This window comes from Prionailurus bengalensis, chromosome B4 (genome assembly GCF_016509475.1).
Source record: "Prionailurus bengalensis isolate Pbe53 chromosome B4, Fcat_Pben_1.1_paternal_pri, whole genome shotgun sequence".
Lineage (NCBI taxonomy): Eukaryota > Metazoa > Chordata > Mammalia > Carnivora > Felidae > Prionailurus > Prionailurus bengalensis.
In genome coordinates, this window is record NC_057358.1 from 75,523,980 (window position 1) to 75,590,530 (window position 66,551).

At 47.1% G+C, this 66,551-nt stretch overlaps 2 protein-coding genes across 8 annotated transcripts; one reads left to right on the top strand and one right to left on the bottom strand.

Moving 5' to 3' along the window:
* Positions 1 to 219: 219 nt before the first annotated feature.
* On the top strand, positions 220 to 27,624 carry TEX49 (testis expressed 49). The gene is made up of 4 exons (XM_043561765.1): positions 220 to 338; positions 24,855 to 24,977; positions 26,859 to 27,003; positions 27,445 to 27,624. The coding sequence occupies exons 1-4, from the start codon at positions 260 to 262 to the stop codon at positions 27,491 to 27,493; spliced, it is 396 nt and encodes a 131-aa protein (XP_043417700.1). The 5' UTR covers positions 220 to 259; the 3' UTR covers positions 27,494 to 27,624.
* Positions 27,625 to 27,991: 367 nt separating this feature from the next.
* ADCY6 (adenylate cyclase 6) lies at positions 27,992 to 48,157 on the bottom strand. Of its 7 annotated transcripts, none has more exons than XM_043561758.1 (22): positions 48,058 to 48,156; positions 42,957 to 43,812; positions 39,201 to 39,350; positions 38,696 to 38,817; positions 38,488 to 38,599; positions 38,206 to 38,333; positions 37,559 to 37,717; positions 37,340 to 37,481; positions 37,099 to 37,227; positions 36,802 to 36,827; positions 36,421 to 36,568; positions 36,083 to 36,180; positions 35,822 to 35,909; positions 35,529 to 35,645; positions 35,101 to 35,259; positions 34,618 to 34,796; positions 33,460 to 33,495; positions 33,247 to 33,376; positions 32,666 to 32,929; positions 31,646 to 31,850; positions 30,694 to 30,818; positions 27,992 to 30,493 (listed from the first exon to the last, which is right to left on the bottom strand). In XM_043561758.1, exons 2-22 carry the CDS (start codon positions 43,806 to 43,808, stop codon positions 30,368 to 30,370), a joined length of 3,495 nt encoding a protein of 1,164 aa, XP_043417693.1. In that variant the 5' UTR covers positions 43,809 to 43,812; positions 48,058 to 48,156; the 3' UTR covers positions 27,992 to 30,367. The 7 variants fall into 7 exon arrangements, with proteins under 7 accessions (XP_043417693.1, XP_043417695.1, XP_043417697.1 ...); XM_043561760.1 differs by having other exon boundaries at positions 42,957 to 43,809; positions 48,058 to 48,145; XM_043561762.1 differs by lacking the exon at positions 48,058 to 48,156 and adding an exon at positions 46,734 to 47,736.
* Positions 48,158 to 66,551: the final 18,394 nt, after the last annotated feature.

Genomic DNA, 66,551 nt, shown 5'->3' on the forward strand with positions numbered 1-66,551 from the left:
TTCAACTTGCTGCCTTCTGAAACTTACAGTACACATAAGACTGGGACAAGAAAAAGAGTAACTGGCACTTGATTCCTCCATTTTTCTGAAGTTATTTAGCCCACTCCCACTCCAGCTCTACATTGAACCCATAAATCCTGTCTCCTTAGATAAAGGTAGTGTCAGTCATAGTAATTCTTCAGGGCATTACCATGGTTACCAAACACAGAGACCAGCGCTCCAGCCTGGACATTCCAGAAGAGGACAGGGAGGAGCTAAGATGGCCTTCTTCAACTTATATCTATTGGGATATCAACATTCCTTTTGGAACAAGAAAAGGGACACAACTAAAGAAACAAGTAAGGGGAATACAGGGTGGAGGAGAAGAGCTGGTGGTAGATATAGAAGAGCTTCTTCTTAGCTGTTTCTTTTTCTACCTTGAGTTAGAGCTTTATCCCCCACAATTAACAATTGCTCTATAGTTAAAATTAGAGTAGGGAGATTATCCATTCAGCTTCCCTCTTCTGTCATTTAATATCCATGTTGAGACATTCAGTTTGTTCAATGGAATAAACGTATTCTTATTCATTTGTTCATTTAGTTAACATTTACTAAGTACAGTTTTGTGCCAGGCTTTATATTGGTGCCTGGGGTAACAAAGATGGATAGGAGGTCTCTGCCATAAAGTGGCTGCTGGATAAAGATAAATATGCAAACAAAAAATTTGCAATATAGTGTATGAATAAATTAAATATAGAATGCTGTGGAACTACAAAAGAGGAAGCACCTGATACTATTGGATTTGAATGAGCACAAGAGAATCCTTTAGAGAATACTTCACACAGGAAATGCTCCCAGAACTGAGAGTTAAGAGATGATTGGAGGTCACCAAGTAGACAAGAAGGGAATATTGCACAAAGGAACAGAGACTTGAGAGAGAGCCATACTAAGTGAACTCCTTGGGTACAGATAAAGTGTAAAGAAGACACGTGCTGAGAAGTAAGCCTTCAAAACTTGTCAGGGGCCAGAAAATGGAGGATGCTGTTAGCCAGGCTAAGAATTTTAACTTTACAGGGAACCATTGAAGGATTTTTAATAGGTAGTGAGTAAATACCCAATTGTATTATCTTCACAATGCCTAGTAATGCCTAATACATAATACACTATGTATTATGCAAGAATACATAATACAATTAATAAATACTGGTAGGTAAATTAATAAATGATATTTGATCATCTCTAAAACAAGAAGTTAGAGGAGGCTTTGGAGGAAATGTGATAATTGGTTAAGGTCTTAAAAGATGAATTGTTTAAAAGCACAGAAATGGATGGGACAGGGCATTTCAGGAAAAATGGAGAACATATGTGAAGGAAATTAAGTGTAGGCAGGTAGTAAAGCAAAGTTTTATGGGGGTGAAGGGAGGGGGTAACTGGTAAGTATAAAGCACAAAGTTAAGGTTGAGAGAGACTAATCCTGTATAGGCCTCTATTGGCACTCTCTTTCCTCTTTCTAATGATATCAGAAAAGCTCTGTTTTTACATACCCACCTTTCAGGTATGGTTTGTACAAAGGGTCCCACTGGTGAACTCTAGAAATTCTTTAATACCCCTACACCACCCCTCCCCCCCTGGCCTCCACCCAGCTGTGTCCCAGCATTATGCCATGGGGCCGCCATTGTCTCCAAATAAGGAGCTCCTCACCCTCTCTCAGAGAAACACATTTGGCTTAAGCCATAAATTTTCTTTGTTCCAGGCCAAAAATAGGCCTCTCCTGGCTGCTTCAACCCTGCCTGCCCCTACTAGATGGGACTTCTCACCATTGAGGGAACTAAGCCCCAAGCCTAGGGTTTTCCTACCCAGTTCGCTACCTAAACTCCAGTAAATAAGACCTGGTATCAATCCAAAGAGGCCTGAGTCTCATTTCTGATTAATTTCATCGTAGGCTAGGCAGAAAAAAAGACTTCACTTTATAAAACTGAAGTCCCCTATGGGGTAATAGAGATGTATTCTGATATCATCTGCTTACACAATATTTTTCATTCCAGTGGCAGACTATCAGAGGCTGTAGGCTTAGCCAAATGCCAAATTGTTGGCTTAAAATGTAAGGTTAGAAGGAAGACTGGACAGGAGTGCCTGGGTGGCTCAGTTAGTTGAGTATCCAGCTTCATCTCAGGTCATGATCTCATAGTTATGAGTTCGAGCCCCACATCAGGCTTGCTGCTGTCAGCTTAGAGCCTTCTTCGGATCCTCTGTCCCCATCTCTCTGCCCCTCCCCCAATCTCTCTCTCTCTCTCTCTCTCTCAAAAATAAATATTAAAAAAATAAAAAAAAAAAGTAAGACTGGACATCAGCTTTGTCACCCCTACAAGTTGTTTCCCCTCCCCCCTCAATTTTACACCCTCATGCATGATTCCATTTAATTCTCTCAACATGCCTGTGAGGTAGGTATTACTATTCTCTTCTTATCAATAAGGAAACAGGCCCAAAGAGGTTATTAACTTATTTACCCAAGATCAGTGATAGAGCCGAAATTTGATTCCAAATTGTCAAACACATATTACTCATGTGGATTTTTTTTTACAAATATGCTACAACAAAAGAAAATTACAGAAAGTTATACAGGTCTTTTGCTGTGAGCAGGCAACTGTACAAATGATTGATGATCAGCCTTTCTAGGAAAATCTGTTAACTCCTAAACCCTGAGTTTGAATGGCAGGTGGGCTATAGAGTTGTTCACTGTTCTCTAACAGGTGGTTCTCAAGATTGCCAGAAGCCTACCATTCACTGGAGCTGAATGGTAACTTTTTGCTCAGCTAATGTCCAGAATTGTTGATTTGGGAACTCGTCTATGGAGTCAATGCCTTATAACCTTCTCTCATAGCCCCTGGGCAACTTCCCAAAAAGTTACAGTTCTCCACCCTCAAAGTGGTGTTCTGCAAGCATGGGAAAAAGTAACTGGGTGGGTTCCTTCTCTCTTTTTGTCTCTCTGTCATACGCACAGAGTCATTATTATGTGGTCTCTTATATGCAGATATCAAAACAATAGTTCGATGTTTCCTGTGCTTAAAACTCAAACTTTGCTGGAGTTATTGATGAAACCCAGTGATATAAGTCTATCCACATCCTATTACTCCAGAGAAAACTAGGATGTTTTAGTTCTGTGACAAGAATTTAGTGAAATCACCATTTGGCAAGGTAACTAGTTACCACTGATTCCATCCTTCCAGGAGGCACGTTAAACTAATTGTGGTCCATATAACCCTGGAGTGTGGCTAACCTAATCCATAAACTCCTGACCACCAACTATAGATCCCTGGTATAAACCTGCCAATATATGTCAAGCTAGCAAGCTTAGATCAATTAATAAATACTATATAATACAAGTTGAATATAATTACAGTTGATCTTTGAACAATGTAGGGGTTAGGGGCACTGATCCCCCACATAGTAAAAAATCTGCATGTAACTTTGGACTCCCCCAAACTTAACTACTAACAGCCTACTGTTGACCAGAAGCTCTACCAAGAACATAAACTGTCCAGTTAACACATATTTTGTAAATTTATTATATACTGTGTTCTTATAGTAAATATGGGAAAGAGGAAATGTTAAGAAAATCATAAGAGAAAATATATTTGTAGTACTGTAATTTTCTTTTGTTGTAGTATATTTATGACAAAAAAAATCCACATATAAGTGGACCTATGCAGTTTAAGCCTGTGTTGTTCAAGGGTCAGTTGTACAGTAGACTCTTTTAGACAAATAGTTGGTCAAAGATTACATTGTAAATTGGGAAATCAAGAAAAGATACATACCTTATACATTTTAGTTTCACTTAATATGTGTAACTGTAGATTCACCAATTTTTTTGACATGGTGCCAATTCCATTTCTTTGAAATTGTGTCCATTGATGACTGTCATGCCTTTCTTTGCCCCTGCAATGCATCATCTATAATTTTCTTTTTTTTTTAACCTTTATTTCTATTTGAGAAAAGAGAGAGATAGAGCATGAGCAGGGGAGGAACAGAGAAAGGGGGAGCCACAGAATCTGAAGCAGGCTCTAGGCTCCGAGCTGTCAGCAGAGAGTGTGATGCAGGGCTCGAACCCACGAACGGTGAGATCATGCATGACCTGAGCCGAAGTTGGACGCTTAACCAACTGAGCCACTCAGGTGCCCCTCATTTGGGTCTTTTTAAAGTGGAGTCAGGCATTTGCAAAGCAAACTTATTTTTCTTATGATTTTTATGATATTCTTCAAACCTTTTAGTTATCTTCCTCATGTGTAATCAGAAATACTTAAAAGTTATCTTTGTAATTCTTTTTCAGAGTAATATTATGGGGCACCTGGGTGGCTCAGTCAGTTGAGCGTCCAACACTTGATTTCAGCTCAGGTCATGATCCCAGGGTCGTGGATCAAGCCCTGCATCGGATTCCGCACTGAGCGTAAACCTGCTTAAGATTCTTTCTCTCTCCCTCTGCCCCTCTCCCCTGCCCGTGCACGCTCTCTCTCTAAAAATTAAAAACTAAAACAAAAACAAAAGTAATGGTGCTAAAAGTTTATAATGAAAAATAAGAATCCCCTACTCTACCCTCTCACCTCCAGTCTCCAGAGACAAATTTTGAACTCTTCCAGTTGTTTCTTTGGTACTTAACCTTCCTACTTTTAAAGAATATGCTTTTATGGTATGTATTGATCTTTCCATTTTTGGCTATGATATATTGCTTTCCTGTTATGATAGTTGGGAATTTAGCTTTCTTATACCATATACCCCGTGCTTCTCTTCTCCCACCCTGGTTTTTCCAGTATAGTTATGTCACAGTTTTAGGTTTGCCGTAGGCAAAATTCTCAGAATGACCCTCAATGAATCTTACCTTTGTATAATCCCCTCCCCTTTGAGTGTGGGTGGAACCTCTGAATATGATGGATAACACTCCATGATTGTTACTTTATATGGAGAAAGGGAGATTATCTGAGTGGGCCTGACCTAATCATACAAGCCCTTTAAAAGCAGAGTGTTTTCTCCAGTTACCAGCAAAAGAGGAATTCAGAGATTAGAAGCACGAGCGGAATTTGACACATCATTGCTGGTTTTGAAAATGGAGGGGGCCACATGCCAAAGAATGTGGGTGGCATTTAGGAGCTGAGAGTGGTCTGGCTGACAGTCAGCAAGGCTGAGCCCTATAACCACAAGAAACTGAATTCTGCCAACAACCTGAATGAGCCTGAAAGTGTATTCTTTTTTGGAGCCTCACATAAGACCCCAGCCCAGCCAACACCTTAATTTTGGCCTGGTGAAACTAAGCAGAGGACCCAGTCAAGCCTGCCCAGACTTCTGACTTCTAGGACTGCAAAGTAATAAATTTCATACTGATGGAATTTGCTGTAGGTCTTTTGTCATTCATTGCAATAGATACTTCATGAACCTTTTCAATCCGGAAATTTGTGCCCTTCATTTCTTTTAATTTTTTTATTAAAAATGTTTTCTAATGTTTATTTATAATTGAGAAACAGAGAGAGACAGAGCACAAGTAGGGGAGGGGCAGAGATAAGGGGAGACACAGAATCTGAAGCAGGCTCCAGGCTCTGAGCTGTCAGCACAGAGCCCAACGTGGGGCTCGAACCCACAAACCGCGAGATCATGACCTGAGCCCAAGTCGGATGCTTAACCGACTGAGCCACCCAGGTGCTCCTGTGCCCTTCATTTCTGGGAAACTGTCTTTTATTAATTTATTCTCTATTTTCTCTCTTCTCTCTTTTTGGAACTTCCATTTGTCAACTATAAATTCTTCTGAGCTGAGGGGCACCTGGGTGCCCCAGTTGGTTGAGTAATCTAACTCATGATTTTGGCTCAGGTCATGATCCCAGGGTCATGGGATTGAGCCCCACTTCGGGCTCTGTGCTGAGCCTGGAGCCTGCTTAAGATTCTGCCCCCCCAAAAAAAGTAAATTTAAAAAATTAAAACAAAAAACCTTCTGAGCTGATTCTCTAACTCACTAATCATTCTCTTTATTTTCTTTGGGTTTTTAAAAATGCATTCCTTGGGAGATTCCCCAACTTTATCTTCCAACTTTCTGTGTTAATTATCTATTCTGTGTAACAAAGTATCCTAAAACAGAGGCTTAACAAACATTTATTACCTCACTGTTTCTGTGACTCAGGGATCCAAGGAGCAACTTAGCTAGGTAGTTCTAGCTCAAGGTTTCTCATGTGGTTCAAAACAGGATGTCAGCAGGGGCTGCAGTCATCTGATGGCTACAGGCCTCAGTTCCTTTCTGGCTGTTGACAAGACACCTCAGTTTCTCACCACATGGGCCTCTCCATAAGCTGCTGCAGTGTTCTCACGTGGGAGGCAACTGCAGAGCAGGTGATCCAAGAGAGTAAGGAAGCCACAATGCCTTTTTATGACCTAGTCTCAGAAGTGACTATCACTTCCACCTTATTCTTTTTGTTAGAAGAAAGTCACTAAATGCAGCCCATGCTTAAGGGGAGGGGAAATAAGCTCTACTTTTTGAAGAAATAGTGAAGTTGTGGACATATGTGGAAAACACCACACCTTTGTATCAGAACATTTTATCTTGGTTACTATATTTAAGTTCCAAGGGCCATTTTTGGTTATCTGGCTTTCCTTGTGCATATCTTTTCTCTTTTCTTCATGGATATTATACTTTATTTGAAATTGTTCCCCCCATTAGCTCCATCTCCTCTGAGTTATTTTTCCTATGACCTTTTTTTTCTCATTGATGACTCTTGTCAAACAATTCATGATCCTTGGCTCTCCATTATAATTTAAGAGTGAGGAACTAAAAGCTGACTAAAAGCCTATGGCGGGAATTGTCTATTGTGGCCTTCACTGTGAGCTTTCTTCTGGATAGCTACAATTTTTCCAGGAAGAATCGTATAATTGTTTCTCTGGGGTTTGGTTATAATGCTAGGACCAGGACAGGAGAAGGGAGTATTGAGAATCACACTTATGAGGATCTGAATTTTCACTTAATCATCAGATTTTTGGTCTTCCACCATATGCCATCCCTCACAGTGAATCCTGGCTAGGAGTGCAGTGCCTCTTAGATTCACTTTCCCCAAAGAAGTCTTTTTTTCCCCAATTTATTGAGATGTAATTGACATATAACATTGTGTAAATTTAAGGTGTACAACATGTTGATTTGATTATATATACTGCAAAGTGATTACTACAATAATATTAGCTAACACCTCCATCTCATTACATAATTACCTTTTTTGTGGTAAGAATGTTTAAGATCTGCTCTCTTAGCACCTTTCAAGCATATAAAACAGTATTATTAACTATAATCACTATGCTGTACATTAGATCCCCAGAACTTATTCATCTTAAAACTGGCAGTTTGTATCTTTCAACCAACATTTCTTTCCCCCACCCCACAGCCCTTGGTAACCACTATTTTACTCTGTTTCTATGAGTTCAGCTTTTTTAGATTCCATGTATGAGATCATAATAGTATTTGTCTTTCTCTGTCCAACTTACCTTAGCATCATGCCCTCAGGATCCATCCGTGTTGTTGTTGCAAATGGCAGGATTTCCTTCTTTCTCATGGCTAAATAATATTCTACTGTACACATATATACACACACACCACATCTTCCTTATTCATTCATCCATTGACAGACACTTAGGTATCCACATCTTGGCTACTGTGAATAATGCTGTAATGAAAATGAGAGTGAAGATAACTCTTCGAGATCCTTTTTTCATTTCCTTTGGATATATACCCAGAAGTGAGATTGCTGGGAAGAGAAATCTTCTATCTCCTTCTTGGGCTAGGTGGTTTTTCTGCTTGTGGTGCATGCTCTGTAGACAAAGTTTCAGTTACCACCTTCCTGTTCTCAGACCTATTCTTTACTCCTGCCTTCTGTGGTAGCTGTTACATTATAAAGTTTGAACCTCTCAGATGAAATGACCCAGTTCTAGTTCTTTTTTTTTTTTTTTTAATTTTTTAAATGTTTGAGAGAGAGAACAAGCATGAGCAGGGAAGGGGCAGAGAGAGAGGGGGAGAGAGAATCTCAAACAGGCTCCGCACTGCCAGCTCAGAGCTCTATGCAGGGCTCAAACTCACAAACTGAGATCATGACCTGAGCCAAAACCAAGTCAGATGTCCAACCAACTAAGCAGCCCAGGCACCCCGGCCCAATTCTAGTTCTATCCTCCACTGCAGAAACTTAAGTTAGAACTGTTCCCATTCTGAAAGGTTAGTTACTACCCCTCTGTCCACTTGCCATTTTCCAAAAGATATTTCCACTGAAATGTATCATCTGCTGTTTTATCCTTACTCTCTCTTTGCCCTTGAAGGTTAATGCCGTTGTTGTTATTTTGATGTCATTTTAGCAAATTTGAGAGAAAGGAAATAAAATTATATGGTCAATTAATTATTTTTTAAAAACTTTCTTTGGTGATATAATTTCAAAATTATATAAAAGTTGTAAGTTTAGTACAAACTCCCTATACTGTTTATCAAAGTTAGCCAATTTTATTTGGCCACATTTTCTTTCCCTCTCCCTCTCTTTCTCTGTCTTAGGTAGTTGAGAATAAGTTGCTCATACTATATTCCTTTATCCCCAGACATCTCAGTTTGTATTTTTTTAAATCTTTTTTAATGTTTATTTATTTTTGAGAGAGACAGAGCACAAATGGGGAAGGGGCAGAGAGAGAGGGAGACACAGAATATGAAGCAGGCTCCAGGCTCTGAGCTGTCAGCACAGAGCCTGATGTGGGCCTTGAACTCACATACAGTGAGATCATGACCTGAACTGAAGTCAGATGCTTAACCGACTGAGCCACCCAGGCGCCCCTCAGTTTGTATTTTATTGTCTTAGATAATAACCCACAATATAGGTTTTAAACTCAGCAAATTTTAACATTGATACAATACTATTATCTAATCTATAGTCTATATTTCAGTTTTGCCAGTTGTCCCATTAATGTCCTTTAGAGAAAAATTTTTCCTTCAGAGATCTGATTAAGGATCAGCATTGCATTTAGTTGGCATACCTCTTTAGTCCCCTTTAATCTGGAACAATTGCTCAGTTCCTTTGTGTGTCATGACATTGATATTTATTTTTTTTAATAGTACAGATAAGATATTTTGTAGAATTGTCCTTAATGTGGGTTTGCTGATGTTTCTCATGATTAGATTGGGTATAAATATTTTTGGCAGGAATAAGCAACAGTATGTTTTCAGTAGGTCACATCAGGAGGTCCCTAATGTCATTTTGCCCTTTATAGGTGATGTTAACTGACCTTTTGATTAAGGTGGTGTTTGCCAGTTTTCTCCACTGTCAAGGTATTATTTTTGTGTTGTAATTTGTCATTATTATTTTTGTTTTATAATTTGTAGTACTTTCCAGGAAGATACTCGAAAAAATGTAAATACCTTATACTTTTTTTCTTAAGTTTTTTTTTAAACTTTATTTATCTATTTTGAGAGACAGAGAGTGTGAACAGGGGAGGGGTAGAGAGAGAGGGAGAGAAGGAAAATCCCAAGCAGGCTGCATCCACACTGTCAGCACAGAGCCTGACACGAGCCTTGAACCCACAAACCATGAAATCATGACCTGAGCCAAAATAAAGAGCGAGACACTTAATGGACTGAGCCACCCAAACTCCGCATAATACCGTATTCTTCATCAAACTTCCATCCACTAGTTTTAGTATCTATTGACAGTTCTGAGTGATACTATTTCATGATAGCTACAAAATGTTAATTTCCTAACTCAAATCTATTTTAACTCAAGGCTTACAGTAATTTGTTAAGTTTTGAGTTTTTCTAAAACATTCAACTTACTTTTTATATAAATCACTACTCTTTTTTTAACACATAATCTATTAGTTTAATATTTTTTAAAACTGTAAAATTGCAGTTACAAAATAACCCAGCATAAATTGTTTGGCGGGGGGGGGGGGTGCGGACCACACTACTGCCTCATGGTAACCAGTAACCATACAGTTTAATTTGTGGGAGCAGAAGTATGCAGATATGCTGAAGAGTAGCTCTCAGCTGCAACTGAAATGTTGCAGGCATCTTTTAATGTTTTTCAGAGGAAATGAAGAACATTAATTTACCTAGCAGGCCTATTCAGTGGATCTTCTACTATTTATAATATTGAGTTATTCACATTTTATGTTCTAAAATACCTCAAGGGAAAAAAAATCAAGACATTCAAGGATCTTATGGGATACCTGGATGGCTCAGTCCATTAAGCGTCCAATTCTTGATTTTGGTTCAGGTCAATGATCTCATGGTTCGTGACATTAAGCCCCACATCAGTCTCTGAGCTAACAGTATGGAGCCTGCTTGGGACTCTCTTTCCTTCTCTTTCTGCCCCTTCCCCTCTCACCCTCCCTCACTCGTGCACTCTCTCTCAAAATAAATAAACATTAAAAAAAAAAAAGATGAAAATGTTTATTTATTTTTAAGAGAGAGAGAGAGCCTGAGTGGGGGAGAGGCAGAGAGGGAGGGAGACAGAGGATCCAAAGTGGGCTCTGTGCTGAGAGCAGAGAGCCTGTTGAGGGGCTCGAACTCACAAACCATGAGCTCATGACCTGGGCTGAAGTTGGACACTTAACCAGCTGAGTCACTCAGGTGCCCCAGAAATTAAGGAATCTTAAAGAATTAATTACTAATAGACACTTAGATAACTTTGTCTTGGACCAAGTTGGAGATTCCTGAATGTTTGCCAAATTCACTATGTGAGCTGAGCTAGCATGTAGGAGAGGGATAGATTAGAGCTCCCTTTCCAGGTGTAGCTTAGCTTCTTAGAATTCCTTGTGCCAAAGATGATGGTTCCTAGCAAAAACTGACAAAATACCCTGAAATTCACATAGAAATTCAGAGGACTCGGAATAATCAAAGCAACATTGAAAAATAACATTGTTGGAGAACATACTTCCCAATTTCAAATCTTCTACAAAGCCACACTAATCAAGACAATGTGATACTGCCATAAGGATTGACATATAGATAGATCAATAGAATAGAATTGAGATCTAGAAATAAACCCTTACACTTGTGATCAATAGACTTTCAACAAGAATGCCAAGACAATTTAATAGGAAAAGAATTATTTTTTCAACAAATGATGCAGCAAAAACTGGAAATTCACTTGCAAGAGAATGAAATTGGACTCCACATCACACCATATACAAAAGTTAACTCAAAATGGATCATAGACATAAATACAAGAGGTAAAACTTTAAACTGTTGAAAGAAAAATCTTCATGACCTTAGATCAGGCAGTGGTTTCTAAGATATGATACCAAAAGCGTAAGTGACAGAAAGATAGATAAATTGGATTTCATCAAAATGAAAAAAAAATGTTGTACTTCAAAGGATGCCATCAAGAAAGTGGAAAGTTTGTGAGTTTTTTTGGTAAATGTTTGGATTACAAGACAAATATAAAATAAATAAGTATAAACCTATATTAAGTCAATGATCACAAGAGAAAAACTTGCTAAACAGTTGCATGAGAAAAAGTCTGTGAGTGCAATTTTGATAGGAAGTTTTTTCAAAAGTTTAAGTTATAATTCCATTTTTTAAAACACGAAAAGCAATGAAAACTATTCTATCACACTAACACAAAACTGATAATATAAAGCATACTATAGAATATAGTACAAAAGAGGAACCCATGGACCAATGTAAGTATAAATGGACAAATCCCACTGACAGATCAAATTCAAGAATGTATTAAAGACAGTCATCTACCACCAAGTAGGGCTTATTCCAGTAATACAATGATGACTTAATATTGGGAAAGATTGATATATCATACCTATGTCAAATTAAAAAGATATGTACAACTATCTCACTAGGAACTAAAAAGGCATTTGATATTTTTTTAAGTTTATTTATTTTGAGAGAGAGAGAATACTGTGTGTGCATAAGCAGGGGAAAGGCAGAGAGAGGGAGAGAGAGAATCCCAAGGAGGCTCCACACAGTCAATGCAGAGCCAGACACAGACCTGATCTCACACAGCATGAGATCATGACCTGAGCCAAAATCAAGAGTGGGCCGCTTAGCCAACTGAGCCACCCAGACACGCCAAAGCATTTGATATATTTTTTTAAGATTTTTTTAAATGTCTATTTATTTTTGAGAGAGAGGGAAAGAAAGCACAAGCAGGGGAGGGACAGAGGGAGACACAGAATCTGAAGGAAGCTTCAGGCTCTGCACTGTCAGTGCAGAGACTGACACAGGGTCAAACCCGCAAACTGTAAGATCATGACCTGAGCCACCCAGGTGCCCCAGGCATTTGACATTTTTAAATTTTTGCTTAATGTTTATTTTTGAGAGAGAGAGAGAGGGCATGAGCAGGGATGGGCAAAGAGAGAGGGAGACAGAGAATCCAAAGCAGGCTCCAGACTCTGAGCTGTCAACACAGGGCCCAATGCAGGGCTTGAATTCACGAGCTATGAGATGGTGACCTGAGCTGAAGTCAGACACTCAACGGACTGAACCACCCAAGTGCCCCTTGATATTTTTTAAAAAACTTTTTGTAGGGATGCCTGGGTGGCTCAGTTGGTTAAGTGTCCGACTTTGGCTCAGGTCATATGTCACGGTTCCTGAGTTTGAGCCCCACATTGGGCTCTCAACACAGAGCCTGCTTTGGATCCTCTGTCCCCCTTTTCTCTGCACCTTCTCTCTTTCTCAAAAATAAACATTTAAAAAACACACTTTGTAAATTAAGAATGAAAGCATAATAAAGACCTCCCACATCACATCATACATAAAAATAAATTCCAGATGGATTAAAGAGCTAAATCTATAAAACAAAAGTATAGAAACATTAGAGGAAATAATATTTTTACAGTCTTAGGATGGTCTTGGAAAACTTTTTTCATAGGACATAAAGCCTAGAAGCCTAAGAAGATTGACAAAAATTTGTACTAAACAAAAAATTGTAAATTGTGTAACAAAAGACATTAAAGTTAAAAAGAGATTGAGAGAAAATATTGGCCATACAAAGATGTGTGTATATATGAATATATACATATATACATACATATCCTCATGTGTATAACTCATATACATAATAATATTCAGAATATATAAAAAGCTCCCAAGTAAAGCACCAATCCAGACTCCCCTTCTCATCTAACATCAGATATTTATTTATTGGGAACTGATTGTGCCAAGTACTGTGTTAAACACTGGAAATACAACAGTGACTAATAGACAATAAGTAAATAAACAAGATGTTCACAGATTATAACAAGTGCTAGGGAGGAAATAAGGGGAGGGTAATGCAATAGATCAGAAGTTATAAACTGCTGACTAGAGGCCAGACTCAGCTTGCATTGTTCTTTTCTTCAAAAATTTTGGACCAACATTTAAAAGTTAGGAGATTAAGGGGTGCCTGGGTGGCTCCCACTTCAGTTCAGGTTATGATTTCACAGTTGTGAGTTCAAACTCCATATTGGTTCTCTGTATTTAGTGCAGAGCCCACTATGGATCCTCTGTCTCCCTCTCTCTCTGCCCCTCCCCGAATCGAGTGTGCATTCTCTCTCTCTCTCAAAAATAAATAAACATTTAAAAAAATAAATGAAAATAAAAGATTTTATGTAAAATCCACATTCTTGCCTCTTAAAAAATTAGAACTGGCCACACTGGCCTTAAATTCCCATGTAACCACAAACAGCCAGAGCAAATAGCAGCTGCCTTGTTAGATGGGACAGGTTTCTTATTCAATTTGCTTTACTCATAAACATCTGTCTGGCTCTTATAGGCAACTGAGTTTGCAGATCTCAAAATGGAGAATAAGTTTATTTATTTTGAGAGAGAGAACAAGCATGAGAAGAGGGCAGAGAAGAGGGGGAGAGAGAGAAAATCCCAAGCAGGTTCTGCACTGTCAACGTGGAGCCCAATGTGGGGCTCGACCTCACATACTGTGAGATCATGACCTGAGCTGAAGTAGGATGCTCAGCCGACTGAGCCACCCAGGTGCCCCTTTTATTTTTAAAGGTTATTTATTGGAGAGGCCCACTTTATTAAACAAAGTAATCCAGGAGGTAATGTCTGAGCAACACCCTGAAGAATCAGAACAACCCAGCCTTGTGTAGAGCTGAGGCTAGAGCTTTATCTTCATAGAAAATTGTAAAATCTAGAAGCAATTCAAGGCCAAAACTATAACAAAGCACCTGCACCCACTTTGATCACAGACTGCTCTCACTGCATCCCAGCCAGAAGCCTGTAACCCATCTCCCACTTCTGACAAGCTGTTTTAATAAATCATGCACATCCTGAAATATCTATGCACTCTGCCCATCATTCATGACCTCATAATTAAAGGAAACTTAGAACAATATTTCTGGCACTACTACCCTTTCCACAATGACATTCAGGCAACGTGGTTGAAGCCATGGCTTCAACCATGTCATTCAGATTTCTACCTAAAATTCCATTTAGTAGAAAATATGTTCTATTTCTATCATTTCCTTGAAGCCTTTTGAGCTGTCTCAGAGCTGAAGTGTGGGCCCACGTGGCCAAGGTCTGGGGCACACTAGGCTGACTAGGAGCTTAGTATAAGGCTGTGAAACTCCAGGAAGTCGGAGTGTTGAGCTCCAGGGAAACCTATCAGGACAAAGGTTCATGTATTTGGCTCTCCTCCGAGGACATTTAGTCTTTCTAGAATGATTAGTACTGTAACCGCAAACCTCAGGTGGGCACTCAGGACTGCCTGACAATCCTATTATATTTCTCTAGTCACTCCCCTACTCCTCAAGGCAATTATTTCACATCTCTTCCTCCTCAAGTCTCTAAAACCCCTCTCCCATCCCCATTCTGAGCTGATAACGTCTTTGCTCCTTGTTTCACTAAGAAAATAGAAGCAATCAGAAGAGACTTTCCATCATCACATCTAACATTCCACTGCATCTGTAACTTCCCTCTAGCACAGTGAGTGAGATGACTCCATTTGTGCACTGGATCTCATCCCCTCTCACCTACTCAAGGATTTTGCTCCTGAAATTATCTCCCTCTCCTTCAGTTTTCCTCCTCCTAAATAAATCATTTCCATAAGTATCCAAATATTGTGCAACCTTTTGCAGGGGGGTGGGGGGGAAGGAAGGAAAGACCCTCCCTTGACCCTGAAAATATTATTCCCATTTCTTTCTCCACCATTCTCTCCTCCTTCCCACCCCTGATTATACCACAACTCCTAGAAAGAGTAGTTTGTACTCATCAGCTAGAGAAAAACAACCATGCTGAGAGGCCTCACTTTAAATTCATAATCACTAAACTCAAGTGGGCCTTTATGGCTGCCCAGAAGTCAGACTACATTTCCTTGTTCCATGTACTGTCTCCTGGAGGCCTCTTCATACCTTCTCTTTCCTCAGACCTCCAACACTTCCTCCTCTAGCTTCACTTTCAGATAATGACTTGTTTTCTATTTCACAGTTTTCATTGCGAAAACAGAAGCAAGTAGATTATTTCTTACAACCTCACACAAACCACATCTATCCATCTACGTGCTTCTGTGTCCATATTTGTCTTGTAATGAATGAACGGTCCACACACCTATTAAGACCAACCCCTCCACTTGTGCATCAGAGCCCATCTTTTTGCCTGTTCAAGGACACTACTCCAATACTATTTGCACTCGATCGCATCAATTTTTCTGTCCCTGGTCATTCCTATCTGCATACATGCATGCTACAATTTCTTCCATCTTAAAGCCCTATATTTCCTATTTCCCTGCTCCCTATACGGAAAAATTCCTCAAGAGAGTTGTCTGGTCTTGCTGACTCTATTTCTTCTCCTTCCATTCTCTTTTTTATTTTTTCTAATTTTTTTAATGTTTGTTTATTTTTGAGACAGAGAAAGAGAGCGCAAGCAGAGGAGGGGCAGAGAGAGAGGGAGACACAGAATCTGAAGCATGCGCAGTTTCCAAGCTATCAGCACAGAGCCCGATGCGGGGCTCAACCCCCGAACCATGAGATCACGACCTGAGCTGAAGTCCAATGCTTAACCTACTGAGCCACTCAGACGCCCCTCCATTCTCTTGAACTCATGCCAGTCAGGCTCTTGCCCCAATCATTCCACTGAAACTGCTTGTATCTAGTCACCAGTGTTCATTATCCACTTACCATGTTGCTGTTCTCTTAGCTCTCATCTTGTTTAACACATCAACAGAAGAGTGCAAGAGGGCTCAGATCATTCTGACACCTGGTACTGCTGAGGCTGCTAGCAGTATATGGTCCGCTGGGAGAGGTTTGAGCCTGTGGACCACCATAATGGGGAACTTGCCCCATTTGTTTCTATTATTCAAAAACTGGTTTGGGAAATTAACAAGGAAGGGGCAGGAAGAGTATGGATAAGACACAACATTGTATTTGGCTGTTAGCAAGCCTACATCTACCTTGCTTGCCCCAGTCTTCCTAATCCCGACTGATATGTCCATTAATTCAAGAACCCACAGTTCCTGACTCTGCTCCCCCTTAGTTCCACAATCCAAACAATCTTGCAGGACTGATTTGTAATCCTCACTTGTCTTTAGAATGATTATCTAGCTGATTTCACCATGTCAATACATTCACTCAAGTGGCTTGACCCTTTTCTGTTCACCTGCACTAGCACTTGAGCCTGTTCTCCATGCTCAAATTAACCACACTCTTAACCTTGCCTATCACCTAGGGCTTTAACAGCAACCATAAAAATGAACCTATTAATATTAAAACTTCTAATACTCTTATTATAAGGATATTTTTAAGTCATTCACAATTTTTCTTTAAAGAAAGATAGGGGGTTTTTTTCCTCCTGTAGGTGTGACTGTATTAACATTCTACTCAAAAGGGCCCACTCAAGCTTTCCTTATTATAGTCATAATGGAAACTCATAGAGGTGAATCAACACATGTAACCAAATATTCTGCGAGTCTCTGCCTCCTTCCTTTTCCTCTTGATAAAGAACTAAAATAGAAAAACCAAAGGGATGTGGGGAGCATACTTAGGTCTATCCTTGACTTCATAACTCAGTTTTATCAGGTATCCAGGGTTGTTCATGTTCAGGGGGCTAACACACTAAGCAAATTCAGAGTGCTTCAGTTTCCTTGCCTGTAAATGGAGATAATAATGCCTTATAGATCTGTTGTGCAGATTAAATGAAATGAAATAATGTATGTAATACACATAAGACCTAGCACACAAAACTGTATAATAGATGACTGGAGGAAAAGTTATAAACTGTAATATATGTTAGTATATGCATGTGGAATACATACTTTTCCTATGACCGAAATATCTTTGTTTACTTCTTGAGGCATACTTGCCAGATAGGGTATCTGGAAAGCAATATTTTTAACTATTAAGTTTCCTTGAGAAGCAAAAACTACTGGCTGGCTTCAACGGATTTTTCATCCAGTTACAGCTATCCGCACAAGAGCACCCCTCACCAGTGACCAGAACTCAGATGTCCACCAATCAGTAGATTCCTGCCCTCCCAGATTCATTCTTCCTAATCCTAATACTGGTGGCCCCTGCAGTTTTGGTCCAGCTTCCAGAATTTGTTCACCTTGTGTGCTGGTCTCTTGGAATGCCTAAGTTTTCCCTTCTCTGTTCTCCTCTGGGGAGCATGACCCTGCATCTGCCCTTTGCTTTGCAGACTCTATCTCACCACCTGCTTTGAACTCTGCTCTCCTGTCTAAGCTTCATACCTGAGTCCTCCTCTTAGTTCAGAGTTTCATTGTCTTGAATTCAGACGAATTAACTTTTATTTGGCCCTTTGATGAGGCAACTCCGTTGTCCTGTTGCATGAAAACCCAATGTCAGTCTAAACCTCATCATAACACAAATCTACACTCAGGACATTTCCCACTGATAGGAGTCTCAGAGGCAAGTTGATCGGAGTGGTGGTAGGAAGAGATTATTGTAGTTTTTGTCTTGAGACAAATGACAGTTCCCTGCCAGACTTTAGCAACTGCCCTCTAGCCAGACACAGTGACGTACAAGCTCCACACATCTTCCTCCACTGCTGCTTTTATCATTCCTCTTCCCAGAGGAATTCACTGAGTACTCAGAGCTGCTCTCCCAATTCTTTTTTTTTTTTTATGTTTGTTTATTTTTGGGAGACAGAGAAAGAACTTGAGTGGGGGAGGGGCAGAGAGAGAGGGAGACAATTCGAAGCAGGCTCCGTGCTGTCAGTACAAAGCCCAATGTGGGGCTTGAACCCATGAACTGAGAGATCATGACCTGAGCCAAAATCAAGAGTCAGACACTTAACCAACTGAGCCACCTGGGCTCCCATCTAAATAATCTCTTCAAAGAAAGAGTAAGCCTCAAATGCATGGTAAAAGCTGAGCACTTCTCACTTGCATTCTCATTTTCTGGATCCTGTCAGAGGATATTAGATGATTTTCCCCACCCTGGCTGGAATGTTCTTGCTTAGTCTTCTAGGTCTTCTGATCTTTCCCAACTGCCTGTTTGGTGACCCACCTGTTAGGAGACAGCTGGGGATGCCATTCTTAGATTCCAGCAGAGGGCACTGTAGTTCTGGCTTTTCAAATGGGAGTTTGAATGGCACAATTCAGCCAAGAATGAATCGCCCAAAGCCTCTAAAAGCCCTCTGCCTTTCGAAATGTATAAATTTACTGAAGTTAGAGAAATGTTGCTTGGAGGCACATGGGTGGCTCAGTCAGTTAAGTGTCTGACTCTTGATTTCACCTCAGGTCATCATCTCACAGTTGTGAGAGCGAGCCCCGTGTCAGGCTCCGCACTGGGCCTGGGTGTGGAGCCTGCTTAAGATTTTCTCTCCCTCTCCCTCTGCTCCTCCCCTGCCCCACCCTCCCCACCATGTGCGCACTCTTCTCTGAAAAAGATTTTTAAAAATAATAAAGGAAATGTATCTTGGAAACAACCCATACATCTTGTAGCTGCTATAGACCATCATCCCCTACCTGAAACTAGAGAAGATACTCAGGCTACTCATAACTACAATCTGCCAAAGCCTAAGAAGGAGGCACCTCCAAGGTGGGTGACTATGTCTGTATAGCAGCAGATAGGCCATTTTTTCTATGGGACCACAGCCTTTCCCCACTGGTTTTCTGCACTGGCACTGGTCCAGTCTACTGCAGAGTGGCCAACCAGGTTCAATCCTCTGCTTCCCCAATGCCGGTCATAGGAAATGATACTCCACATTTCAGTGGAGCTCAAGGAGGCAGGGATCTGCCTTTAGAATGAGATAATGAGATCATGTGCCAACCCAACTCAACACTGGTCCCAGGGTGAGCAGATACCTTTGACAGGACCCCCACTGAGCTGTACACAAGGGACCCCAACAAGAGGCCAGTTTTATCAGTTTGTGTTTTCCCTTAGTCCTTTGTTTTGCCTGGAAGCCCTGAATAGATGATTTCAAGAACAGGTTGGTGTGGTGGTTAACAGCCTGGGCTCTGGATCCAAAATACCGAGTTATAGTCATGTCTCTGCCATATGCTAATTTAGTGAACTTGGGCAAATTAGTAAACTTCTCCGGGACTCTTTCCCCCCATTTGTAAAATAAGATAATAATAGTACCTACCTCTTATAGTTGTGCCGAGCACATTCGTTATTCATTTGGTTTATTGTTATCATCTCTAGAAGATCCATGTAGTCCCTTTTACATCAGCAGTCTGCAGCCGGCAGTAGATCTGTTATCCCATACCCCATCCACTTCCCCTGTGTTCAGAATCCTGAACAAATGCACGACTTTGAGGAAGATACTTTTGGACATGGAGGCAAAGGAATTGCCCCCATATGTAAAATGTGCCCAGTTCCCTGGTCTTATGCTCCTGTCCACTTCCTCCCAATGCACTGACAATGTTCTTGTGTCAATGAAGACAATAAATCAAGATGGTCTTCCAAACACTTCAAATTGCCTTCAGCCGATTTCAGTCTATGTTACTGCTCCATCCAACTTCAAGGTATTAATGCCCAGAATCTGATAGGAAATCCTAGATAGGAGTCATTTTTTATGCAAAATACCACAACATTTTCTCTCAAACTGATCTTCTGTGAATTTCTAGTCAGGGTGATGTTACTGTGCTTACAGCAATACCAACTTGCAAGTAATGTGTGTTAGATATTATCACCACTATGTTCTAAGCATCTGGAATGGTCAAGCAAGTATCCTAACCTACAAGTCAGAATTCTAGCAGCCATTGAGGTAGACCCATTCTAAAAATTCTTCAACCTGAAAACATTGTGGCCAGTCACTCCCAGTTCCAACTAACTAGAGGCAATAGGCAAAGTAGTGGATAACAGTGGCCCTATGCAGCCTGTAGTATTGAGAAACCTGCAACAATAATTTGGGTAAGTGGAGGATCCATCCAAGTACTTCTGCACCACCCCAATGTCCTTCATGATACATTCAAAGTATAAGATGTGGTCTTATGGAAACTCCCAATTTATGGCCCAGTTCTAGAAGAAACCATCAGGGCCTTTTGTATCTATTTACCACCAAAAACTATATGGAGCGTAGTATTAACTGGGGGGATGAAGAACCTCTGTTACACTGCCAACAAAATGATGGGTTCATCTACTCTGCCACAGTGTAGTTTGCTTATAAAGAACTCATTGCCTCCCTCCACCTCAACATGCCCATTCACAGTAGCTGTGGCATGATTTTTACCTACAGCTCACCACCCTTCACCCCATGTGGCTTCCAAAAGTTGGCAGCTGGGGGAAATTATGGGTTACCAAAAATATCTTCCAGTTTGCCAAAAACCCCATCCAAAGAGTATGCCAGCTGGTGCTTGATTCAGGAGGAAGGCATCCAAATGAGAGATACTGTCCAGCACACCTCCAAACACACAGTAACCACTTATATGGAAAGCTGGGAGCCTGCTACTTGGAAACTGAGATTAAATAGAGAACATGACCTGGCTGTACCCTTAAGGACAATCAGTCTGAGACCTCAGGACCAGATAAGGAGCTCCTACCATTACCTGCACCCAGACCAATAATTACTCTCAGTCAAGATCCCTTTGCCCACTAGGAATATGGTCTTGCTCTTTCTCCTCAGTCCACATGTACTTGGCCACAGACATTCTGGCACCCCCACCTTGCCCAAAGTCAAATGACGCTATTTCCAGGAACTGGCCCCTCATTGTGGTAATCTGTGATGAAGTACAAATCAGCCCCCAGGTTCAATTCAGGCTTGGAATTCAGAACTCAATATTCTGTCACCTGTCCAAATCCTCAATTGGCAAAGGAGGGGATTCAAACAGTGTGTCACTCTGGTGGTATCATTCTCAGAGAACGTGAAAGAAGATTTCCACCAGAGAGCAAAAGTTGGGGAGGAAGGACAGAAACGAATGAATGGGGTCAAGCCAGAATGAAGGGGAAAGCAGGAGCCAGGGAAAAACTCCAGAAGACAGGTAGCATCCCCACTCTGTACCAGAGGTGAGTCAGCGATCACAACAATTTCTGGAGAGAATGGCTTCCAGTTCCTGACAAGCTCAGGAGTCTGAGATGCAAGCCAAATCTAGCCTATTTAAGCAGAACATGAATTTATTAAAAAAAATATTGGTGGGATAATATCAAAAAGCTTCTGCACAGCAAAGGAAACAATCAACAAAACGAAAAGGCAGCCCACAGAATAAGAGACCATTGTAAACTGTATATTTGATAAAGGATTAATATTCAAAGTAAATTCCTGTAACTCAATAGAAAAAAAATCTGATTAAAAAACTGACATAAGATTGGAGTAGACATTTATCCAAAGAAGACACACGTATAGCACGTATAGCCAACAGGTATATGAAAAGATGCTCAACATCACTAATCTTTAGAGAATTGCAAATTAAAATTACAATGAGGGGTGCATAGTGGCTCAGTCGGCTTAAGTGTCTGACTTTGGCTCAGGTCATGATCTCGTGGTTTGTGGGTTTAAACCCCGCATCAGGCTCTGTGCTGACAGCTCAGAGCCTGGAGCCTGCTTTGGATTTTGTGTCTCCTCTCTCTGCCCCTCCCTGTTCTCTCTCCTCTCTCTCTCAAAAATAAACATTTAAAAAAATTACAATGATATATCACCTCACACCTGTAAAAGTGGCTGTTATTTCAAAAGGGGGGCGGGTGGTGCCTGGGTGCCTCAGTTGGTTAAGCATCTGACTCTTGATTTTGATTTGTGAGTTCTAGCCCCACACCAGGCTCCATGCTGACAATATGGATCCTGCTTGGGATTCTCTCTCCCCCTCTCTCTGCCCCTTCCCTGCTCTCTCTCTCTAAATAAGTAAACTTTTAAAAAGAAATAACATGTTGGTGAGGATGTGGAGAAAAGGGGAGGGAACCTTCGTATACTGTTCATGGGAATGTAAATTGGTGCAGTGCGTGGAAAACAGTACAGAGGTTCCTTAAAAAAGTAAAAGTAAATCCTATTTCTGGGTATATACCCAAAGGAATTGAAATTATGGTCTCAAAGAGATATCTGCACTTTGATGTTCATTACAGCATCATTCACAATAGCCAAGACATGGAAGCAACATAAATGTCCATCAATACACAAATGGATAAAGAAAATATGATTACACACACACACACACACACACACACACACACATGGGCGCACAAATGTTATTCAGCCTTTAAAAAGAAAGAAGTCCTGCCATTTGCAACAACATGGGTGAACCTGGAAGACATGCTAGGTGAAATAAGCCAACAAGGGACAAATACTATATGATATCACTTACGTGAAAAATCTAAAATAATCAAACTTACAGAGGCAGAGACTAGAATGGTGGTTGCCAGAGGCTGGGGGTAGGGATAAGTGGAGGGGTAGTAGTCAAAGGGTGCAAAGTCTCAGTTATATAAGTCCTAAGGGCACCTGGGTGGCTCAGTCAGTTGAGTATCCAACTCATGATTTCAGCTCAGGTCATGATCTCGATGGTGAGATCGGGCTCAGCACTGAGTGTAGAACCTGCTTGGGATGTTTTCTCTCTCACACATACACAAAATAAATAAACATTAAAAAAAAGATGTTATTTAAAAAAGGTAAGTCCTAGAGATCTGTACAGATAGAACCTACGGTTAATACTGTATTATATACTAAAATTTTCCTAAAAGCATAGATCTCCTGTTAAATGTTCTTATCACAAAATAAATTACAATAAAGAGGGCAGGAGGGAATTTTTGGAGGGGATGGATAAGGTTTACGGCATAGATTGCAGCGATGGTTTCACAGGTGTCTACTTACCTCCAAACTCATTCAGTTATACATATTAAATATATACAACTACTTTTACATCAATTTTACAATAAAGTAATTTCTTTAAAAAGAATATCGGTAAGTGCATAGAGCTGTAAAAGGCACAGAGAACCAAGGTTGGTGGCTAATAACCAGAAAGAATGTTCAGAATCATGCTGCAGACCTGGCTGGCATAGACACTGCTGCATTCAGTACTGTAGCAGACACCGCAGACACCAAGGACACTGGGCTCTGAATGCTGCTGCTAGAAAGAAGAGGTAGCTTCACTGCTGCAACTTCCCATTAGTAGAAAAAGACTTTACACAGCCCCTGCTTCTTTGCAGCCTCATCTTTGATTCCAAATCTGAGGCAGATGTGTTTGGCCTAGCTAAAACTCTTTGCCTATGCCCTAGCTGCAAGAGAGGCTGGCACCTTAGTCCATCTGGGCAGCTATCACAGAACGCCATAGACTGGGTAGCTTATCAACGACAGAAATGTATTTCTCACAGTTTTGGAGGCTGGAAGTGCAAGAGCACTGTGCCAGCCTGGTCAGGAAGAGGGCCTTCTTTCAGGTTGCAGACTTCTCATTGTGCCCTCATGTGGTGGAAGGGGAGACCTCTCTGAGGCCTTTTTTAGAAGGGCACCAATTGCATTCTTAAGGGCTCTACCCTTATGACCTAATCACCTCCTAAAGACCCCACTTACAAATACTATCACCTTGGGAATTAGGTTTTCGACATAGGAGTTTAGGGGAGACACAAACATTTAGACCTGGGTAAGGAAGTTCTGGTCTTTTCAGCCTCCATAGTGCGATTCCAGTTTTGCCTCAGAGAGGATTCCTAACCCCCCATAAGAATGCTAGGTCTATACTGCCCTACTCTAGGGGCGTCTGGGTGGCTCAGTCACTTGGGTGTCTAACTTTGGCTCAGGTCATGATCTTGCAGTCCGTCTGTTCAAGCCCTGCGTCTGTCTCTGTGCTGACAGCTCAGAGCCTGGAGCCTGCTTCAGATTCTGTCTCCCGCTCTCTGTCCCTCCCCGCTCGCACTGTCTCTCTCAAAAATAAAATAAAAACATAAAATATATACTGCCCTACTCTACCATACCTTACCTTACCCTGCCCTACTCTCTACCACTTTTCTAGCCCCTTCCCTGCCCCTCTCCATTTTGCCAAGCACAAATCAGGCTCTAAATCAATAGCAAGCTAAAACCTCTCTCATCTATCTTCTACACACTTGCTATCCTGCTGCCTGGAATGCTCTTCTTGATACCACTATGTCCCATGGACTCCTTCTTGTCCTCCAAGACTTAGCTCAAACATAACCTTCCCTATTAGACCAGTTAAAGCTCTTCAAATATGCCAATCCCAGGAAATAGGTGTCCATCCAGATAAGGGGCCTTTTTCACCTGCACTAACCCTAAGGGTCTGTCAATATCCTGATTCCAGCAGGAAGCCATTCAAAACCCAGGAGTTGAAGAGAAGCAAGAGAAGGGTGAGGGATGTCTTGCGATCGGTTCCCTCTCCCTCCCTTCTGACACAGGCATTGTGAATTGACTTCTGGGATCTGAGATCAGATCTGAGTGGCTAGGAGAGACCCCTGCCATGTGCCTGGTTGGTATGGAGACCAGAGACTCAGAAAACCAAAGAGCCCCACTTTGTAAGTATTTATAACAAGTCTGCTTCTTGTTTCAGACCAGAAGGAACCGGTGCCCACTAGGCTTCCCCGTATTATCTCAGAAGATGGGAATTATTCCGTACACCAGAATAGCCACACAAGGTATCATGAAGCTATAAAGAAGGTGTCGTTAAAGACATGTAAGTATCTTGGAGTGGGCACTATGCTAGGGGCAGAACAGATATGCCCGAGTTCATAAAGAATGGCTGGGCTGTGGTGGGGCATGATTTTAGGGCAAGGGGAAAAAAAATAGCCAAGAAGGGGGGCTGAGAAAAGGAGGGAGAAAGTAGACTTGAATGGGGTGAACATGATAAAACAAAAATTGAATCAGACTGGAAGCTGAAGCCCCATATTTGAGTCCTAGTTTTAAGTGTCTCACCTTGGGTAGTCACTTACGCTTGCTCATTTGTTAAGGAAAAAAAGGGGGAAAAAATGCCTGCTCTACCGAACTTATGGAACTGTGAGGATCACAACAAAATGAGATAAGACAGTACTTTTTATATTATATGCTATGCCTGTGAGCAGTGGTAGACCAAGCACTAGCTTTGGAATTTGAATGGAGTTTAAACTCCAAACAGGTTGTGTGACCTTGGGCAAGTTCCTTTAACCACTTAACCTCACTGAACCATGTGAAAATGGGAATCATACTCTAGCATTGTTATAAAAGTTAGAGAAAATGTACATTTAAAAAAGCATCTAGGGGGCGCCTGGGTGGCGCAGTCGGTTAAGCGTCCGACTTCAGCCAGGTCACGATCTCACAGTTTGTGAGTTCGAGCCCCGCGTCAGGCTCTGGGCTGATGGCTCAGAGCCTGGAGCCTGTTTCCGATTCTGTGTCTCCCTCTCTCTCTGCCCCTCCCCCGTTCATGCTCTGTCTCTCTCTGTCCCAAAAATAAATAAACGTTAAAAAAAAATAAATAAATAAATAAAAAAGCATCTAGGACAAACTACTGATACATGTGAGAACTAGGAATCTTCAAAGAGTTATGCCACATAAAGAAAGCCAGTCCCCAATGCCATTTATATAACATTCTTCACATGACAAAATTATAGAAATGAAGAACACATTATTGATTGCCAATGAAGGGGTGGGAGAACATGACTATAAAAGGCCAATGACCTTTCCCATTGGGAGAAACTGAGTAAAGGGTACACAGGATCTTATGTTATCATTTCTTACAACTATAGTTATCTCAAAATTAAAGTTTAATTTAGAAAACTAAGATACTTTCAGAAATTTAAAGAGACATATGTGTGAAGAGGAGTATCTAAGAGTTATTCCTAATAGCAAATTCTTTTTAAGAGCTTACTATTAATCAAGAGGAAAACAACTAAGTAAAACATGTAACATCTACTCAATGGTATATTAGGGATTTTTTTTTTTTAAATAATGATTATAAAGACTATATAGCCAGGATATTAGGCTATAATTAAGCTTAAAGAATATACAAATTTTATACAGTGGTATAATTAGATTTATCCAAGTAAAGAATAAAAATACAAAAAAACCTAGGAAAGTCTGATACACTATTCAAAATCTTAAGAACACCTAATACATTTAGAACATAATAGACACTTGATAAGTGACTCTATTAGCAGTACCTAAGTATGAGGTACTCATTGCTGAGTTTCAGAGAATTACCTGGAATGAGAAAAGGAAGCAATTTTTTTCAGAGAGGAGGGAAGGGAATGAGAATGATTAAGCCTGAGAGCAAGGGGGAAGAGCCAGTAGACCCATCTTGCACATTTCCCTAAGGGGTTGCCCACTTGTTTTTCCACCATCTTAGCACTTGGGAAAGCTCTCTTGGAGATGGGCTTAGTAACAGCAGGCAGAACCAAGACTGATTCAACTGACCATGAAGGGTATTAGATGCTGGAATCCGGAAGTGAAGATGGGTGTGGTGACCAGATTCCCAGAACTTCTCAGCACCTGGTCAGGCCCAGTTGCTAGGCTGGGCTTATACTGCCATGGGGGAGCAAAGAAGTTGAAAAAATTGGATAACTTGCCCTTCCCCAACATTCAGTCCCCAATCAGGTCTTCAGAGTCCCCTTGACTGATGCTCAGAACTTCAGCTTCTGGCGGTCCCATGATCCAGGAGTGCGCCCAGAAGAAACCATGCCATGGATCCGGAGCCCCCGCCACTGCCTCATTAAAAGCCCAATGACCAGGTTAGGCTGGGATGGGTAAGGGTGGGGAGGCAAAGGGAAGTACTCCATCCTTAGAGACTGCTTCACTCTACTATGAGTTAGGGAATAGAAGACAAAGTTTGGATCTTACCAGGAAAAGCTGGCCCCAGAATCTGGGCAGTGGTGGCATTCAAAGAAGTTAAAGATTTGTTTATGTCTGTGTATTTCATCTTGTGGATAGGACTTCTGGAGCAAGCACAAGACAAGTATCTATAGCTCTCCTGTGAGGTCCAGGGATGTTTCCACTCCCTTCATTGCTGTCTCCCACCCTCCAACCACCATTCATAGGCAGCAGCCCTACTTCCTCATTACTGCCCCTGCCCTTTCTGCCCTGAGGCAGTCTTGGGAGCTATGTGTAAGGACACCACCACACACACACCAGCCTGACCTGGCTGAATCTGAGACCCTCTCTTTCTTTTCCAGGTTTATGGATCACTCTGTTCTGAGTGACAGAAACTTCAGTCTGTATTGAACAGGATATATTTGCACGATGGACTGTGGAAGCAGGGCAAAGAAGGAGAAAACGGAGGTGTCCTGGTTCCACTGAGGGACTAATGGGAGGAGGGGACCTCAAGAGCAGAGTAAACATTGGATTAGAAGTCACTTGTGTGCACTGGCAGTGAGGGGGAGGGAAATTATTCCAATGCCCAAATTCCTATGAGATCAGATGTGTGGGAGCCAGAACTTGGTGTTTGGTTTGGGAGGGGCCAAGGTACAGGAAAGACTACTGAGGGTGTCCTTGACCTCAGGAATGGCAGGTGTCCGAGTAACAAGTCTGGGAAGACACACAATGGTCTTCATGATGCTGAAGGGCCTAGAGTAGTCATGCTCTCTGAAGACACTGTAGCTTCAGCTTGGCAGGGAGAAAACCAGAGGAAACCCTCTAGCCACAGAGGAAAGGCTGCCTCCTATACCTGGCTCTGCCACTTCTGACCCAACCCAGGGCCCAGAACATCTTCAGAGAGCTGGGAATTTTACAAAGAGTTTGATTTTATTGATATTTAAATATATTAAATATTTCACTGAAATACATGGTATACCACCCTCCCCCACCCCCACAGTGGTTACATTATAAAACCAAAGTCCATGGGCTTCCCATCCACTGACTCCCCCACCAACTGGTGAGAAAGGGGGCAATGGTAGCCCAGAAAAGGGCATGGCTGGCACTGTGGTATGGGGAGTCAGGGTGTTGGACAGGTCCCTCCCACTTGACAAGAAGCAAAGACAAATCACCCAAGACTGAGGTCTTCCCACTCTGGTCTCCTTACACCCCTATCCCCACCCCAGGGCTCCAAGCAGTCCCTTTCCCATCCAGGGATATGTCTGGGGAGAGGGAGTTGATCTTCTCTCTGGACCAACTAGTCTTTTCCCCTCCTCCTGCCATAGCTAATGAAGTGCCTGATGACCCACTTGACTGATGCATCAAGATCCCCCAAGGCAGGCAGTGCAAGCCAGAAACCAGGCCTCTGCAAGGAGCTCGAGTCAGAAAAGGCATGAGGAAGGGCAAGGGTGCCACCCACCCCTTTCATTCCCCAAACTTAGAAACTCTGGAACCCTCTTCTCTGTCTCTCTGATCATCTTTAACACAAAATGATCTTCAAGCAAAATTCAGGCTAATGCCTCTGGCTTAAATAGGTACAGACAGACAGAGAAACCAAGGCACCAACTAAGTTAGGTGGCAAGGAGGTTGCAGGGAAAGGAGTAAAAGGAAGGCAGAGATAGGAAGGGAATCTAGAGTCCAACCTCCTGACCCTCCTTCCAGCCCTTGAAGGCTTCATGGAGACTGGGGAGCCAGGAACATGCTAGACTGAGACTGAAGGCTGGGGAAAGCCAAGTTTCAGGTTCCCTTGCCCCATCCCCTAGTACCAGTATCTGGGTCCTCAGAGGGATCCCATGCTACCCCAGTCCCAAAGTATACCACCATCTGGGGAACCCAGGAAAGTCCTGAGGCTCTGCCCGCCAAACCCAGACAGTTCAAGTGCATGGAGCACTGAGGCTCAAGCAGGCGCTTGGGTCCCTGCCCCAGGCAGGGAGACAGTCATGCTGCACACACAGCCCCCAAATGGCACTTAGGGATTTGGCACAAAAAGGACTCCTCTCCCCAGGGCCACCTTCCTCTTGCTGCCACACCCCATGCTACTCCTGTACAACCTAGGCGTCTCTCTCCATCCCTTGAAATCAGAAACCCTGCCTTATTCCCCGAAGACAGAGGCCCACAGGAGAGAGGCAACCCAGGGTGGAGAGCTGAGGAGAACCATAAGGACACACACAGACCTGGAAACAGATACACACACAAAAAGGCTGACAGGCACACACATTACACAGACATACAGGCCCTCCACAGTGCCAAGACTTGGGAGGACAGGTTTGAGATCAGGGTCACCCTCCTCCATGCCCTGACCCTTTTCTATTTGGCAACAGAAGGGGTAGAGATGCTCTGTGCCCCCTTGCCAGCAGACAGCAAGAGTGCATGGGGGCAGAGTGACCTGATCCTGACCCCAATGGGGCCCTCAGATCAAGAGTCTGGTACCACCCCACTCCCTGGCCAGCCTGCTCTCTTGGGCATCTACAGGTGAACTTCCAGCTCCTGACCTTTTGACATCCCCACATACATGCTTGCTTTCTGGCTGGGTGTTTTCACAGTACCAAAGGAGGCTAGATGCCCCTTTTCCTGGAGCTGTGCAGGAACTAGGGCTATATCTGAGCTGTCAGAAGTCCCTTTGTTCCCCTTTGGGGACAGATCATGGGACTAGGATTTGGCAAATGGAAACATTCCCCTGAAATATGGACAGAGCAGGGTCCCCAGAGCATCTCCCTCGTCTGCCCTGTGCCTAGGAGGAAGACCCGACTGGGGTGGGGTATCCAAGGCCAGTGCTGGGGATGCAGGCATAGCAGAGGCAAGCATGGAATAGGCACTCCTCATGCCTGCCCCAGTCTTTGTACAAAATATTCCCAGGAAAAAGAGGGAAAGGAAGGGCCCAGCCCTGAGTCTGTTACCCAGACAGACAGGGAAAGGGTAGGCATGGCAAGCTGCCATTTTAATCCCTGCTGCCTCTGCTGCTGCCCTGCCCCCTCCCCTGCTCCCAAAAGCTGGAAGAGAGGAGAGGGAACAGCCCTATCCCAATTAGAAAAGTAAAAGTCACTTGCATAATCCTCTTGGTATCCCCCTGTTCACCAGCCTGAGGGCAGACGAGCATGGTCCAAGCACAGCCTGCTGGGAGGTTCCCTTTTGTGGTCAGCAGGGTCTGGAGGCTCGGTGCCCCCTGCCACAGCTCCACCCAGCGAGCACAGAGTCCACTCAAATGCCCACCTTGGTCCTGTCAGCTGAATGTGTAGTTGGGTCCTGCTAACTGGGGGGGCCCCCATTGAGGAAGTAGGTGGTCATCTCCCCCTTGCCCTTCACCTTGACCACCCCTCGACACTCCAGCTGGTAGCCCTTGGCAGCTAGAACCTGGTACAAGTCCGTGGTCACCTGGGGGATGGGAGGGGAACCCACTTAGCCTGGGATCCTTCCTGCTGCATTTGCAGGGGTCCAGGGGTTTCTAGTCATGCTAGCCCCCCATCCCACACACCCCCAACCACTGAACACTGCCACCCTACCCCTGTCCTAGCTGACCTGCAGAAGCCCTCCGGACCCATACCCTTCCCAGCCTCTGCTCACATCCCCCTCACCTGGATTCGGTCAGGGACCCCCGTGCTGTCCATACGGCTAGAGACATTCACTGTGTTCCCCCAGATGTCATACTGTGGTTTCCGAGCCCCAATGACGCCTGCCACGACTGGGCCCATGTTCAGCCCTGCGATGGGGACAGCAGCAAGAAACAGACTAGTGGATGTTCCAGAGTCAGCCCAGGGAGTCATCCCCCTTCCTGGAACCTTGAGAAGGACCCAGAGAAGAAAAGTGGCAAAGGGACAAGTGTCCTGGTTGTAAAGAATGGAAGATCTGGGTATGTCAGCTGAGCAGCTCCCCTGAGTTAAAACAGCTATTGCTCTAACAGTAGCTAATCAACTGAGTGCTCGCTCTGAGTGCCAACCACTCTGGTAAGCTTTATGCATTCCATTATTTCATCCCTTCAACAACCCTAAAAGGTAGGTATCATCCCATTTTATAGATAACCTTGTGAAACGTAGAGGAGTTGGGCGACTTGCTAAACAAGCCAGTAGGTGGAACAACCGGAATTTAAACCAGTTATGAGTCCAGAACCCAGTCTGTTAACCATTACTCCCGCCCATCAGCTCCTAGGACATCTGAGAGGAAGTACCTCTTATTGGACTGGCCATAGGTGAGGGTACAGGTACTAGAGCTTAAATAAACCTGGTTCTGAATCCTAGTTCAGCCACCTACTAGTTGTTTGGCCTTGGCCAAATTATTTAATCTGAGAGTCAGTCTCTATCTGTAAAAGGGGATAACAATGTGAGGATTACGATGTCTCAGTGCCTAGCACACAGTAGGCCCTCAATCAATGATCTCTGTTCTTAATATGAGACGAGCTAGGAGGTGAGAGAAAAGGACATCCCAAAGGATTCCTGATGGGAAATCTGTGATGCCATCCCCAGCCTGATTCCTTGGCCTCACCCAGAAACAGCCCCGGGAAAAAGCTGCCAGGCAAGCGGGCCATCTCACCAATCTTCATCTGGAAATTGTTGAAGGAGTGCTCGTTGATGTGCTTCATCTGTTCCATGAGCCGCATGGCATAGTCAGCCAGGGCAGTGATATGGGAGCGGCCCGCTTGATCATACGTGCTGGCATTCAGCCCTGAGGCAGCCATGTAGGTGCTACCAATCGTCTTGATCTTCTCCAGCTGCCGGAACCGCTCCTCACTGATGATCTGGACAGCACAGGGAGACCTGGCTGTCAAGGCAGAGAGGCCAAACCCACCCTGCCCAATGCTCACTCATGCCATGCCTCGGCCTCATCCCCCCCTTCCCTGTTTCAACAGCTCCCATCCTTTTAGTGAGTGAGTCCCGTCTTCCAGTTAGTGCAGGACTGAGGGAGGAACTTGGAAAATAGGCCTCCTTTACAAGGCAGCCATCAGAACCCCAGGCCAGGACTCAAGCATACAGCTTTAGGCCAACTTCCAAAGCTCGCTCACAAAGCTTCCATAGCTCACAGAACTATAGAAGGGATATTAGCCGTCAATTATTCTAACCCTCACTTTTTGGGAAACTGAGTACCAGAGGGAAGTGACTTTCCTCCAGAACAGTAAATGACCCATTCCTGACCTGGATATTCAGGATACTTCCTCACATTTGCTTCCATTTTCTCTATTGAGGGGCCCATCTTGCTTACTTGGGCTCATGAGGTTCTGTCCAGTTTACTGCCTTCTTATTCAGTAACATCCACCCGGTACCTATCCTGTCCTCTCCGCAGGTCCTCATGTCCTTTGATCCCCAGCAGTGATGACCCTGCCCCACTGGGGCTGACCTCACTGCCTTGGACACCAAGGGTCCTTGTCCTTGTTTCTGCCGTACCTACCCTTACCCCTACCCTAACATCTCTGGGTCCCATCAAACCTCCCTTCCTCCTCCCAATCCAGCCACGCCTCCTCCAATGCTGGCCCTCCTATCCAAAGTTCTCTCCACTGCCCTGGTCCGGCTAGTCTCCCTTAGGCGCTCTGCCAGCACCAACCAACCAGGTAAGTACCTCATCAAAGTCAGCGATGATTTCGTTGAGCAGCCGCAGGCACTCGACGCCCTCATTGTTTGCCTCCAGCTCCACATAGAACTCAGAAAAGTTGGCAATGGAGGCAAACATGACGGCCACACACTCACACGACTGATAGTAGAGCTCATCGTTCCGGCGCTCCCGGGCCAGGAAGTGGGCAGCCACGTCCTTGGGCAGAATGTTATGGAGCAGCCTTCGGTTGTATGCCTGCAGCTCCTCCATCTCCTCCTTCTCCCCTGTTGCCTGTGGACACCACACCCATCACCCACTGCCCAACATTCACAAGAGATAGGTGCAGTGGCCAGTGCCTGGAGACGGGCATCAGAGGGAATCACGGGGAAGAAGAAAGGCATGGACAGATGAGGCCTGAAGAAGAGGCAAAGGGGTGATAGGGGCAGGGACAGAATGAGGCAGGGATAGGGGATGGGCACACAGAAGGCTTGGGGCCAGGGTGGGCTTGGTGCGGCCTGAGCCTTGGCCAGCTAACAAGATGCATGTCTGGCTTGACCCAGATTCTGTCCCCAGGATCCTCCCCCTGCCCCAGAGGCCCACTCAGTCACCTGCAGTTTCCAGAGGAAGTCCAGACGAGCAGTTGATTCCACCTGCTGGGCATGCAGATACAGCGCCAGAGCAAACACCAGCAGAATCACGGGGGTCATGTATTTGAGTGCTACCCTCCCTGCAGCTGGGCTGAGGGTAAGCAGAGTCAAGCTCAGTGTCTGCAAGAGACATGTGGCAGTCCTGCCCTTTCCTGCCCCAGAGCCCTCACTTACCAGTCCAGCCCGTCGAAAGTCTCATTGGAAGAAGCCCTGGCAGGAAGATACAAGAGACAAAGTCATCAGTTCTTGGGTTGCTGGGTGGGGGCAGGGAAGGGGAGACAGAAACTGCATTTACTGAGCACATAGCACAAAATAAGGCACAGGGCCAGGGCTTGTGCTTATATTAACTCATTAAGAGCAGAGGTTATGAGAAGGTTCCACTCCTAGCTCCTCCACTTAACAGTTCTGTGACCTGGAACAAGATGTTTAACTCTAGGCCTGTTTCCTCATCAGTAAAAGAGGGACAAGATCTAAATAGTGCACACAAAAGGCCTAGCGTGGCACCTGGCTTGGAGTAGGGCTTCAACAAATATCACTGTAATCTCTACAGCCATCTACAATCTAGGTGCCACTGCTATTTTACAGATGAGGAAACTGAGGCTCAGAGAAGTTAACTTACCTGTCTAAGGTCACATAGCTAACAAGAGGCAGAGTGGGGTTCAAACCCGGTGGACTCCAGAGGCTTTTCCTACTACACAGAGCTATTCGATGGGGTTTGCAGAGGAAAAGCCAGTGTGGTGTCCCAGGCAAAGCCCTTAATCAGGAGTCGAAAGTTTTTGTTCCTAGCCAGGGCTCTGCCACCAAGCAGCTGTGTGGCCTAAGAGAATGGGTATGAAAGCACCATGCAAATGAGAGAAGGAATTCTTTAAATGTCTAGCCTAGGGGCGCCTGGGTGGCGCAGTCGGTTAAGCGTCCGACTTCAGCCAGGTCACGATCTCGAGGTCCGGGAGTTCGAGCCCCGCGTCGGGCTCTGGGCTGATGATGGCTCGGAGCCTGGAGCCTGTTTCCGATTCTGTGTCTCCCTCTCTCTCTGCCCCTCCCCCGTTCATGCTCTGTCTCTCTCTGTCCCAAAAATAAATAAACGTTGAAACAAAAAAAAATTTAAATGTCTAGCCTAAAGACACAGGGACTTCCCAAGACTGGGGTTTCCTTGGGGTAACAGTCAGGGGTCATATGCTGGGAGCTCCTCTACTGCCTCTTTTCCCCCTAAAGGTGAGGAGTGTGAGTGGTGACATTGCGAGGGCACAAGAGGCCTGGGGACCAGAAAAATCACAGTGACCCAGAAGGGTCAGGAAGCTCACAGGGGATTAAAGGGATTGAGGATAAACTCACAAGCCATGGACACCAAGCAGCAGGTCATAGTTGTCAAAGATGGTGGCTGGGGGGCCCAGCAGAAGCAGCACCAAATAGATGAGCCCGAGGACAAAGATCATTGCCAACTTCCCGATGCTACTGATGTGTAGGAAGACAGAGCTGGCCAAGAGACTCAGCAGCATGTTCCCAACGAAGTACTGGGGAGCAATGGCAGAGGTGGTGTTGGACGAAGACAGAAGTCATGCCCTCCCCCACCCATTCAGGAAAGCACCGCACTTCCCTGCCTGACCTAAGCTCCCCTCCACAACCTCAAACCCAAACCTCCTTCACCTTCCACAGCCAGCCCCACACCACTCCAGGACCCCTAGATGTTCCTCCAGTAGGAACTCTGGTGAGATCCTGGGTCCCCATTGCCTGTCAGCAGGTCTGGCACAGAGGAGTCAATAACTAGTACTGATTAGGAACCCCCCACCCCATCCCGCCTGAACACGGCTTGGACACCTCAGGGAAGCTGCAAGTGGGTGCGGTGCCCTCACACAGGGGAGCATCCAGGCCCAGAGAGTAATTGAGCTGCTGCAGGTGGCAGGCAGTGATGTCAGCAGGTGTTACATTCAGCATCCGGGCTGCACAAGTCCGTATGGGGGTGTGGTTACAGGTGAACTGCAAAAGTTGAGGGAGGCATATCAGGGTACGCATGGAGGAGAGGGGCTCAAGGGCCATGCCTCAGTGCCTTATACCCTGGAGGTCAAAGTTCTCACTAAAGGATGACAGGAGATGGGGAGAGCAAGGAGAATGGGGGACTAGAGTTAACCCCACCCCCTCAACCTCTTGGAGGGCAGGAAATGGGTCTTCTTCCTTTCTATAGCCCCAAAGCCCAGAGCAGTGCTTGGCATAGAGGAGGGGTAGAAGAATCCCCACTTGACCTTTACCATGTTGGCGATGGCAGAGGTGAACACAAGCAAGACTGAAAAGATGCCAACCGCAGTGCTGTGTGCCCGAGAACGGACAATGCTGCGGGAAAGGCGTTGCAGGGCCTTGGGGAAGAGCTGCAGACAGGCAAGGGACCGAGAGTTAGAGACTGTGTCAGCCAAGGGGTAAGGCCAACCAGGGATGGGGCCCAGTAAGGGAGGCCTGGCCTTCTCTTCCCTCTCCCTGCATGATTCCTCACCGCCCCGGCCCAGCTTGCCCTCCCCAACCAGCCCTGGAAGAACCCCCAACATACAGAGCCACAGGAGTACACGGCACAGGTCAGCACAGTGATCAGTAACAGCAGGAAGATACTGGCATAGATCCCAAGCAGCAGAGTTGAACTAGGGCAGAAGAGGGCCAGGGAAAATGTTACTCTGGAAGTCCTGGGCATCCTTGTCCCACTCCCCAGATTGGCAGGGTACAGGCTCCCAGGACTGTGAGCTTGCATGGGTGTTTAAGAAGGTTCTGGGAAGTGGTGGAGGGAAGAGAAACAGAGCAAGGGCGGGGCTCTCACTGTGGGAAGACGAGGAGTTGGATAAAGCAGATGAAGCAGAAGACCAACAGCGCACAGGCTACGTAGGCTCCGAAGCGGGGGTCCACCTTCCGCGAGTACTGAGGGAGAAGAGGCTGAGCTGGGGGCTGGGCTCTGCCCTGGGGGAGGCAGGCCACTGCCAGGGGCCTCAAGTAGGGGCAAGCAGTGGCTCAATTAATAGGAATCCCCACTGTGCCCTGTGGTCACCCCCAATCCTCAAAAAACCTGCTGATCCCTCAGTTGTGCTCAGCCTCCCCCTCTGAACCTCCCCTCCTACCCCGGCCCTCATCCCCCTTTGCCCTTAGCCTTTGGGGGCAAACCTTCTTTTCAAGATCCTCTCTCTGGAAGGTGAGCAGGAAGCGGCGCACATGGTCCTTCCGTAGTTGATCGATGCTGCGGGCATCGATGGCACGGCCCAGGAACTCATCTACCTCATCCTCAGGGTTCAGGGCATCTTGGGCACCCCGGCTGAGGGCAGGGGACATGGCTTCACCAGGGGCATGAGCATTACCACGTGAGAGGCAATGAGAAAGGAAGGGCATGGGCAGCACCCAAAGAATGGAGTAGCTGTGTGGCACCTACTCCCACACGACACACCTACAGTCCAGGAAAGAGGGGGGATCTCGGCTCCCCCACAGCCCTGTCCCAGGGTGTAAGTGCCTTCTCCCTCCCCTTCCTCCCTCCTCAATAACCTGACTTACTTGTCTTTGCTGGAATCATCAATGCCCTGGAGAAAGGGACAAAGTGTGCAATGGGGTGAAGGGCAGACCATCTTCGCCTCCACAATCCCTTCCCCATTCCCAACACTGTGCTGAGTGTTCCCCCCATGTACTTTGGAGGGGCTTAGGACCCCTGTTATGAAGTCACCCCTCCTGCCCCCAGTACCAGAAGTCATACACGGAGATGTATGAGCCACAACAAGGAAGGCCAAAGAGGGAAGAGGGGCACAGCGTGTTAGGAAGGTGAGGCCTCAGGTCCTAGTGCTGTGGACCCCTCACCATCTGGCGGAAAGCCTTGGAGTCCTTGGTCCGGGAAAAGGCGCGCTCAGGCACCCAGCGTGGCATCAGTCCTTCCATGGAGTTGGCCCGTGTACGCTGCAGCTTGGCCAGCATGGCCTTCTCCTCTTTCTGTGCAGGAAGCACGGGCACAGTATCAAAAGAGGGTCCCAGACGTCTGTTTGCTCCCTGCATTTGCCCTTCTCCCTGCCTGCCCCCACCCCCACCCCCACCCTGGACTGACCCGTTTCTGGCTGGCTCCCAGGATGAGGAAGGTCTCAATATGCTGCTCCTTGAGGTATGCATTACGTTCACCACCACGGCCTGGCTCCACCTCATAATCCCCATTCAGGTACTGCAGTGTGGCCCGAGTGATATGGATGCGGCTGTGAGGGAATAGGAGGGTGAGACCTGGGCTAGCCCACCTCACTCCCATCCCTGGCCACCCGGACCCGACACTCACCCGGCCCGGCCCCCCGCCTCCATGTGGTTGGCCAGAGTCACGTCATTGGACCACACATCGAATTGCCATTTCCGCAGACCAAGGACGCCACAGTGCACACGCCCGCTGTGGATGCCCACGCGCATGTTCACGTTCACACCTGTCACCTCACGCACCAGCCTGGGAGGAGGCGGCTCCGGCTCAGCTTCTGGCACAGACATCCCCACCCCCAGCCCAGAACTCAGGCCCTTCACTCCCCTCAGAGCCAAGCAGGCAGGGACAGACCCAGATGCCAGACATGAGAACACAGCCTTGGCTGGACATGGGCAAAAGGCTGCGTGGGTCTCAAGGACAAATGTTTGAGAACTGTGTTCACCAGCATCCTGTGGAATTGAGCTACAAAGGGAGGAGTCACTGCTCTCCCCTTAGGCTTGCTCAACTAGCATTCTCACCAGCCCAAATCCCCTCACCATGGCTCCCCTACCCTGCCTGGCTGGCTGGAGTCTAAAGTGCACAAGCTGAAGAAAGATCCATTCCCCTCCCAGGCGATGGATCTCCAAAACAGAGAAACAGCCAAAACTGAGAAAAAAATCCCAAGGACACATCAAAGGGTAAGAGCTGGTGGGGGCATCCTCAGTTCCAGGGAGCCTGGGAGGGACACTGCTTACGAGATGGCCTCGATCATGTCCACCCCCATCTCCACACAGCAGTGGGCATGGTCTGCTCGGGCTTCCGGCAGCCCCGACACACAGTAGTAACAGTCCCCTAAGATCTTGATCCTCAGGCAATGATTTTCCTAAAGGGGAGAGAGTTGGAGACAGTCACTCCCACTCTCTTGCCCACCCAGCACCCTCACTGAGTCACCATCTAGCCCACTCTCCCAGGCCGCTCCAATGAGGCTATGTTCTCACCACATGCAGCCCTGCCCCCCCCAGCCCCAGCACCCTCACCGCAGCCAGTTTGTCAAACCGGGCAAAGAGCTCGTTCAGGGTCATGACCAGCTCCTGCGCAGTGCACTGGGATGCCAGGCTGGTGAAACCTTCAATGTCTGCAAACAGGATGCTGTGGACAATGGGGAGAAGATGGAAGGGCCACGTGGCCCTCAAAGACTCCCAGGTCCCCCCATCCCTCCTGGGATCCTCCCACCCCCAACCCTACCTGACATTGTCATGCTTCTGTATGTAGATCTTGTGGAACATCATGTCTTCTTTCTTTGTGTTGATATCTTCTTTCATCTCCATGGCAACGTGCTGGGGCAACACTGATAGCAGCAGCCGTTCCTAGACCAGTAGTTTCAACAGGGCACCACTATCTTCTTAGCCTCATACTGTAATTCCTCCTGGTGCCTCCACAACCCCAGAGGCCTCCCAGACCCCCCTGGAGACCTGAGCTTCCCTTCTGGACCTCCCCTATTACAGTCTACAGCAGATATACCTCCCAGCCCTCTCTGACCACCCCCACGCAACCCCCCACTCATGCTCCCATTTACGCCCTCCCACCTTCAGACAGGACAGGAACCCCAGTGTCACAGGGCTTGTGCTGTGCACAATCAGGGGGAACCATTCAGACTTATTCCATGGAGTGGTACAAGGCAGCAGATCTAGCATACAGGTTATCTGGGGGTGAGGTGGGGGAAGGCCTTGGACAGGGAGAACAGCCCCACCTGCTGCCGATTCTCATGCTGCAGGTGCAGCCGGGCCTGGATGTAACCACGGGTCTCCTGAAAGGCCTGGCGCTGAGACACCTCAGCTGGATAGTGTGTGCAGATGCCGATGACATTGGTGCAGAGGAACAGCAGCATGTTGGCACCAAGCTGCAAGAGGGTGGCAGAGGCAGAATGGTGACCACCCCCCACCTACGCACAGGTGCAACTTGCTATCCTCTCTGTGGATGCATTGCTTTGGGAAGGAAGCCCGGATCCTGTGCCCTGTCTGTCCCCAAGCTCTCCCCACCCCTGTAATACACTTCCTTCTTCTCCCACAGGACTCTGGACCCCTGCCTGGATCACTCCACAGCTAGAAATGAGAGCTTCTCACAACTCCTGGGAGCAGAAGCACCAACCAGGGCAAGGTGGGTCATGGGGCCAGGGCCCGGAACACTATGACTTCCTGCCCCACAATCAGCCCAAACAAAAGATAAATGCTGCTCCTTCTGCATGTGGTTCTCCTCACATGACAACACCCAGGAGACTCGAGCTCTATATCCTCCTGTGAATGCCCAGGACAAGTCATCTCATCTCTCTGAGCCTCTGTTTGCTCATCTAGAACCTGGGGCGGGACAATAAGAAGATTTCTAAGGTTCCTCCCTGCTCCGACATAACTTGATAAAATAATAATTATTATTATAATCACTGGAACTAATTTGCTGGCTGTCTCCAATATGGCTGGTTTCTATAGCTGCCTCCTATACAGTAACTAATGGATTTCCTACAACTCTATGGAGTGAAACTATCTCATTTTAAAGGTGAGGTACTCAAGCACAGAGAAACTAAGTAATTTGCCCAAGATCACACAGCTAATAGTGGCTGGTGTGGGACGTGAATCCAGGACAGTCAGACTCCAAAGCCTCTGTCCAAACCCTACTGCTGGTACATTCCAGATTTCCAAGATTCCTGCTTACTCCACTCACCCAAGCTCTTGAGGTCCAGCCCCATAGCCCAGGCTTGGGAGTCATCAATTCGACTATCATGAAAAACTCTTCCTAACTAGGAAGTATTGCCACCATGCCCAGCACCCCCAATACTTGGCACAGCCAGCCCCCATGCCCTAGGACCCTGATCTCAGGATGATCACCTCTCAATCAGCATCAGTAGTAGCACTGACTGGAGAGCATGTCTAAGAAAAGCTGGCCTCAGTGTTTCTGGAAATTCAGGGGTTAACCTGGCACTTGTGGCTCCACCCGAGTTGGCTGGGGCAGGGCTCTGGTTTGGGGAGAAGGGAGGGAAAGAGCACCAACTGGAAGAAAGGAATTCTGGGCTCTGCCCAGATCCAGAACCAGTCTTGCAAACTTGGGAAGGTCAGTTCATCTCTGGGACCTCAGCTTCAATTTTCTTAGGTAAAATGGAGGGGGAGATTCAGCAAACCCCCAGCTATTTCTAGCTCTGACCCTCTAGGACTGGCCTCCCAGCTTTCCTTCCCGGTCCAGCTCACAAGGGCCCCCCTCCCAGCAGCAGGGGTGAAGAGGGGGGCACATTATCTCCCTCAGGAGTTTCTAAGAATAGCCCCCAGTCGGGGAGAAGGGAAGGGGGGGTAAACCAGGCAACTTCCCTTCCTGGCCCCAGGAGCCCAAGAGGAAAAAGTGAGTCATGGTGGAGGGAAGGGGAAGGGGGACGAGAGACTGAAATAGATCTGTACACAGACCCCTATCCCACTGTGAGAAAAAATGGATGCCAGGGCACTAGAGGAGATTCCAGGCTGCGCCAGGGTCACTGGGTGAAACTGCTCAATGTGTCTGAATGAGTGGGTCAGAGGAGAACGAAGCCTCCTTCCCATGAGCAGGGCTGGATCTGGAAAGGGGCTGCCCAAGGAGCCTAGAAAGGAGGCCACAGACCCACACCATCCAGACACCCATAGGCCAACTGAACACAGGGAATCCTTCTTAGTTCAGAGAAGGGGTATGGGCAACCCTGGCTCTAAGGACTGGCACAGGGGCAGGGGTGACTTTCTCCCCTCGCCCCAAGAACGTGCATGCTGAGACCTACTGGGTAAGGCTGCAGCTGGGTGCCCCTGGGGAGGCAGGAGGCTGGCAGAGTCCTGCCCTCCATGGGGCTGCACCTCCCCAATCAAGCCTTGGGCCTGGCTCTGGGCACCATGCCAGCTAAAGCAGGGAAGAGACACCCACCTACCCCTGGCCAGCCAGAGAGCTGGCTTCCTCCAAGCTCTTCCTTCCCCAGGAGGGTAGTCCAACTCCAAAGCCCAGCACAATAGCTACCTGGTGAGAAGTGGGGGGCCCGCAAGGACAGAAAGACCCTGGCCCTTTAAGAGGTCTGGCTGCCTTGTGGGTGCGTGCTCCACAAACAAATGGGCTATAAAGTTACTTTTAAAAAGGTACGTTCTGTTCCGGAGCACAAGCTGGGCGGAGAAGGGCATCATGCCAGAGCACCCAGCTTCTCACCCTGGGAGCCCCAGGCAACTTCCTCTTTGTGGGTGGGGCTAGGGTGGGCTACAGGCCACAAACCCTAGACAAGGCAGAGGCCAATTCCCTCAAAACTTGAGCAAGACAGACACCCTCAATATCAGGGTACCAGCACAGGGATCATGAGGTGTGTTGGTTAGGGGCCGTATCTAGAGCAGCCCCTGAAGATCAGCTGGGCAAGATGTCCTGGTCTCTGCTCCCTGGTCAAGCGGATGACCTGAGATGGCCAACTCCACATGCTCCTGTCTCTCTGAAAGGGACTTCTGAGAGGGCCCTTCCCTGAGTACCATCCCCTACAGCACTCCCACACCTCCCTGCCCCCAGGTGAGAACCCTGCCCTGTCGGGTTCTACTCCACTCTGGGAGAGGGTGGAGACCTAACAGCAACATCATGAGGTAGATACTATTTTTATCCCACGTTTACAGACTGGGAAGAAGGCTGGGAGAGAAGTAAGGTTAGTTGTCTAAGAGCTCACAGAAAAGAACGCAGCCCATTGGACAACCAGGTCTGCCCGGAGCCAAGCCTTGATTTCTCACTCAAATACCATGCTGTCAAGCCCCACCCCACGCACCACTCAGAACCCAGATGCAATAGCTGGCATGGGCAGAGAACCTCGAGGCAGGGCTGCCAGACCCCTGGTGCTCAGTGGGAGGAGGGTAGGAGGAGATCAGACCCTGATGCCCCTCTTCCAACCCCACTCAAACCACTCCCAGCCCAGGAGAAAATGAATCCTACTTATCACCCTCCGCGTCCTTTTAGAGACTGCCTTGGTCCAGGAGAGAAGCAACTCCTCTCTTGCTAACTCCACCCAAACCCCGCTTGCTCCCTCCAGGTCACCACCTGGAGCTGCTTTTCAGGAATGGCACCAAGGCCTGCGTCTCATGTATCGACTTGGGGCCAGAGATGTCCAGAGATGTCGCCAACACTGCTCTCTCAACCCCACTCCTGCCCTGGGGCTAAACATCACATTCCCACTTCCAGCCCTACATCAGGTCTATGGGCTACACGATTTCAGGTGCCTCAGGCCAAAGAGCTGTAAACCGTGGCCCTTGGTGAGAGTACAAGCTGGGTCCTGGGGCCCTCCCTCTCCTCAGCAGTGCCCTCTGCTCCAGATCCCAGATGGAGCCGACCCCTGAAACCTCGCCTCCCATCATCCGCCCTTCCTCTTGGACACAACCAGACATCCCTACACCCAGTCCCCACCCACCCTCGATTACCAGACCCCTTCTCATTTCCGGCCTGGTGCCCCCAGCCACTACCCTGTGCCTGCTTCCTGACTACGCACCTGCTTCCAGAGGAAGGCATCACCATGGTTGAGCTGCCAGGCCAAGATCAGATGCAGGGTGGAGAGGCCCAGGCCACTGAAGACAGCCGCCCGCATGCGGATGGGTAGGAGCGTGTAGGTGATGTAGACAAAAAACACGGGGCACCAGAGGCCCACAGAGGGGCTGCGGGGGTTGGCTGCCAGGGCACCCCCAACCTGCACGGCTGCCAGGATGCCCAGCACCACATAGCTCACCACCCACATGGAGTCCTGGCGGAAGCTGTGCCGGTTACACACCACCATGAGCGCTACGAAGAGGGCGGCGGCACAGGCCAGTAGGGCCACATAGGCAGGCTGAGGGCGGGCAGGTGCAGCATGAAAGGCTAGCAGCACGGCCGTCAGCAGCACCAGCACGGCCATCAGCAGCGTCAGGCTGCTCTGGTTCATCTGAAAGAAGTACCGCTGGTACAGGCGCTCCAGCTTGGCCGAGCGGAACTGCTTGGACTGGAACACCTGGGCCAGACGGCGCCAGCAAGACCGCCTACCCCGGGCTGCCACGTCGGGTGCCACCTCGGCTGCCCCGACCGCCGCCATCGCCTCAGTGTCCTCAAAGCCGAGGGCCACCGCCCGCAGCCCCGGCTCCTTGCCTGGGCCACCTCTCCGCATGAAAGTCTCATCCTGCCAGGGGCACCGAGGAGGAGCTGCAGGGGTGGGGCTGGGGGGCTGCGCATCCCGGAGGCAGCTCATATAGCGCGGTGTGCAGAAGCCGCTGGTCCGAGTCCCACGGCGTGGACGCTTCTGCCCATTGCGTTCACCCCAGGCTGTTTTCCGTTCATCCACCTTGGGGACCAGGAGGCCACTAAACCAGGACATGCTGCTGAGAGAAGGGAACGAGTTGGTATTAACACCACCGTCACGGCCTACCGCCACCAGTAGCTACATAAACCAAGTACTTCCACAGCCAAGCTAAACGCTTCCGACACACCACTCACATAAAAGTATGGAGGAGGACGACAGGATCCCCATTCAGCAGGTGAGGAAACCGAGACAGAAGCAGGCGGGTAACTCGCCCTACATCAAGCAGCCAGGAGGTGTGGGAACCAAGATTCTAACCCAGATCTGCCGGACTCCAAAGCAGTACACTTCAACATTCACCTCTTCCCTAAAAAGCACTGATTTCTTGGTGGTTACAAGCTCGAGTGCCTGTGTCAATAAGCAAAGGAGGTCTGGAAGGAACTGAAAAGTCCACTCCCGAGCACCGGGGCAGGTACCACACCAGCACATAGCCGGCACCGGCATCCCAGTGGAGCCTGATCTTCTGATTTTCAACAGAAGCTGAAAAAAATGTACATTTTAACATGACATCTCCTGAGTTTTAAATGCTGGCAAGTAACTCACATTTTTCAACACTGCAAGCCAAATAAATCACGTCTATGGAATGAATTCAGCCTGTGAGCTGCCAATCGGTGACCTCTATACAAAAGGGAATCTCTTTCTACATTGTTCCTCATCGTACTCACACCATGCACACTGCACCAAGCCAAATTCAACTTCTCCCTCGGGTCACAGCTTAGATGGAACTTCCTCAGGGAAGATGTCCCAGCTCCCCCACCCACACTAAATTTGGCCCCCTGTTTACCCTCTGTACATTTCCTCCATAGTACTTATCACAATTAAATTGCCCCTTGTTCATGTGTCCCCACCCCTCTCACTATAAACTTTTGTGAGGGTAGGGATTGTCCTGTTTTCCTCAGCACCTTACCCCCAGCACCGAGTACTGAGCCTGGCTCATGGTAAGGACTCGAGAAATGTTGAAAAGACAGAGAGAAAGCTCAAGGGCATTGGCATAGAGCAGCTACTGTGTAATAATAATAAAGAGTGATAATCCTATGATTCTTCATCTTTCTCACCACACTCCAGTTCTATTAGCCTCCTTGCTGGTCCCCAACACACCATGCACGGGGCGGCCTGGGACTGCGGTGCCCGCTGCCTGGACTAAGAGCTCCTCCAGGTCACAGCTCAAGTGTTCCCTTATCAGTGAGTCTTTCCCTGACCGTTCTATTAAAATAGCAACCCCCTTTCCTGGAGCTCCCTATCTTTCTTCCCAGCTTCATGCTTTATTTTTCTCCACAGCTCTTATCAGCAACTGCCATTCTATATATTTTCCTTATTTGTTCATTGTCTCTCCTCACTGGAATGTCAGCCTCATGAAGGCAGGGATTTGGGCCCATTTCGCTCCCTGCTGTATCTGCAAACATCTAATAGGGTCTAAATAAGTGTTCCTAGAGTGGATGGGTAGATAATATTTTCTCTGTGCTTTAAACTCTTCGAGGTCCCTTTCACATACCCAATTCCATCTGATCTTCACCAAAGCCCTGCGAAACTGCTCCTGTGGCCACCTTGCACACAGATTTGACAGGGGGAAGGAAGGAAGGAAGGAAGGAAGGAAGGAAGGAAGGAAGGAAGGAAGGAAGGAAGGAAACAAGGTCCATAGCAGTTCTATACAGCTGGCCCAAGTTACAGAGATCCTAGGTCACCAAATCAGCCCCAGATCTCCTGGAGGGTAGTGCCTTCAACTGGGGTGGGGAGGACTCTATGACAATACCCTCAATGTGTCTCCTAGCTGAGAGCAGCTCAAGAGAAAGTGTGGATGAGAGGATTCTCGTCCACAGATGCCTGTGTCTCTAACAGGGCCACACTCCTCCATGCCCACAGGGCACCCTGGGGCTCTTTGTATTTAAACCTTCAGAACTAGCAGCCTTGACATTTGTCCTCACTGGGGGGGGGGGGAGTAATGCCCACAGGATCAGCAGCTCAAGGCAGACAAGTGGCACTTTGAGCAGACACCCAGAGACCCACTAAATAGAAGGCAGACTGGGGACCTCTCTGCATGCTAGAGACCCACATCCCTGGATCACTCTCAGCCAACTTCTCTCAGCATCCCTTCTCCCTTATCCCACAGAGCACCGTGCCCTCCTAACATCACCAACAGCACCCTCTGGAGGGACAGATCAGAAATCCAAGACTTTGGGTCAGGTTGGCATTTGGAAAAAGTCACCAAAGGAAGCCTGGCTCTTCAAAATACTTCATTAGAAGCACAATTTTTGGAGCAAGACCAGGCTTCAAACCTTAGGGTAATTACATGCTGGCTGCACAGCCTTGAACAAGTTACTATCTCCCTGTATCAGTTTCTTCATCTGTAAAATGGGAAAATAGTCATGAAAAAAATCCAACAGTATCTTTCACATAACACACACCCGATAAATGAGTTCTTCTCCCCCACCCTATACCATTTTGAACCCAAAACTCTGCCAGCGTCCAAGAAATGGAAAGACAGAAGAGCCACAAGCAAGAACACACATCTCCCCAGCCAGTCAGACACCTGGTTCTATCAGTCCCCACGTCCTTGGCTGTCAGTCCCCAGAGCTGCTGGAGACAAAGCCCAGAGCGAGCAGATTTCCCACCACCCCTACCGTGACATTTTGCTTCAGCCTCCTCCTACTTGCCAGTCCCCTGCCCTGTATTAACCATTCCTCCCCCCGCTTGAAATGGCCCAGACCTCTGTTCCCAAGGGACCTGTTTCTGGCCATGTTCCCAGCCTCCTGGAAGCACATCCTAGCATCTGGCTCATACCCACAGAGGAAGGGGCAGACACTGTCCAGGAGAATGCATGACCATCCCCAGAACACTCTGACTCCCCAAGAGGTTAGCTTCCGAGTTATGTAACTGTCCAACTAACTGCAACCACCCCACCTGGGACTCCACCCCAAGCACCACTGCCCACCTTGGAGAACTCACCAGGCTCCTAGCACTCCTGGCACCCCAGACTAGGCCGGTATGACAAGGAACAAGGGAGGGCACTGCTCAAAGCCACAAAACTTCCCTACATGGTCCCCCAACCTTCGTTGTCCAGAAATAATCCGTCACTCTGAACCACAGACCACCTCCCTCTTCCCCTGCCTCCAACCTTTTCTGTCCCTGAGTCCTGGTCCCTTGCTCTCTCTCACAGATGTGCTGCTCCAGACACCAGCTCCCACAGCCAGAGCCACATCCATTCAGCTTGGCAGTTGGAGGCCCAGTGCCTCCCAGACCTCAAGTCCCTCCCAACACTGATCCTCCGGCTTGAGACCCAGAGTCTGAAGCAGGCCAAGGCCCAGCCCCAAGGATAGCTCTGCCCACTGCTTTGCCCAAACCCTCTTCCTGGCCACCTCTGTCTGTCCCTGCCCCTGCCCTCCTTGGCAGAAGGAGGCTCCAGGGGATTTAAAGTGACTTCAGAAAGTTCATGGTAGAAGGCGCTGCCCAGGCAGGGCCCTTCAGTGCCAGCACCGCCCACCATGCTGGGAAGTGGGCCTCAATTCCAGGCCTTTCCAGATGTAGAGGAGCCTCCCCCAAGGCCTGTATCTGGAGGTCCAGGATTGCCTTGGCCTGGCTTCCCCGGCCTTCAGTCTCCCTGAAGACCGCAGAAGGCTCCCACTTCCACACCCAAGCACACAACCCCCACTAGGATTTTCCACCCACAGGGGTGTTCTAGTAAGGGGAGGGTATGGGGAAAGAGTCCCCATCTCGGGATTCCACCTCTAGGTTTTCGGTCAGGCCACGTTCAGAATAAAGTCTGCTCCCCACCCTGGCCCCCTGCAGCGGGCAGTGACACCACCCTTTTCATCGCCAAGCTCTGGGGTTAGGGGAGTTGGGGGGAACTCCTGCAGGCAGAGGGCATTCCCTCCTGCCGCCCAGACTGCCCTCCTCCCTTAAACACAATCACAGTCTACCCCAAACTCGGAGGCTCACCCCACAGCCCCCCTGCGAAAACCTCACCCAGTCCCTCCCCCAATACATGCCTTTCCCCGGGTCCCAGCAAGCCTGGCACTCGCTTCGGGTGGAGGAAGGGGGTGAGGGTGGGAGCCTTGAGCCCCCCATCTCCTCCCCGATTTCTCAGTCCAGCCCCAATGGCCCCAGGCTCGCCTCCAAACACTATCGAGCCTCCCCATCGCGCGCTTCTGTGCCCCCAACAAAAAATCCTCACTCTCGGGAGCCGCGCGGAGTCTTCACGCCCCCCCCCCCCCCCGAGACCCGAGCGCCCAGCGCCGCCGCTCCCCTCCACCGCTCCTCCGCGCGGGCTCACCTGCCTGCCGGGCTCCGCGCCTCCCCCGGGCCCCCGCCCCGCCACCGCCGCGGGCTCCGGCCGGGCGGCCGGCCGTCCCGCGGTCCTGCTCCGTGCCCGCGCGTCCCGGCCGTCCCTCCCGCTGTCCGCAGTCCGCCCGGCCCGCGCCCCCTCCTAGCTGGCCAGCGCAGCCGCCCTCTACCCCGGATCCAGAAGTCCCCTCCCCGCCGGCTCCCGGACTCCCCGCCTTAAAGGCACAAGCTCCTATTGTCTGGGCGCCCCCTCCCCCTCCGCCTCCCGAGCCCCGCGCGGGGGCCCACTCCCTTTCCGAGGAGTCGGGTAGGGGTGGGGGAGCCCGAGCAGCGCCCCTCCCTCCGCGCGCCCCCTCCTCTCTCCGGCCGCTCCCTCCCCCAGTCCTGGGAAAACAAGTGGCTTCTGTTCTGGGATCAAGACCCTAGGGGAGGGGGCCGTCCCGCCCGCTGCCCCTTCCCTCCACCCCCTGGATGCCTCCTGCAGCGTTCTCCGCCCACCCTCACCCGGGGGTCCCCGGGAGCGCCAGCAAACCCACTCTTTCTCAGAGATTACCCACCGCCCCGCCCCGCGCCAGGAGGGTCGGCTTCCTTCCGGCCGGGGTCCCTGGAGGCTGAACCTGCCCCCCGCGCCCACTCCTCAATCCTCCTCCCTTCCTCCCTCCCCCAGCCCCCACCCTGCCATTCCCGCCCAGCCGCCGCGGCCCCGCTCCCTCCCGCGGGAACTCAGTTTAATAATTAATCAAGATTTCATTCCACCGGGCGCCAGGTGTGTGCGGCCTGCTTCCCCACAGGCCACTTGTTTCCTTCTTCCCCAACCCTCTGGGGCACCGGCCCGACGAGAACCTGCTGCACCCAGAGCCCAAGAGGGAGACTGAAGGCAGGGCCGCTCTCCCCGCGGCCCACTGCCCCACACTCTCGGCAGCCCCTCCCTCGCACCTGACAACGGGCAGAGGCCCTCCCCCGGGCACCATTTACCCAAAGGGTTGTGCTTCCCTGCAGCGGGTGGGGGCGAAGAGGGGTGCATTGCTAGGTGCACGTACTGAGAAATTACTTGGGATTTTTATTTATTTCCCACGTTTTCTCGCACAAAGCATCAACCGAAGTTACCTGGGTGATGGGAAAATCACGTGGAAGCTGCTTTAACCCTTTAAGGGTTTGAAACATGCTATAGCCAGAAAGGGGAAGAGAGTTAATTCCCAGAATGTGGGTGAGTCTGACTTTGGAACGAGTGCCATTCATTGCTCCAGAGCTGGGAAGAGGGCAGCTTGCCTGGCTTCCCTTGGAAGCTTGGCTAGTGGTTCCCTCAACCACACCCATGGCTCCTTCTCCCGTAGGCAGCTCCTTCCCCACCCAGGGTCCCACCTCAGCTGGCTCTTCAGCACCTTCTACTACGCTGTAGACCTTCAAAGCCCAACTCTAGTCCTGACAAATCCCCACTGGGGTTCCTAAACCCAAGATAGAACTTGAGGCAAGGAAGAGAGGGGAGGAATTAGGGAAATCTGTTTCCATCGCTCATCAGCCATATGTAATAGCAAACTATGTGCTTTGGTAAATCATCACTTACCCTCTTGGAGCCTCATCTAAAAAATGGGAATTTTTTTCAAGATTTTATTTTTAAGTAAGTAAGTCCGAGAAAGAAAGATATCATATGATTTCACTCATATGTGGAAATTGAGAAACTTAGGGGATGAACATAGGGGAAAGGAAGGAAAAATAAGACAAAAACAGAGGGGGAGGCAACCTGTCAGAGACTCTTAAATACAGAGAACAAACAGGGGTGATGGTGGTGTGGGGGTGGGTTAACTGGGTGATGGGCATTAAGGAGGGCATTTGTTGGGATGAGCACTGGGTGTCATACATAAGAGATGAATCACTGGGTTCTATCCCTGAAGCCAAGACCACACGGTATGTTAACTAACTTGAGAAAAAAAAAAGATTTTATTTTTAAGTAATCTCCACACCCAAAGTGGGGCTCAAACTTACAACCCCCGAGATCAAGAGTCACACTCTCTACCCACTGAGCCAGGCAGGCACCCCTAAAATGGGAATTTTAAAAGATTCTACTAAAATAAAATAGAAAACATAAAATAGGGATAAAATGATCTGTCTTGTCTTTCTTACAGGATTTTGAGGCTCACACAGAAAAATGTTTGAAAATGGGAAATGAAAATGAGAAAGGTTACAGATTATTCTGCCGTGGACGATTCTCGGTTGCACAGGCCTGGCCTATTATTTGACCTTTGGGGCCTCTTTGCTTGACTTCTCCCTTCAAGTAGCCACTGTTCTCACCACTATCAAAATTTCCTCTCCACCCTTAAACCAGTATCTGCCATTTACCTCTTAGAATAATACGTTCATGGGCCACATGGGGAAAATCCAAAACACAATTGAGAAAAAAATAAAATTTTGAAATTTACGTGCATCTATGTGCATTATAACGTTATTTTTTTGGAACTGAAGGCTTTGTCCTTCATCGTCTTTTGGAATGAAAAAAAAAAATTTGACACCAACCAAGTCAGCTGAAAAAATGTGCCAAGGGTCCATCTCTGGGTGCTTTCAGTCACACAGGCCTCCCCTACCCTTGTGTATGGCCGGGTGTTAGTCTGGCCTCCTGAGTTCTACTGCTGGTTGCTGGAGGGCAAAGGTACCATCAGCCCTTTTCTTTGCTCCTCCTCACCATCAGCACCTTACACAGAGGACCTCTTCGAGCACTATAGACTGGCCCTGAAAAATGATTCCAGTCTCTTGTTCCATGGATAGGAAACATGAGCTAGGGCTAGACACATGGGAAACACTCAATTATTGAATTTTTAAATGCACAGGACATTAGAGCAGGAAGGGGTCATAAAGATGGTCAATTTCAGCCGCTATCCTTTTGGTAATTTTAATAGCAAGCACTTGTTTAGCATTTACTATGTGCCAAGTTTTCTTCAAAGCCCTTAACACAAAATAATTAGTCTAATCCTTATAAAACTGCCTGATGCTATTACTGTCATGTTCATCTTAGACATGGGAAAAATTGACGCACAGAGAGGTCCAATAGTGGAGTCTCTGAGACAGTGGTTCTCAGACTTACATTGAGCCCCTACCCTAGAAGAAATGATACTCTTAGCAAAACACGATGAAATAGTAACATATTAAAATAACGGAAAAAATAAAATAACTAAATCACGATTTTGTGCTATTGCCAGATCTGACAGAGTCTAGAATCACAGACACCAAAGACTTAGGGGGAAAAATATTGGAAAAGTCTTAACATAGAGGAAATTCTACCAATTTTTTTTTTCTTTGAACTGGGACAAGATGGCTCTTACTGAATTTTCATGACAGAATACCTTGCTCCAGCTTACAGAATATCAGCCCCGCTGAGCCCAGTTTGAGAACCGCTACAAGTAAAATATTCAGAAAGGACCTCCTCGTCACAGGATGGAAAATAAACATCAAGTCAGGAATTAATTGAAAGGACTTCACCCTGACAATGAAAAGAAAAAAGGAGCCAAGGCAGCTGGCATGAACTGTTTCTATTTCTCCAAGTCTAGCTTGGTCTCAATGACCTTGGTTTTCCTAATACAGACCACACTCACGGTGATGTAGTCACACCTCTCACTTTCAGGAAGGAGAAATTCCCACAAGGAGAGTGTATCACATGTAAATGCAAGTTTCATATACCCCTAAGTGTATCTGGACAACACTCTATAAATATCCTGTGTTGAAAACATCCTGTAACAAAACTAATGGATGGGCTTGAGTCCCCTGAGTCTTCCCAGAGGCTAAGTGAATCTCTGCCTACTCCCTTTTACAAAGCAAGGATTCCTTTTACAGTGCAAATAACCATTCCCTAACTTCTCTGTCTGAAACATCAGATTTCTGCCCATTACATTTTCTGAAAGTAAGAAAGAAAGATGTGCAAAGAAAACCCACGTTCGTTCAATGCAGCATATATACCCTGCCCACCTCACCACCCCTAATGAGACTGCAGCACCCCAAAGATTTTGGCTTCCTCTAGGTCCCAGGGTTGGAGGAGGCTTTGGCCCCCACCCGTCCCACAACAACTGCCACCCACAGGAATGAAATGATTGACCATAAGCTCCCAAGGGATACAAACTTCCCTTGCCTATTCCTTAGCTCCCCACCATTCATTCATTCATCCATCCTTTGCACAAATCTGTACTGAGAGACTTCTATGGCCAGATAGGGCTCTGTTAATAGGCACTAAGGATATAGTAGTTGAACTCGGCAGACTGGCTCTCTGTTCTTATGGAGTTGACTTCTAGTGGGAAGGGACAAGAAACCAGTGAACAGATGAAAAGGTAGTTGATGGTGATAAGTTGCCATGATCACAATTAGAAGTGGGGATGGATAGGAAGTGACCGGAGGAGAAACCCAGGCTGGATTGTCCAGGGGCCTCCCTGAGGAAGTGACGTTCACGGAGACCTGAATGGCAAGGAATCAGCCATGCAAAGAATCTGGGTGAAGAGCGTTCCAAGCAGAGGGAACAACTCGTGCAAAAGTCCTAAGGCAATAGCAAGTTCACTGTGTTCAAGAAACAGAAAGAAAGTCAGCGAGGCCGAAGCCCAGTGTGTTGGAAGAGAGTACAGAGTGAGGTCAGAGAAGGAGACATGCCTTAGCTAGTACAGAAGCTCACAGGCCGGGGTAAGGAGTTTGGATTATATTCAAAGTGTAATGAGAAGCCTTTGGAAGATGTTAGGCTCGGAAGCGGCATGATCTGATTTATGGTTTTAAAAGATCGTTGGCTGCTAGGTACAGAATAAATCAAGGGATCAAGAGATGCAAGGGAAAACCACTTAAGAAGCTATCATAGTGGCACAGGGAGAAACGGCAGTGGCTTGGACAAGGATGGCAATAGAGGGCTGTTGAGAAATGCTTTGGAGTTGGAGTACCGAAGCCAGCCTTGGTTCCCTGTGTGTGGTTTATTCATATCAACAACCGAAAAATATCTATTGAGCACCTACCATATGCCAGGCACAGTGCCAGGAACTGGACGTTACAGTCCAGAGGAGAAGACAAACCTACCTCCTCCTGCCCTATTGCCATAGAAAGCTCTAGGCTGGGAAGCTACTGCCCATCCCCAACCCTGCCCCATTTTCAGGGCCAGAGGCACCCCACCCCTGCACTCTACTCCAGTGCTGAGCTGGGGTTGATGGGGTGGGGGGAGTGTTTACAGTTGGAGAATTGATGCCATAAAAAAGAGTCCAAAGTTCTCCCAAGATCTCAGAACAAAGACCGGGGGAGTCCAAAGCCCCAACAGTGGGGAGAGGGTGCAGCCAGGGCCACAAAGACAAGAGAAACCTGTTGGTACCCACACCACTGCTCCTTCTTCTCTGGGTCCCCAGAGCCCAGCCTGCAGGAACCCTAACCAAGCCTGACTGCCTCAGCCTTCTCCACCACTCCTGGTAATTCTGCTGCCCCAATAACCTCTTGCTCCCTTGGTAGATTTCTGAGTCTCATGTGCCCTCTGGTGGCAGATTTCTGACACTGCATTCCCATAGTTAATCGCCCCAGGTTTTCACTACTTAATCTACGGTCTTCTCCTCTGGCTCCCTGCTCCCTGCGGGGCAGTATGGGAAATCCTGGGAAGGGCTGGGAATGTCACTGCATTAAAGCAAAGGGTCATATCAGTTTCTGAGGCACGAGCCAGCTCTCCATCTGCGACCAGATTTGTCTTTTGTTTGTAAACTGAATGAACTATTTTTGAGCATCTACTTGCTGTGAGCTGAACCCAGGCACCAGCCTGTGTGAAGCTGACCCAAGCTCAGATGATCAGGCACTCCAACCAAGGGCTTTGAGTCTGGAGCTGGTGAAGTGAAGAAGCTAGATCAGTTTAGAATTTATTGTGCTGTTGGCGATGGTGTGCCCAGTGACAGTGGCAAGAACCTCCAAAACCAAACACTTCCATGGTTCCTGCTGCCTAATTTCCCTTTGTTCCTGCATGTTTTTAAAGACTGGTTAGTACTCTGGCCTTTCCGTCAATTCCATGGAAAAGTTATTCCTTACCCCTCCAATGAATGTCTCTTCCCACATTAACTGGAGTTGGTTTCTGGTTTTGTAACCAAGAAGACACCTGGTACATTGGACAATTGATCAAGCCTCCCTGAGCCTTGGTTTCCTCCTCAGTAAAAAAGGATGATAACAATGGCTTCCATATGCAAGGCTGTTTTGTTAAGTGTGTTAGTTACCTAGTGCTACATAAGAAATTGCCACACATTTGCCATCTTAAAACAACATACATTTATTATCTCATAGGTTCTGTAGATCAGGAATCTGGGCATGTCTAAGCTGGATGCTCTAGACTTCAAGACCTCACAAAGATGCCAGGGCTGCAGTCTCATCTGAGGCTCGAATGAGAAAGAACCCAACTCCAAATTCAGGTGGCTGTTGGCAGGATCGAGTTCCTTCAGGTTGCTGAACGGGCCACATGGGCCTCTCCAACATGGCAGCTTGCTTCATCAAAGCCAGGAAAGGATAGAGTCTGCCAACAAGATGGAAGTCATATACATCTCCAAAGGCAAGGGAATTAAAAACAAAAATGAACTATTGGGACCTCAAGATAAAAAGCTTCTGCACTGCAAAGGAAACAATCAACAAAACTAACAGGCAACCGACGGAATGGGAAAAGATATTTGCAAATGACATATCAGACAAAGGGCTAGTATCCAAAATCTATAAAGAACTTATCAAACTCCACACCTGAAAAACAAACAATCCAGTGAAGAAATGGGCAGAAGACATGAATAGTCACTTTTCCCAAGAAACATCCAGATGGCCAACAGACACATGAAATATTGCTCAACGTCACTCACCATCAGGGAAATACAAATCAAAGCCACACTGAGATACCACCTTACACCAGCCAGAGTGGCTGAAATGAACAAATCAGGAAACTAGAGATGCTGGCGAGGATGTGGAGAAACGGGAACCCTCTTGCATTGTTGGTGGCAATGCAAACTGGTGCAGCCGCTCTGGAAAACAGTGTGGAGGTTCCTCAAAAAATTAAAAATAGACCTACCCTATGACCCAGCAATGGCACTGCTAGGAATTTACCCAAGGCATACAGGAGTCCTGATGCATAGGGGCACATGTTTATAGCAGTGCTTTCAACAATAGCCAAATTATGGAAAGAGCCTAAATGTCCATCAATGGATGAATGGATAAAGAAGATGTGGTTTATATATACAATGGAATACTACTTGGCACTAAGAAAGAATAAAATCATGCCATTTGCAGCAACATGGATGGAACCAGAGGGTATTATGCTACGTGAAATAAGTCAGTCAGAGAAAGACAGATATCTCATGTCTTCACTCACATGTGGATCTTGAGAAACTGAACAGAAGACCATGGGGGAAGGGAAGGGGGGAAAAAAAGTTACAGAGAGGGAGGGAGGCAAACCATAAGAGACTTAATACAGAGAACAAACTGAGGGTTGATGGGGGATGGGGGAGAGGAAAAAGTGGATGGTGGGCATTGAGGAGGGCATTTATTAGGATGAATACTGGGTGTTGTATGTAAGCTAACGTGATAATAAATTATATTTAAAAAATAAAATAAATTTAAAAAAAGATGGAAGTTATAATCTCTGGCAGCTAACTACAAAAGCCATCCCATCACTTTTGCTGTGTTCTACAAACTGAAGCAAATCACTAAGCCAGCCCATACACAAGAGAAGGGGATTATCCAAGGTCATGAATACCAGAAGATGGGGATCATATAGGGGCCATCTTGGAATTGTCCTGCCACAATGATGTAGCTATTAGTCACCATTCAAGGCTTGTTCAAAATCCCACTTCCTTCTCGAGGGCTTTTCAAGTCCCTCCTCACCCCAAACCCATCAAAAATTAATTTAAGTTCCCTTCTTACAAGTGGAGAAACTTGAAGATGTACTGGGTATTTGATGGAATTATTTTTAATTGTGTTAGGAAGCATAATGTTATTTTGGCGCTATAAGAAAATATTATTTGGGGGGCACCTGGCTGGCTCAGTCAGTGGAGCATATGACTCTTAATCTCAGGGCCATGAGTTCAAGCCCCACGTTGGGCATGGAGCCTACTTTAAAAAAAATGTTCGGGGTGCCTCGGTGGCTCAGTCGATTAAGCACCTGGCTCTTGACTTCCATTCAGGTCATGATCTCACAATGTGTGGTATTAAGTCCTACACCAGGCTCCTCACTGACAGCATGGATCTTGCTTGGTATTCTTTCTCTCCCTCTCTCTCTCTGCCTATCCCCCACTCAAGCTTGTGCTCTCTCTCTCTCTCTCTCAAAATAAATAAACATTTTTTAAATGTTATTTTTAAAAAATACTACTGAAGTATTTGGAGGTAGAATATCATGATGCCCATACTTTTCCTTAAAAATTTTTAGAGTATTGGGGCGCCTGGGTGGCTCAGTCGGTTGAGCATCCGACTTCGGCTCAGGTCATGATCTTCCAGTTTGTGAGTTTGAGCCCTGCGTCGGGCTCTGTGCTGACAGCTCAGAGCCTGGAGCCTGATTCAGATTCTGTGTCCCCCTCTCTCTCCGCCCCACCCCTGCTTGTGCTCTGTCTCTCTCTGTCTTTCAGAAATGAATAAACATAAAAAAAAATAAAAATAAACTTTTTAGAGTATTAAGGAGAGTCAGAAGGTCATTTTCCCTTTGTTTCCCAATCTTTCTGACTAACTAATTACTGGAAGGAAAAAAAAAAAAAAAACTGGAAAGAGTTGCTTTGGCCCTTGCCAAAAATGGTCCAGAAATCCAGCTTTATATATGTGTATAAGAGGTGAGAATATATTTAATGATATAATATTTTAATGGAATAATATTTAGCAAATATCAAACTTCCTCATCTCATATATACTCACAGATATATACAAATTCACTAAAATCCTTCCATCGCTCCCTGGGGCACCTGGGTGGCTCAGTTAGGCATCTGACCCCTCTTTTGGGCTCAGGTCATGATCTCATGGTTCATGAGTTCAAGCCCCACATCGGGCTCTTCTCTGACAGCACAGAGCCTACTTGGGATTCTCTCTCTCCCTCTCTCTGTGCCCCTCCCCTTGCTTGTACTCACTCTCTCTCTCTTTCTCTCAAAATTTATTCAAAAATGAATAAACATTAAGGTAATATCTTCTCTGATTAAGCAAAATGCCACAAACACCACCCTAACCAAATGACCAAATTTAACACCACCAAACATGAGACGAACTGACATCATATACCCCCAATGGATGCACTGAGAAGGACACAATGTCACCCAAGGTAGTATTCCTACCAAAAATGTTGAGGGCACCTGGGTGACTTATCGACTCAGGTCATGATCCCAAGGTCGTGGGACCAAGCCCCACATTGGGCTCCACACTGTGCATGGAGCCTACTTAAGATTCTCTGTATGTCTGTCTGTCTCTCTCTGTCTTCCCCTCTCCCATGTGCACATTCTCTCCCTCTCTCTCTCTCTCTCTCAACAAAACAAAACAAAACAAAACAAAACAAAACAAAACAAAGTTTAAACTGGATCTGACCACAAGGAAACAAATGGAGGTATATTTCTAAAACAATTGGCCTGTTCTATTCAAAAATATCAATGTTAGATAGAAGGAAAAAAAACAGCTAGGAAACTGTCAGTTTTAAGGAAACTAAAGAGACATAACTAATCTGGAGCCCAGATTTTTTTTTTTTTAAGTCCTCAGGATATTGTTGGGACAATTGGGAAATTTTGAAATGGACTATATATTAGATAATATCGTAACAATGTTAAATTTCCTGAGTTTGATAATGTTTTGAGGTTATGGAGAAATGTCTGCTCTTGGTAAGTACGTGATGAAGTATTTAGGAATGAAGTTGACGTCTGCAAGCAAATCTCAGGATGGTTTAGCAAAAACACATAACCAGTGTGGGGAAGTGTTGACTAGCGAGTATAGATGAAATTGGATTATTCTCGCAACTTTAAACCTGCAGAAAGTTTAAAAATCTTCCAAGATAACCATTTGGGGAAACACTACTTCAGAGTTCCCATGCCCAGCAGGAAAATACTCCAAATGAGAAAAGTGACAATGCCCTGTGTTTCCTCTAGGGGTGCCTGGGTGGCTCAGTCGGTTAAGCATCTGACTTCAACTCAGGTCAGGATCTTGTGGTTCACCAGTGTGAGCCCTGCGTGGAGCTCTGGGCTGACAGCTCAGAGCCTGGAGAGTCCTTCAGATTCTGTGTCTCCCTCTCTCTCCCTCTCTGCCCCTCCCCCGCTCACGCTCTGTCTCTCTGTCAAAAATAAATAAACATTTAAAAAAATTTAAATGTTTCCCCCCCAGAGGTAGGGTTGGGGGGTGTGCAACAGGGAATATTTACACAATAGGCGTGCTGGGTGCTGGCGGAGCAGGGGCACTGAAAAATATTTATTCAGAGATAAAGTTGGTATTTGTCATTTTCCTCTAAACACGAGATCTGTCATGGAAATTTTCAGAATTTTGTTAGACTTATTTATTTCTTTTTTTTTTTTTACAGTTGAATTGTTTGTTGACTTGCTTTTCACTGCACAAGGATCGTCACCATCTTTTTCATGCTTAGAGCATCTTAATGTGCCCACACACCCACCAAGGCAAACAGACTGTGAGCTGGGAGGCAGGGAAACCAGGAAGGCATTCAAGGGGACTGAAAATTTGCAGAGAAGTCCTTTGGAATTGGGGAGCAAGATACGCAGAGAGCCCAAGTCTGGGAGTCCAGGGATAAAGCTAGCTGCAATGAGAATGGAAACTTTATACTCCAGTCTCTCCTGGACTGTTTCACAGTTCATGCATTGTCATTGTTTATTTTCTTTTTGTTCCTCCTTAAATAATATTAGGTAAAGTTTTTTGTTTGCTTAAACCAAATGTGAGCCTCTCTCAGTTATGTTGAGAAGAACCAGGGGATTATGTTCCCACTGGCCCCCTTGGCCAATGTGTTCTGTGGAAAATTGATTTGCCCTTACCCTCCTTCTTTCTTCCCTTCACTCTTCCTGCCCTTTCCCTTCTCTGTTTACCGTGCCACCCCCCCACCCCCCACCCCAAGGTGGTGATGAATGAACTCATCAGTTTGGGCTATGTTAAGGAGGCCTGGATTCCAATCAATTAGGACGTGACATGGACAAATCTCAAGATGTATTCTTCCTCTCAACAAATATTCATTAATGCCTACTAGGTGGCAGGCACAATTATACATACTGGGGATACAGTGTAAGTCAAGAAGACGCACAAGGTTTCTGCCCTCCAGCAACCTGCGTTCTAATTCAGGGGAGCAGATAGTAAGAGAAAAGAATAAGAAAATTATATATCACGAAAAGGGTATTGCAGAATCTAGCTGTGTAGTATATGAACCCAACTATGTGACATTCTGGAAAAAGTCCAGAACCCAACTATGTGACATTCTGGAAAACTATGGAGACTGTAAAAAACTCAGTGACTGCCAAGGGTTCGGGGGGAGAGAAGGACTAATAGGCAGAGCACCGAGGATTTTTAAGGCAATGAAACTATTCTGTATGATATTATATGGGTGCACACAAGTCATCATACACGTCAAAACCCACAGAACGTGCAACACCAAAAGTGAATCCTAGTGGAGACTACAGACTTGGGGTGATAATGATGCATCAAAATCAGACTCCATCAATTTTAATAAATGTACCACTCTGGTGGAGGATTTTTTTTTTAACATTTTATTTTCATGTAATCTCTACACCCAACGTGGGGCCTGAACCCACAACCCCGACCTCGAGAGTCACACGCTCCACCAACTGAGCCAGCCAGGGCCCTGTATATATACATATATGTGTGTACATATACACACATATGTGTACACATGTACACACATATATACACACACACACATATACACACACATATAGGCAAATACCCATACCTCCATCGTATAGATGAGAAAACTGAGTCTCAGAGAGAGCTTCCTTTTTCACCCTGTCTAAAGTAGTTGCCTCCGGGTACTTTTTATCACAGGTTCATTTCCCACAACGTACTTTTAAAAAAACAGACTTTATTTTTTAGAGCAGTTTGAGGTCTACGGCAAATCAAGCAAATCAAATGGGAAGTACAGAGAGTCCTCATATACCCCTGTCCTTACAAATCTTAAAAATATATCCTCCACCAGAGTGGTATGTGTGTGTGCGTGTACCTTTTAAATTACTGTGTATCTTCCTGTTCGATAAGGTATGGAACATCATCTATAATTTATGGGTAAGGCAGCTCTGAAATGGCTCCCAATGATCCCTGCCTTCTGGGATTCAACTCTTGTGTAATCCCCACCCTCCGAGCATGGGCTGGATCTAGTGACTTGCTTCTAAGGAATAAAACGCAACAAGAGTGTTGAAAAGCCGCTTCCAAAATTAGGTTACAGGGGCGCCTGGGTGGCTCGGTTGGTTAAACCACCAACTCTTGATTTTGGCTCAGGTCATAATCTGGTGGCTGGTGGGTTTGAGCCGGGCCCGCGTGGGGCTCTGTGCTGACAGTGCAGAGCCTGCTTGGGATTCCCTCTCTGCCCCTCCCCTGCTCGTGCTCTCTCTCTCTCTCTCTCAAATAAACAGATAAACTTTTTAAAAAGTTAGGTTACAAAAGACTACGATCTCTCTCTCCCTCAGCAGGAAGCTGCCATGATGTGTGTAAGCCCTATGTAGAGGTGTCCAGTTAACAGTCAGCAAGGAACTGAGATGAGATCTTGCAGGATGCAACCACCAGATACAAGGATGTGTGATCCTTGACTGGATGCTGATTAGGAGATATCAGCTACAAAAGACATTTAAGGGGGCCAACTGGGGAGATTTGAATATTGACTGGAATTAGATAAAATGAAAATTAATGAAATGGAAAGGGAAACTGTTGATTGGAAAAATAGCAGGTTCTGGGGCGTCCGGGTGGCTCAGTCAGTTAAGGGTCTGACTTTGGCTCACGGTTCACGGGTTCGAGCCCCGCGTCCGGCTCTGTGCTGACAGCTCAGAACCTGGAGCCTGCTTTGGATTCTGTGTCTCCCTCTCTCTCTGCCCCACCCCTGTTTGCGCTCTGTCCTCTCTCTCTGTCTCTCAAAAAGGAATAAACGTTAAAAAAATTTTTTTAATAAAAAGAAAAAAAGCAGGCTCAAAACAGCATGTTCATGAGCACTAGATGGCTCAGTCGGTTAAGCACTGAACTCTTGATTTGGGCTCAGGTCGTGATCCCAGGGTTGTGGGACTGAGCCCCAAGTCGGGCTCTGCACTAATGAGCATGGAGCCTCCTTAAGATTCTCTCTCTCTCTCTCTCTCTCTCTGCCCCTCTCCCTAGCTAGCATTCTCTCTCTCAATTTCTAAAATAAACTTAAAAATAGATTCTCTCTCTCTTCCTCTCCCCCTCTCCCCCATTCTCCTCTCTAAAAAAAGTTTAAAATTTAACATTTTTAAAAAATAGCATGTTCATTATGATCTCATTTTGCTAAACACACAGACATACTACACTTATTTGTGTGTGTGTATGTGTGTGTGTGTTCCATAAAAAAAGATACAGTCTACCCTGGAATCCAGTAATTCCATCTTTAGGTATATATATCCAAGAGCAATGATAATGCAGAGCTTGCTTGGAATTCTCTGTCTCTCTCTCTCTCTACCTCCCTCTCTCTCTCTCAAAAATAAACAAACAAACATTTCTTTTTTAAAAAAAAAGAAGAAAAAAACCAGAAAGATTACACCAACCAAAAGTATTAATGGTGGTAATTTCGGGGTGCTGGGAATGCCGTTTGGATTTATTTTGTTTTGTTATTTCTCTGTATTTTTTTTTTATTTTCTACATACATAAGTCCTGCTTCTGTAATAATAAAAGGCTGTTTTTTAACTGCATTCCAAATACACGATAATATTATTCATGCTGCCTCAGGGGAAAGTCAGGAGGCGTACTTGCTGCATTATTCCTAAAAGAGAGAGGGGTGTGGCCGCACAAATCACAAAGGAATGAAGTACTAATCACTGTGGCATCAGGGTGTGGGGGACTTTTCAGGGGAAGTCCCCAGTGCTGAGCACGTGGGAGGTCGGTGTAGATCCCAGTATCCAGCCCACACGGTGTCATGGAAAGAACCCAGGAGGTAGAGTCTGAAAGATCTGGGCCCCACTCTGGATCAACCATTGACTGATGGTGGCCTATGGAGAGTCATTTAACCTCAGAAGTGGAAAGGCTAAGAGTTAGTCACAGGACATGAACTAAAACCCAGGCCATGACTCCGTGCAGGTCCTATCTCCTTCATGCTGCTTCCCTGCGCATGATATAGTCTTGCCCCAAAATAACAACTAACTTCTATGTAGCAATTCACGTGTTATGAAATACAGTCATTCCTGTTGAATTCTCACAGAACCTCTTGTTAAGCAAGCACTGTTCTTTCCCCTTCGTAAGGATAAGAAAACTCCATTTCTGAGATAGTAAGACTTGCCCACAACTAGTGAGAGACAGAGCTAGGACTTGCCCTCTGATTTGCAGACTCCAAGCCCTGTGTTCTTTGCACCATGCCAGACAGCCTATCCAGGACTCTGACACCCAGCTGCACCTGTCCTCAGCCAGCACGTGCACCCGGCGGTGGCTCTGCATTCTCCGTTCTCAGCAGGATGTCATTTCCCAAGGAGGGAGAGAGGGCTCTGCACATAGCGTCCCTGAATGACCTAATACCCTTACTGGCGCTGACTCCAGGTCAAAGAAGGACCCAGACTCTTTCTGGCTCTGCGTTACCCCGAGGCATATAATGCTCCGATGCTGGGCAGCCACTGGGGTCAAGGGTCTTCCAGTCTCACTTCCCAATCTGGCTCCAGGGTGGCTGCCGGCTTCCTCTGCCCTCCTGATTCATGATGAAGGGCCACAACTCTTTGCCAGCCATCTTCCCTCCTCCCCAGGAGGCTTCTCCCCAAGGTCTGAGTCTATACTTCCTCCTCTCTACCCCGTTCCTCGCCTCTCCATAACACCCCCTTCCCTCGTGTCCCTTGGAGCTGGTGAAGAAGCAGTGAGAAGCAGAGAGAGGCAATGGTGGGCCCAAGGGGCAGAGGCTGTGAGCAGCTCACATTATGCTCTCTTCAATAATTCATTCCCAGGGAGGCTGCAGGCACCATGCCCTCATTCTGGGCCAGAGAGGGCTACCACGCTCAGACCCTTAAACTGAAAGTAATGGGAGTCTGGGGTGGGGCAGAGGGCTGGTGAGAGCCAGTGGAAGGGTACTCCAGCCCACAGCTGGCACCTCTCCCCCAACTCTTTGTCAGAGAGGGGGAGAGGGGCTCCAGCAGAGTGGGGAGGCGCCTGGGTGGCTCGGTCAGTTGAGTGTCCGGCTCTTGATTTCCACTCAGGTCATGATCTCACAGTTTGTGAGTTAGAGCCCCGTGACGGGCAACAGTGCAGAGCCTGCTTGGGATTCTCTCGCTTCTTCTCATTCTGTTCCTTCCCAGCTGGTGCGCACACTCTCTCTCCCTCAAAATAAATAACTAAACTTGAAAGGAAAGAAAGAAAGAAAGAAAGAAAGAAAGAAAGAAAGAAAGAAAGAAAGAAAGAAAAAGAGGAGCATCAGTTGCTCAGTCAGTTAAGCATCCCACTCCAGCTTAGGTCATGATCTCACAGTTTATGAGTTCGAGCCCTGCATCGGGCTCCCTGCTGTCAGCACAGAGCCTGCTTTGGATCCTCTGTCTCCCTCTCTCTCTGCCCCTCCCCTGCTCATGCCCTCTCTCTCTAAAATAAAGAAACATTTAGAGAGAGAGAGAGAGAGAGGCTCTGATCTGCGCTGAGATCAGGGGTCTGGCAAGAGATAAAGGAACCCAGAAGTTTCAGTGGGCCAGAGGGGCAAAGAGAAAGGATCCAAACTCAGTGCTTCATCCCCACTCATTCCAACTCTACGTCCAGGATTAGCCTGTCCTCCCTTCACTCTGAGCCTTCTTCTTAAGGCCACTTTCAGCCTCTTGTCAATAGCCCCACCTCCTAAAGCCCAAGTCCCCTCTGTCCCAGACTTTTGGAAGCCCTGGGATGTTTCTGCTGCCCCTGCTTGGGGAACTCTTTCCCCAAAGAGCTCTGGCCACTCAGGCCAGGAATCTGAGTCAAACATCTCAGAACAGCCTCCCAGGGATTCCCACCCCCACTCATCTCTTTCCAACTCCAGCTTCCCTGGCTAACCTCTGATGTTTACAAAGCTCGCAAGCACGTGGGAGTGAGGGAAGGACTTGAACTGGCCCCTTGGGCAGTGCTGTGATTGAGTCCTAGAGCATTTAGGACTTGGCAAGAGGAGGAGAGAAAGCCAGTGGAGTCTAGACCAGCCCCCTTTCCCCAGGCCACCCTAGGGATCCTGCTGCTAATACCCCTTCCTCCACCTGGGGCAGCCCTACAGTTCTGCTCATGGCCCAGCCTCCTTCCTCCCTCCAGTTCACCCTGGGGAACTGGAATCACCAATCCATGCAATGCACTCAGGGGGAAACTGAGATCTAAGACTAAAATAAACACGTATCAAGCACCATATGCCCGGCCGAGCCAGACTCTGGGCAGCAAGAGAATGAGAGCCAAGCTTCCCAGCCCTGTCACCTTCCCTCCTTCCCAGGTAGCAAAAGAAACCCCCAAATCCACAGCGCAGTCACACAGCCTGCACCAGGGCTGGCAAGAGTCGGGTCTTTATGCCGCAGCCGAGAGCTCAGTCCCTCCAGAGAGGCTCGGTGTGGGAAGGAAGGCACACTCTTGCTGGGCACTATCAGCAAGAAACTCTTCAGACATATTTATAGCAAATGCTGCGTCAGGGGATGGAGAGTAAAAGTGCCTAGACGCATCAAATATCACCATGGGTTCAGAGGCGGAGCCCAGAAAAAGAAGTCAGAGGTTGCAGCAAAAGGGATTGAGGTTTGATGTTGGAGGAACTTCCCCAGAGGAGTAGGCAGAATTGGCAGTGGGGATTCCCTGTGGCAGCTGCTTCCACAGAGCTTTCTCAGAAGAGAGGGGGAGACCCTTTTAGGTCTCAATAGAACAGATACAAAGGGTGGACGTGGTGGTTTTTGTTCTCCGTCCCCATGACACACAGGTTTTCAAATGTCCGGGCCACGTTATGCCTTGCTGAGAGGAGGCAAGCGGTGATGGAAAGCCAGCTCGAGATCCGTAGGGCAAGCCCCTGGTGCAGAACGCGTCTGCACAAACACTAGCCAAAAGGGTTAGCAGAGGCCCTGCCAAATATCCTGAGGTCCTAACGACCTGGGGGTCTGGGAGGTCACAGAATACTAAGCCAACCCCAGAGAGAAGAGATCAAGGCTGCCTGCAGAGCCCTGAGGGCCTGTGTGCTGGAGCTGAGGACCTGAAGGGCCCCTAAGGCATGGCTCCCAGGAGCGCATGCAGTCTAGAGTTCCCCTCTAGCAAGGTGCCAGATACAGTGAGGTCAGAGCCAGAGATGGGGGACCCAAGGAAGGCAGAGTGGGGAGCAAGAGGGTGTGCATCCTGGACAGGGCCCAAAGAGTGATAAGCCTGCTAGTCATCTCACACAGAGGGGGTGGGAGAGGACAGTTCTCGGAGCCTGCCGCCTGGGCTCCCAGCTCTAATTCTGAGGTTCTTACCTTCTCTCTGTGACAGAAGGGAGAGGGGTGTGGTCCAGCAGCTTGAGTGAAAGTGAGAAAAAGTGCAGAGTGTGGAGCTGTCCCGCTGCACCTCAGATTCCTCCTGATAGGTTCAGAGAGAAGTCATTGGTATTTCTATTTTAAAATAAGGGGAGGAAAGAGAGGTGGTGTTCTAGGCAGTAGGTTCTGGGAGAGTGGGGGGGGGGGGTGAGGAATGGGGAAGCCAGGGACAATTGCTTGCCTTGGCCAGCACCCCCACCCCCCTTCTATGGAAACTTAAGCTGCCCCAAGGCCCAGAGGAGCTAGTCCATTAGCTGTGGTCTGGGGGGGAGTGGCAGGGGGGGGGGCACACGACTTTCTCCCTTCAGGTCTTATTGCCAAATGGAAAGCAAAGCTCTGCTCATCTATTAAAGCCAAAAACAAAACCTACAAAACCCACCATGCACATTTTAATAACACGCACACAATCTCTTTATCTCCTCTGAATAGTTGAAGCTGAGTGACTTGGGGGTAGGTGGGTGGTAGGAGATCCTTGGACCCATTGGACTAGACCACAGAGGGAGGGGAGAAGGTGCCCTCGCAAAGCACTTTCCAGGTTAAGTCCAGCCTGAGGAGGAGCTAGGGGTGGAAAGAGGAGAATTGGTTCTCCCCAAATTAGCTCCCTCTGAAATGGGGACAAGTAGAGGGTCAGCTGAACAGAGAGAGAGAGAGAGAGGTCTTCCAAGATCCCCAGGGGATGGGAGGATTGGGGGAGGGGCTCCAGGACCCCCCCCCCCCAGGGGAAGGGATGTAAAAGAAAGGCAGAGAAGGACGGTGGAGCCCCCTTGATCTTAACGGTTCTGCTGAGGGGAAGTTAGGGACTCCTGTCATTCAGCATCAGGGTGGGTCTGTCTCGGAGAAGGGGTCGGCCTCCCCCTCCCCTATAGCTGCAGTCTTTGGTGTG

Excerpts from the sequence above, each read along its gene's own strand:
- TEX49 (XM_043561765.1), top strand. The coding sequence starts at position 260 with ATGGCCTTCTTCAACTTATATCTATTGGGATATCAACATTCCTTTTGG. Across the intron at positions 339-24,854 it reads GGACACAACTAAAGAAACAA|ACCAGAAGGAACCGGTGCCC; the intron begins GTAAGGGGAATA and ends TTCTTGTTTCAG. Across the intron at positions 24,978-26,858 it reads GAAGGTGTCGTTAAAGACAT|TCCCCAATCAGGTCTTCAGA; the intron begins GTAAGTATCTTG and ends CCCAACATTCAG.
- ADCY6 (XM_043561758.1), bottom strand. The coding sequence starts at position 43,808 with ATGTCCTGGTTTAGTGGCCTCCTGGTCCCCAAGGTGGATGAACGGAAA. Across the intron at positions 38,600-38,695 it reads CAGAAGCATGACAATGTCAG|CATCCTGTTTGCAGACATTG; the intron begins GTAGGGTTGGGG and ends CATTGTCCACAG. Across the intron at positions 31,851-32,665 it reads TCATCGCTGACTTTGATGAG|ATCATCAGTGAGGAGCGGTT; the intron begins GTACTTACCTGG and ends TGTGCTGTCCAG.